We start from the raw sequence: 70,069 nt of genomic DNA, 5'->3' as shown, positions 1-70,069 counted from the left end.
TGCAATGTGATTCAAAATGTTTGTTATTGTTTCTCATTATGTATGTATTTTATATGTTGTTATCAGGGCGTCCTTGAAAAAGAGAGCTTGCTCTCAGTGGGCTTCCCTGATTAAATAAAGGAAAAAGAAAAGAAAGAAAAAGATAAGACGTGAGTTTCCCCCAAACACATGACATTAATAAAATCACAGAAGGTACGTAATGCTCAAGTAGACACTACATTCCTAATTACAATCACAAGAGCACTCACGTTCAATGACGTTTCACAGCCAAACAATATAGCCAACAACCATATTGATTGAATCACAATGAACTTGGCATCTGTTCTTGTATAAAGCCATACTTGGAGATTGTCCTATAGCTACATCTCATCATTTTTGGAATGGGTATGGTAGATCTGCTTTTAGCTGTGGTCCTACCACATGGAATGACCTGCTGACTACATTGAAGTTAACCACTCTAGTACCTTTGAGTCGTTTTAGAACTCTGGTGACCAAACAGGTCACCACAATGGGTAATTGTTTTTAGAATTTTGTCTTGGTTTCTATTTGTAACTTTTATATCTCACATGTATGCCTTTTATTTTTTCAATTCTTAGATGTAATTTATTTATACAATTTATTTTCTTTATTTATCTTGAATGAATGAATGAATAATGGCTGTCAGCCAGGAGACCGATCATCTGCTCCAGAGAGAGCAATGATTTGCAATGAGTTATTTGTGAGCAGTTTGTTATGGAGGATAACATTACAGTTTACTGTAAGTAGAAGGCAACACACACACACACACACACACACACACACACACACACACACACACACACACACACACACACACACACACACACACACACACACACACACACACACACACACACACACACACACAGTCTTTGGACTGTGACTGTCAGTCTCACTTAAAAGCATATTTACTGTAACAATAGCTTCAGGTCAAGTAAACTTGACCTTTCACTATGTACTTGTTCTGCTCTGTTTTCCCTGTACACCAAACCTCTTTGCCGAAAATAGCATATCTGCAAGATCTAATCTTGTCGATCTGCTATTTTTGGCTAAAGTACTCCTCAGAATAGGGATGCTAGGGTTCAAGTGGTTAAAGTAAAAACAATATCTTATCACACAAAGATTTGTCGGCCTCCCTTGTCGTAACTCTGAGGACCCCGGGGTTCCAGACCCCCTGTTGAAGACCCCTGCACTAATTACTTGTGCTTTTTGTCTCTGGCCACATATGTACACGGCCCTTTAAGCAGTCTATTCCCAAACCTTGTTTGGTCTTCTGCTTTATGCATGCTCTTTTTTATAAAAGAATATTTTTTTATAAGTCTTTAAAAAGTTTTTTTTTTTAAACATTACAATAAAACATATGTATATGTGAATTTGACCTACTGTATATGCCTATTAACTTTTTGCATGGCAGCACAACAACCTCGAAGAAGTATGAGAGAAAATGGCACAGCAATGCACGTGAACTTTGCTTATTAGAATTAGTCTGATCACTTTCTCTGCTAATTCTTAGGGCTAATATTTGAGTGATTGATTGATTGATTTATTGATTGATTGATTAAATACTTTATTAGTAAAAACATGTAAACAGCACGGCAGTACAGTAAAACACTTGGGCTAAAAGGATAACACAAGAGTCCTGGGGATTTGTTTCAAGAGTAAAAAACTACGTAATGTTGTGAACAAAATGATCAAAAATGCCCAATGGAATTTCTTCAACGAGAAAATTGGCAAAAACAACCTAGAAAAAAGAAGAAAAAAAAAAAAACGTTGAAGGCTAAAAATATAATATAAAAGGATTGCTTAAAGCAGTGGTTTTCAACCTTTTTCGCGTCAAGGACCCCCAAATTGATACATAGCCCACGGACCCCCATTTGAAAAGATATGCCAGGGACTCAACCATTTTGATTTCTTGGGGGTCCCAATCTACACTGTATCATCAGCATTAGTGTTCATTTAACTCTGAGTGTACAAATGGAACCAAATGGACCCTAACGGGTCCATTTGGTTCCATTTGTACACTCTCAGAGTTACAGACACATAAGGATCAATTTGGTTCCTAACCATTTATTTGCCTGGGGACCCCCTGGAACCTCCTCAAGGACCACTGGTGGTCCCCGGACCACTGGTTGAGAACCACTGGCTTAAAGGATTGCCAAATGACACATCAGGGTGTGAGACAGGATGTTATATTGCAATAGAGAAATGACCAGACAGAATAGCGGGTGCTGGAAAGTTACAGTTTTCTCCACCAGAACGCTGGGTGTGACTTATCTATCGGTGCCAGTTTCCTTCTCTTCTCCAGTCATATTTACCTAACACCCAATTTAAATAACTTCCTTACTGGAAACTAGCTGCTGTGACAGGTTAAGTTCCTGTAACACTGACGGAGTGACTCGCTGTGAGTTTGTTTCGTCTATTTTCAGTGAAGAGACTATAGACCCCTGCGGGACGATAGTCAAAGAAGTATATATGGCTTAAGTGGTTAAGTGACAAGAAGTTAAAGATATTTACACACACCCTCCTTCATGCACACACACACACACACACACACACACACACACACACACACACACACACACACACACACACACACACACACACACACACACACACACACACACACACACACACACACACACACACACACACACACACACACACAGTGGTATTTCACAATGTGAAAAAAAGTTATGGTATTTCACAATGTGAGAAAACACCTTCGATGTCATATTGAAAAGGGGGGTGAGGTGGCTGACTATGTAAGGCGTCTGCATGCTGTGTGCAGTTAGTATCCGTTAGTATCACCAGTCACTGTCTGTCAGGATGAAGACCAGCGGAGCTTTGCTGCTCTTCCTCTTCTGTCTGTGTGAGGCTGGGACCGACATGCACTTTGACCTGAGCATCGACCACCATGAGAACTCAGAAGACCATGAGAGCCCACAACCAGTGATGACCACCACTCCAGAGCCTACACACGGTAGGGATGATCCAGACACTTTATGCGTGTGCAAAACTCCATTAATTAACCACTTAACCCCCCCTTATATACTGCATTGTTTATTGCAGTATATAAGGGGGGTTAAGTGGTTACCGAATAGCAGAATTAACTGATTACGTTTTTTTGGCGTACAAATAAAAATCCAAACGGGTGCTCTTTGGCACAAGGGTGAAGTTTTTTTTTCCTTTTTTGAGTTTCTTTTAGTTTTTAGTTTTCTTTAATCTTTTCAATTTCAGCTTAGTTTTAAACGTTTTTATTTTAAGTCGAAAGTGGAAGTGACACGATTCTCATCTCTGCCAGTCTGCCTATGTCTGCCAGTGCAGTCAGATAAAGGGAAAACAAAGTGCATGTAAGGCAGAGCATTGTTGCATACAAAACAAAAGATGGCATACTTGTCGAACACAGCGGACAACAATCATGGGTAAAGGAAACAACGCCTCCTCCAAATTGAGCGGCTTCCTATAATAGCTGATATTGAGCAGTACCTTGCTAATTGTTTAGCCCTCCTTTTGGAGAGGCCGGCCATTTGCAGGCCCCTTACAACCAACTTGTGCACGTGTCCAGACTACGCACGCACGCATGTTTGCTAATTGCTGCCCTAATCCCCCTGAAAATGGCAAAACATGCCTTCAATCCTTTGTGGGAGACAACATTTTATGGAGTGTATGAGGTGTAGTGAGACAATGAAAGAATGAAAGTGAACGGGATGCAAGTGACCACATTGTAAAATGGTGCAGGAAAAGAGCAACAGCAGATGGCAGGCATGTCATACCAAGGACCCAATGGAAACAAGACCACAAGGACTTTTTTGGACGGACTTTTTAGACAAAGTATTATAAATGTAATTGTGCTGTTTAAAATGTTTTGCCAAATAGAATATTCAATCAATCAATCAATCTGTTGAGAAGGAGCTGTTTGCCACCAGCTGATTTTTGCCAGTCGAGAAAATGTTTTTCAAAGTGTCCAATAATAAAATAACAATAATAATGGAAATCCCAGGACTTATTTGTGTTTTCTTTTTAGCGTTAATGTCTAATGTACCACGTGCAATTTACATTTCTGACTAATAAATTATTCAATCAATCAAGCAATAACAACTATCACACTCCACAGCCTCGATCAGCAGCCTGGGGGTCCACAGGGGGTCCACAGTCACCATCATCAGACCTCCAACCTAAACGTTTGTTCACCACTGATCAAAGTTAGGAGCCCTTGCGTCCAACTAGTTGTGACACTGCATTCCTTTAAATCCTGTCTTGCCCGTCATCATGATGTAATCACTCATCATGTACGTACAGTACAGCCTACAGGTACACATATAGGCACCTATCACGTGGATGCTTCGGAACCCGAGCTCCCACAGAGAAACCCGAGCACCCACAGAGAAATAAGCAAGCACCCACGGGGGAATGTGCCGGTCGGGCTGCACCCAGTCTGATACCGCATGTCATTCTGATAGGGTTTTCTGTCATTCAAACTGTCTCTCTGTATCTGCAGTCTCGTTGTGTTTTCATCATCAGCCAAATTGTAAGACTTGAAATGTACACTCTCACTTTCTCACTCACTCTTTCTCGCTCTCTCAAAGCTGTGAGAGAAACAAAAAATGGTTTAGCCTGTAGAATTTCATCTCCTCTTTTGGCAAAGCAAAGTTTGAAGAGTTTGAACTCTGATTCTTTTCCGATGCGACCTGTTACCAGCTGTGCCTGTTCACAACAAGGCAGGGTGTAGCCTGAGGTGAGGGCTCTTAGTGAGAGAGGAGGGTGGACCATGGCCGGAGGGTATTATTATGGAAAATATGAATATCCAGGGAATTGTTGACAATTTATTGACGAAGATTCAAGCATAATATAGCCCCAGGCCAGGAGGCCTGGGCTCCACACCCCTCTAGCCCCCAGCAGGACAAAAGCACACCAGAGAACCAATGTCTAACCCTTCTTATACACAGAGACGTTATCCTAAATGGTCATTGCTAGACTAATTGACAGTACATTGATGCTGACTGGTTAACTTAAGAGCTTCCATGCTAAGACGTACAGGCTTGTTACACTTATGGACACCATCAATGTTGTTGCTGGATCAGCCGAAAGAGAATACATAAATGAGGGCCACTAGTGAGAATAGAGCAGCCTCTCTGCAGCCTGCCTCTAGGCCTATAGCAGCAGAACATGACCCCTAACATGGCCCAGAGTCCCAGTTATCATAATAGGTGACGGTGACAGTGATTGCAGCATCCTCTAGAAGGGGGACAACATGGCAACACAACAACCTCGAAGAAGTAAAAGAGAAAATTGAGTATTGCACATCCTCAGCCCGCAGAATTACGTGCAGTGACTATTATCACCCTCCCCGAACTATAGTGGCAAGCAAACTGACACTGTGGGAGCCAGCCAACCCAGGGCAAAGCCAGGGGAGGCAAGAAAGGCACAACCTACAGTACGCAGATGCACTGTGGCGCGACAGCTTAGCTAACAACACTGTAGAGCTCAAGACCCTGATGCTAGATAGGAGAGTGTGGACGGCAACGATTCAGGAGTCCCGCGTTGGTGTTGGCTAGACCGCACTCTCGTAGCACATCGCGCCGGCTCCCCAAATTGATATGTATTTAGCCACAAACCCCCATATAAAAGAATGTTGTGCCAGGGACCTCCGCAGACCCCAAAGATTATTCCAGATTTTTTTTAATTTTATATATATAAAAAGCTTGTAGATCGTCTAAGTTTTAATATAGTGGTTTAAACTGATTTTGATGCAGTATTAACTCATTTAGCTGGGGACCCCCGTTATTTAGGGAACCAAAGACCATGAATGATTGTATTTTATAATATATTTCTTTACTAATGCTTTATGTTTATTGTCTTGTTCTTGGGTTTTTGTGCAATGAATTGCTCCTGAGTTCAATTGTCCCAATGCAAATCTAATCCACACTCTGGTAAGGACTGGCATTTCTGAAATAATAAAACAAAGAGAGGGGAAGAGAAGAGGAGACTCATGGACATAGTAGAGTAGGAATAAAGACGAGAGGGTAGGCCTACTACTTCTCAGATTGAGTCATTGCTTGGCAGTCAAATCATGCCGTTCTATGTACCTTTCTCCAGGTTGATACTCACCAATTCTACTTTTCTTTATGAAGTTCTTGTTTCCTTGCTCTGTTGTTTGGTAAATTAAGTTTTCAGTTTCGGCATTGGGCATAATCTACTGCAGATTATCTGCGTTACACCTACAGTACTTGGTGTCATTTTCATCCGTCCTGGCATCCACATGTAAACAAACGTGGGAGGAGCGTTCAAGTGTTAAAGGTTCAAGGTTCAAGGTTGTACTTTATTGTATCTTGTGGACAGGTACATAAGAGTAATACCTATTTTGGTTTGGCTTCCTTCAGGCAATGCAGCAGCATAGGTTATAACAACAGAATAAGATATATTGTATACGCCAACAGCAATCTTTTCTTCAGTAGCTGCCACCTAACTTTGATTATACAACAGGTAGTTCCGACCAAGCAATCTGATTGGTTGAAATAGCTTTCTAGCCGTGCTTCAAACCAGCATCATAGCACGGGCCTAATCACATTAATAAATCACTCCGCAGTGCAGTCCAGTCCGCACCTGATTAGACCATTATATGGCACAGCTGTGCTGTGAAGTCACTCTGTCCCACGGTAGGAAAACAAACAGACAGTAGCCTGACCCACCGCCGCCATCGGAGAACAAACAGCTATGCAAAATGGACTATGTTGTTAATTTGGTGGATTTACGGTTGATCAATGGTTAGAAGGTTATAAATATCCTCCTGTGCAGTGGTGAGCTGTGGATTTTTTAACTAAGGGTACTGTATTTTATGGCGTCACACGCGCGCACGTGCGCGCACATAGCCACTCAGCTCAGTGCTAGTTGAAATACTGTATTCAACATGTGATTATTAATGTAATCATATGTCTTATTATTTTGTTGTATTGTTGCATTGTTAATTTGTTGTTTTTATTTTTGTTTCAAATTAATTATTGTATTTTCCTTTTAATTTTATATAAAATCCCTTTACATAGACTCACCCACACATAAGTAGGCCTACTTAAAATAATCAGACAACTTGTCTTTGTCTTGTCTCAGAGAACTGGGTCCTCTGCTAAGCGATCCTCCCCTTCACACCTTGCAGTGCAGAGATGTTGTCTGTCATTGTGAGAGGAATGTAACACATTCAATTCAAGTCCGTGTCTTTTCTCGAGTAGCCTAATGTTATGCAAAGCAGCCAGGTAGACGCCATTGAGAACGGCTCGCCACTGACGGCGCGAACCTTGAGAGGCTATTGTTTTTAAACTTTAAGGCGTTAAAGACCGCCGCTGACGGTGCGTGCACGCGCGCCCCCAGCTCCAGAACTAAGGGTACGCCGTACCCCCCCGTACCCCCTACAGCTCAACCCTGCTCCTGTGTAAAGTAAAATGACTCCCATTTCGTTAACAGTCCAGTAGGCTATATGCTCCGTCGTACGACCGTGTCACGCGGCCAAAATAGCCGATCTACAAGTTCACAACGCGACGCGTTGTCAGCTTGTAGATCAGTTATTTTGGCCGCGTGACACGGTCGTACGACGGAGCATATAGCCTACTGGAATTCATTCCACTGCGCAAGCAAGCATTGATAGCTCAGCTGTGTTGATGAGACGGTGCCTCTAACTCAAAGCGCTGCTACAGGGACTATTTAATGTCGCTCAGTCAAAAACTCTTCTCTTTACAGGGAAACGGACAATAGCGAAACATTTTTATTATTAATTGGCCCACAATATGAATACAGTTGGATGTGTTTTGTTGGTAACTGTTGTATAATCGCAATATTACACTCGAGGGTGTGCTTTACCTTACATTATTGGCACTTCAGTGATGCTGGCGGAACTCGGCTGGCGCCTCGTTCCTGACCGCATCACTGTCGTGCCAATAATGACGGTAAAGCACACCCTCTCGTGTAATATTGCTTAAGTAAACAACCTCACATTATATTCTATATACAGCAGATTAGGTACAGTAGGTGCGACGGTTGGGAGCGAGAACAAAACGAAATGCACGCATACAGCAATGCATAGCCGGAATAACATTTCCACCGCTTTTTTCTTGGTGTGCCTTTTAAAGGGTTAACAGCTGCAAGTCCTTAAACAGACCAGCTTGGTTGGTGCCAGTCAGTGAAAAGACAGGTTATAAAATCATGCAACTCAACATAAAAAAACAAAATCAAAGCAAATCATTAAGGAAAACAATAATCTCACACTAAACATGCATAAATATTACACAACATTGCAAAAAACGTAACATCACACGATAAACCAAAAGCAATTCAGAATCAATTTTTCTCCACTGGCTCACACATGCATTTTCGTATCATTGCGCACAGACGCCAGTCTATCTGATAAAGAAGTTGGTAAAGTAGGTCATCATATCAAGGTCATCATATCAAGGGTATCAATTATGCAATGATTCACCACATGCATGTACTTTATCAAGTAGATAAAGGTCATAATTCATGACAGTAATCAATGTAAATCATTACACAGACACAGTCACAGTCACGCACACGCACACACACGCACACACACACACACACACACACACACACACACACACACACACACACACACACACACACACACACAGTGTTGTCTTTGGACTGTGAGCTGTGACTGTCAGTCTTTTAAACTCACCTGTACAACACTGTTGTGAGCTCGTAGATTGTCTGTTCTCGGCACAGATTCATAAATCTAATTTCCACCAAAGGGAGGTGTGAGAGACGGACAAACACCAACAACACAAGAGGTAAAATAATTAATTCATATTATTACTATTTACAACATGCATATAGCAGACACTCTTAATGCAGAGTTATTTACAGTAAGCAAGGTAAACACATACATCCAATGCAGAAAGACAGAGTTGTGCCTCAGTAGACTAGGATCAACGCAAGAGGTAAACTTATTCATTCATATTAAAATAATCTGATTGATACTCATATAGCAAACATGTGATTGATTATTGGTGAAAATGACTAATTGACTTTGATGCCATTACAGCAGGGGTCTTCAACGTTTTTAAGGCCAAGGACCCCCTGAGAGATAGATGAAGCAGGGACCCCCACTATTGTATACAATTGTGTTGCAGATTAAACATTTTCACAGATTTCATAGATTAGCTTCATAGACTTGTTTGACAGCACTATCAGTGTTGGATTCATGTTAATGTGTATTTTCAACCACTTAAACCGTCAATACTTAGTAGACTTGACCTTTCACTCTGTACTTAGTCTGCTCTATTTTCTCTCTACACCAAACCTCTGCCAAAAATAGACGATTTACAATGAAAATAGCTGGTTCTCCTTGTAAGAACGTATTATCTTATCCCAATTATCCCATCACACAAATATTGGGGGCTCCCCTTGTAGTAACTCTTAGGACCCCCTAGGGGTCCCCGACCACTTGAAGAGCCCTGCATCACAGTATTGATGGTATAGGTGGTGGGTGAGTTTTTGGTTTGGGAAAGCTATATACTGATTTGTTTTCTACATAAATTAATATGGATCATATATTTCAGGTTGATAATAATGCACATCAACCCAAACCAACTCCACAACCCAGAACAGAGAGATCACTTAAATATGATCTCTCTCACTCTACTGTCACTATACTGTAGATCTTCCTTATTTTTTGTTTTACAGAGGACAAGTTTAATACATTAACACATGGAGCGCTAGGTATTAATTATCAATACGAGGCAACCGACACACAAGTTTATTTTAAATGGTGGTGGATGGTTTGTCCAACCAAGCAACACCAACCAAAGGGTGCAAAGAGGGTCGGGATCACAGGAACTTGTCAAATGATCCACTGTATCTTCATCCTCCATCTCGTTGCTGTTTAGACACATTTTATCAAACAAATTGGAATCATCCAGATCTTGTAGGCAGGGGTCGGCAATCTTTTTGACATGAAGTGCCATGTTTTCTGTGGGGTGCTCCTTCCATTCCGACATCTCGCCACTCCGACTAGTGGCTTCCGCGTGCGGTTAGGGTTAGGGTTTGCTTCTATGAAATACGTAATTCATCCTATGAAGTAGGTACTTTTCACAATTCATCCCATACACATTCATTACTGCTGCGGGTGCTATGCTGTGCAGACAGCCCGCTTTCTTATGCTTTTTGTACTTTTGCCATTAACTTTCTATCAATTACAAATTTCATAGGACCATATTTTTTTTGTCTTTTTAGGGGTCTTCCTAAACACTAGGTGGGGTACATGAGCAGAAAAACTTGGTGTTCCCTGCCACCAGGTTGCGTAGTTGAGCATACTTTGCGAATATTGTGAACATTCATAGAAGTGTTGTACAAATTTGTGATGTTTTACTGTACTGAATAGATGAATAATATATGTTAGCATCTTAGCTTAGCATGTTAGCATGAATTAGCATAATGGTGTAATTACCCGTAGTGGTAGGTTTTGGTACTGGAAAGTGCCCTGTGACGTCAGAAAACAAAATGTCAGATGCTAACTTTGCTAGCATCTTAGCTTAGCATGTTAGCATTAATTAGCATAATGTTGTAATTTGCCCTAATGGTAGGTTTTGGTACTGGAAAGTGCCCTGTGACGTCAGAAAACAAAATGGCGGATGCTAACTTTATTATCATGCTAAGCTAATATGCTAATAGCGTTAGCATCCTCCATTATGTTATCTGACGTCACAGGGTACCAAAACATACCACTAGGGGAATTTTGCCATTATGCTAATTAATGCTAACATGCTAAGCTAAGATGCTAATAAAGTTAGCATCCGCCATTTTGTTTTTTGACGTCACAGGGCACTTCCCAGTACCAGAACCTACTATTAGGAGTAATTAAACCATTATGCTAATTAATGCTAACATGCTAAGCTATGATGCTAATAAAGTTAGCATCCGCCATTTTGTTTTCTGACGTCACAGGGCACTTCCCAGTACCAGAATCTACCACCGAAAGTGTTGTGTCTTTTCTATCACTTCTTTTATGGGTGGTGCATTTACTTTTAATAAGCTCCACCCTCCATAAAAAGCAATTGAAGATGCCTACATAAAGGTTTTCATATCTCAGAAGGGAAAGCAGTTTAAACACATATAGTGTGGTAAAGCATTGGATTTGAGGAAGAGAGCTCAAATTTATGCTACCCCTTTGCTGACTGTTTCCTCTGTACTAACTCAGCAGCAGCAGAAGCAGCCCAACTGGAGGGATAAAGACAAACATAGCCGAGTCATAACTAGCAGGTGAAGTGATCATGGTGCCAATCTCATATTTGGACTTTGAGGTGGATTTGTTTAAGGCTTTGAGCAAATCCAAGAACTTCGGGAATGTTTTCTTCTCCCCCATCAGCGTAAGGTCCGCCATGTACATGATGTTTTTGGGAGCGAAGGGCGATACTGCTAAGCAGATTGAAAGGGTCCTCTCATACCATCAAGATGAAGACATCAACTCAAAACGTGCCATTATGGCATCTTCAAGCCCCTCATGCACTTTGAAATTCGGTACGCTGTTGTGCAGGGAGAAGAGTTATAATTTCAAAGCCGATTTCGAACAACAGATACGGAATGTGCACGGTGCCGAAATCACGGCAGCCGATTTCAAAGAATCCCCTGAAACAGCTCGAGTGCTACTGAACGAGTGGGTTGCGACAAAAACCGAACAGATGATACAGCAGGCAGCGCCAGAAGGTTCATTTACTGAGCACACTAAACTTGCTGTACTCGACTTTGTGTACTTCAAAGGGAACTGGCGTTTGCCTTTCGAAGAATCCGACACCCGGGAAAGGCAATTTCACATTACCGCAAATAGGAGTGTGCCTGTACTCATGATGCATCTTGAAAGTACCGAACTACCCTACCACCACTGCAAGGAACAAAGGTTACAGGTGCTGGAGTTGCCATATGCCTCGGGTGACATGAGCATGATCTTGTTACTACCCGATAAACCTAAGCACGGGGAAGACCCCCTGGAACAGCTGGAGAATGAGTTGACTGCTGCAAAACTCACGGATTGGCTCAAAAAGACAAGACCATGTGAAATCAACTTGTACCTGCCAAAATTTGCATTGAAGGAAACATATGACATGAAGATATTTCTCATAGAACTGGGCATTAAGGACTTGTTCCAGCCCGGTAAGGCTGATCTCTCTGGAATCTATGGTCACCATGGTCTCCGTTGTGATGTGCTGGCTCACCAAGCATGCATTGATGTCAATGAAAAGGGCTCAGAGGCCTCTGCTGTAACTTCTCTGATCCAATCTGATGGTCCAACTCGGATGGGAGAAGACTTCATTGCCGATCACCCCTTGATTTTCATCATAAGGCACAACAAGACCAATTCCATACTTTTCTTTGGAAAATTCTCATCTCCTTAGAATGAGCTTGATCTACATATACAGTATGTTTTTGAAGTAACAAAGGTCGCTGTTTATGCATTGTAATTGCGTTCCTGTAAAATTAGTAAAATAACGTAATAAAAGACATCTGCAAGAGTGGTGGTGTGTTTTCCTGTGTCTTCAGGTCAAACTTCATTCGTTCATTTGACAGCTTGAGGTTTTTCTGACAAACAGGTGTTGGGACTAAATGTTAGATCATGTTCTGTATTCATAAAGCTAACAGAACAGAGTCATCAAAAACAATGTATCCAATGTAAAGAAACAGAACACCAAAGATGGTTTACTATCGTTTATTGATAAGATAGAGTTAGGACATGTTCATTGTGATGATTACAATATTTGTCTCCTTCACACCTTGCCTTGCAATGTCTCTTTTCCTTGCTGCACTTTCAAATGAGGCAACGAGTGTTTGGAGTTTTCTGTTTTCTCTCTGTCTGGAAGCAGTATGTTTCATTTCTGAATGTGATGTGTCTCTCTCTAAATGTGTCTAAAGGTCAAATTCAGTTCAGGGCAGTTGAGGTATTCTGACAGAATACCAGAAGTATTATGACAAACTAGTGTGAGTGAAGGTCAAACTGATTTCATTTGACAATGGTACAAAAAGTTATTCTGACAAAGTCATGAACTGAGTTTGACCTATACATTGAAAACACATAACACTTTGTTTTAGTCTGAAGAGAGACAGAAAGAAAACACACAATCTCTCTGTCTTCTCTCAGTCTTGATATCAAATGTCTGTACTTGTGAGAAATAAACACATCAACAAAAGAAACAGGCACAAGTTGAATGATGTTTTCTTTGTTATTTATGTATTAAACTCAAAATGATAACATAAAATAGATACCTTTAAGGACAGGATTACAATTGTTTGCTCATGATAAAAAAATAAAACAAGTGTTTTACTTATCTATTCATTGTTCTTGTCATTCTTTAGGTGATTTTCTCCTCCAATGTATACATGTTTGGCTGAAAAATACTGGACATATTGGTGGTAGGAGGCAGTGCATAGCACATTAAAATGATGAAAACACAGAAAAGAGGGTCAAACAATGAACCTTAACTTAACAGGATAGGGAATATAGCTCATGGCAAGTAAGGCTGAGGTCCTTTATATTCCCTTTGCTGAGCTCCTCTGATTTTTGCAAACAGCTCTGGTACAGTTTCAAGAGCAACTCTTTCTCATCATCCGTAATCTCTGCCAGTTGGCTCCACTCCTTGTTCTCATACAGCTGTTTAGCAGTCATCCTCTGTGCAGGGTTGGGTTGGAGCAGGGAAAATACGACAGCCTTCACCACAGGCAGACGCAATACATTCGGCATCAGCTTCTCCCGTGCCTTTAGCGAGCCGCCGTCGCCCGGCATGTCTATCAGCATGCTCACCAATTGGAAGTACGCACGCTCTAGCTGCTTTTTATCTTTTGCGCTTTCAAGCGCACTATCCCAGAATAATCTCTTCTTCTCCACTGATTCGGCTATTAAGACGCCTAGGCTCCAGTTGTCTATGTCTGTTGAATAGTTAGTATTTCCATCGGCCAGCTCAGGGGCTCTGTATAACAAAGTGCATACCCCACCACTCATCTCTGTTGAGTTGACCCATCTGGAAAAGCCGAAGTCTGCAATCTTGGCCCTCAGGTTGGCATCAACCAACACGTTATTCGCAGTCAAGTCCCTGTGGATAATACCCATCTTATGCACATGCGCAAGACCACATGCCACGTCCTGGGATACTTTGGCAACAAAGCTGAGCGGCAACTTGTGTGATATGATCATTCTCTCGACGGTAACTGGCAAGTATTCCATGGTGAAAGCGTGCGATTTTTCATTTTTTACATTTGGGAGACCTGTGAGTATGAACCCTTCGTGGAAGGTTACAATGTTTGGGTGGCTACTCAGCCTACTCAGAATGCGTATCTCCCTGGCAAAGTCCAGGGGAAAGGATTTTGCCTTGTACTGTGTTGTGGCCACCTTCATTGCAAACTCCTGGCCACATCGTTCAACCACCTTGAACACCTTCCCAAATGAGCCCTCACCCACAAGCTTGATCTCTTTGTAATCAATGGGTATGATTACCCAATGATTGGACTCCATGGTGCAGACCTTGCTGATAAACCTTAAGGAATGGCTTTATATCCTTATTTTGCATCCCCTTTGTCCTTCTCCTTCAAAACAGGGCGGATCCTTGTGTGCATTGCCCAGAACACTATATAACAGACTCATTACTTTTTTGAAAAGCAGACAACTTTACCTTTTCAAATGGATAACATACAAGGGGGACTACAGGAACAGGATTCTGTTAAACGAACAGCCAATCCATTTATGAGAGGTCGGGTTAAATGGATGAATGATACAGATGGAGGCAAAAATATTTCACCCGATGATCATTCATTTTATGCTGCTGAAGCCGCATTGTGTATGCTACCTTCACAGCACAATGAGCCCAGCAAATCGAAATCGTCACATTTTGCGTGGTTAGGTGACCCCTGTAACATGGAACACACTGGGGTTGATGATAATCACAGGTGTGCAGCTTGCAAACTTGTCCTTACAAAGTTTTTACCGGGTGATACACTTTTAAATCAACATGCTTACTTCACCAGAGGAGAATGTCCGTATCTCAGAGCTAACTATACACCAGAGCGGCTAGAAATTGAAATCGGACAGGAAAGGTTTCGCAGAGGGTTTATTGCACATCCAAAAGCAATCACTGTCCCGGATGCATGGAAACTATCTGAAGTGAAATTAACAAACAAAATATTTGTTACGCTGGCTACCCATGAATGGTGTTACTTATGTGGCCGTTCACCCGGGGATCATATGCAGGGGTGTTACCAAAAAATGACAGAGCTGATACACAGACTTAAAAATGGTCTTCTCGAATTAAAGTTCTAGTTATATCAGATCATTCATGTTTCATTTTATTGAAGGGGATGTGGGGGGTGTCATAGAAAAAGTTTGTCATAGAAAACCATTTGTTTCTGTCGTAACCATGGGGGTATTTCATCTCTGTTTATTTCACAGCAAAAATAACAATGCATAAAGACACAACCTATATCAACACTACCTCAGCCATGCAGAAACAGCAGTAGGTTTATGTGCAGCAGTTCGACCAGAGCCACCAGCTGCATATAGGCACAACCTAGAGCATTCAGGTCCTGCCTTACATTTAGCACAAAGCGGTTCTCTAGGCTGCCCACGCTGCAGCCCAGATCGTCCCTGGTCGCTCGCGAGTACCTTTGCCCCGTGACACATTGTAGCCTTACATACTCCTCGATGGTTCTCTGGTAATCAGCATCGCAGCAGCGCGTGAGCTGCATCTCGCCATGGTCAGACTGGGTCAAACGAACACTCAGGATAGGGTTGAGCGCGCCGCATACAGTGATGACTGACTCCGTGCCGCCGGTGAATTTGCATGTTACAGGCTCCACACCTGCATTGGGCAGCTGCTCTGATATATTTATAGCACACAATGAGTAGATGTTCATAAAAGCATACGAGTTGGCTTGTGAGATCAACGTCAGCGCCTTGGCTCTCACCAGGTTCTGCAGGTCAAGCAGCTTTTCCCTGAGCTTGCTGTACAGTTGCTCATACTCTGTGATCAACAACCCAGGTTTGGTAACCTTGTCGGGCATCATTTCTCTGTGCTCTCCATATGTCCTGGGCCTCTTGGGTGGCTGTTGGACACACCCTGCTCCATCACGATCCCACTCGGGGAGAGTTCCATAACAGGCCAGAATGGCAGAGGCCACAAAGAATCGGCCAGGTGTCCTGCTATCTACCTGCCCGGGCCCACACCTTTGCATAAGGGACTATGTCACCTTCTTAGGTTACCTTGCAGATGAGATAGTCGTGGCGACTGCTGAACACGCTGTCCCACTTCAGGGTTCCGTACTGACTTCAAGGTGTTTAATAGATTGCCTGGCTGACTACAGGTTGCTGGTTGCAGGCTGCTCTCTGTGGTCCCCTCGTCGTTCGGCATACACAGAATTTAACACGCAGCTGCATGGGGGCTTCTCATACCTGCGAACCTCGGGTCCGGTGTTGTTGGAATTCCTGGAGAAGCTGGTGCCAATCTATTGTCGCCTCTGCTTCCTCACTGTGAGGCACGAAGAGGCCAAGGAGAACGCACAGGCACTGGCCGCAGACCTGCGTGTTAAGCACACTAACGGGGCAGCATCATTCAAGATCAGAACACTCGAGTACCTGGCAACCAACCTATCAGCAACAGTACCCGCAGAGTGGGGGTATCTCTCGCGTTCACCTGATGTTTCGCCCTCTTGTAAGATTGGTGCGGAATTGTTGTGGAGCCATTTGACTCTGCTGTATGCTGGACACCGGAAGCTACTGTTATTCAACTTGGGAGAATTCTTTTCCAGAACCCAACCCTCACTTCAGCTTTGCCCCTGGGAGCTCAAGAATGCGTTGTTTCTCCATGGTCACGAACACAAGCCACACTTGCCGCACAAGGTTCGAGAGAACCCCGCCACGTCCGCTCGCAAGTGTCCCATCCTGGCATGTGGACCCAAATGCCCACGCGCAAAAGCCAAGAGCGCGAGGCTGTACGAGTCGCGGACCTCACGGCTGTGCTGGCTCACGGGCCTTTGGTGCATGGATGCGGACGTGCACCGACGTGCCCTTCGTTGGCTCTACACACCGGAGCCCTACTCAGCGTTCATCCCATCTGAGGGAAAAGTGGAAAAGCCCTAACGCAATGCTAAGGTACACGGGCAGCTGTGTGGTGCCCCTAGCTGGTGATGTCTTGCTACACGTGCTGCAGGTAAACACTGTGGGAAATCAACAGTTTCACTCACTGGTATTCTCCAAATCCCTACGCAAGTATGCAGAGGTGCAGTCCAATACCACCAAGACACTAAAGAAATCCAGGCTCAGCTTTGTTTCGCACAAGAAGAGGCTATGCTCACGCCATGGCCACAGGAACACCTACATAGAGTTCACGACCAACGTGAGCCGAAGCGCTAACTTCACATCCAATGCAAAAGAGCCACTCCAACCATATTTCAGGAGCACCTTTGAGACCATTTCGCTAGCACAGGGACGGGCTGTCACCTCAGCGAGACCGTTCACTGTCAGCAATGAGAATATCACGTGCTATATCTACGGCGTAGCCAACCCTGCTGCAGTGGTGCTGAAAATGAAGATGAACAATGTGGATTTTCACGAGCCTTTCTTCTTCTCCTCGGTCAATGTGTGCGGGAGCGAGAGTCACCAGCTTTTCACATCCATGGCCATCAACTCGCAGAAGGTGAAGAACGCAGAAGTGGAACTTCCCAACGCACTGAACAAGGTGGCCCGCATGGTTGAAATCCACGTGCACCTCAACAGGCTCTGCTGCCAGCTGGCTCAGGAACGACGCGGGATGCTCACCTCGAAGGAGAAGCTGTGTATAGTTTACCTTACCGAGACATGGTTTGCAGGGATCGTTGACCGCAGCTCGCCCAGGTACTGGCACCAGTACAGCAGTCATATACACAGGGAATTCGAAAAATACAAGAGCCCAATGTCGTCTCACCAGGACAAGGTGCTGATGAACTACCACGCGAAGAACCCTGAGTTTGTGCACCTTACCCGCTGGCTGCTTAAGAACCCCAGCGAGCAACACCACAAGATGATAATCGACCATGAGGCATACTTAAGGGCCGAGAGCAAGCTCCATGCCAGGGCGGAACTCATTGTAACCGTATGGAAGCATGTCGCTCAACACAACGCAAGAGCACCAGAGGGATTTCCCCCCGTCTCATCTATACGTTTCGAAGATCTCGGATATAGTGAACAAGCATTACGAGAGTCTATTGGTGGATACGGGTCTCTCCTCGACTAAAGTTAAGGCTCAAGTCAACAGGCGCGATCGCAGTAAGGAAATCAGGGATCTGGTGACGAGCAAAGAGAAGAGGCTGCGAAAGCTCGAGGATTGCATCAAGGACCTAGAGAGCGTGAACTTTGCGGGGGGTTCTCACGGAGCTGAACAGGCATCCACCTCAGAGTTTGATGGTGATTGGAAGTTCCTCTACCTGGAGACCGGGCGCCCATTTGGCTACATGCGCTTGGAGGCTATGGATGTTGAGGGGAACTTGGGTACTTTCGGTCTCCCGAGTAACGTACTTGCTGAGGCGAGTTTGAAACAGCACAAACGCGGTTGCGAAGAAAACCCACAAGGAGGAGTATTCAGCGAAATCAAATGCCCTGCCTGCGGAACCTATTTTCACCTGTACAAATTTTGGTTTCACGCGCTTGAGGAGATCTGCCGCAACAATGTTCGAGTGCACGCTTACATGAGGGATGACAGGTGGATTGTTCCGAGCTCCTCTGGATGGACCATTCCTATTTACCATCTCCAGTTGTTCGATCGCACACAGGAGCTGGCCAACTGTTTGAGCTTGCTCAATATTGATGCCAACCTGGATACGGACCAAAGTTTCTGTGACCTTTTGGACAGAAGATGCTTAATGCTTAGCAGTTTAACTGGAGAGTAACTATGGATGGGTCGATTGTCGAGCGATACCTTGGGAAACGTTCAATAAAATTCGATATATTTGCTGGAGTGCATATCGAAAACGGGGATCCACAGTTTGTGAGCTATGCCACCTCGCCGCAGCACAAGAGATGCTTCGCTAACAAGATGGAGCACATGCAGCGTGTCAACCAGTTCTTGAATGCCTTGTTGAATGTAAGGCAAACTTACGAAATATTGCTATACGTGCCAAAGCCATTTCAGAACACCACAGTGTGGATCAGAGTCTCGCTAGATAATATTGACTCCCTCAGCCTGGAGATCCTGTGGAGTCTACCAGGACGCGGGAGTTTAGACCCTAAGGGTTTCCTCAACCTCATGTTTGATAATGTCTTGCCCACCCAGGTGACAATCAACAGCGAACGACTGCTCAGTCTCTGCTCGACCAAAGAAAACCTGATTAGCCGCTATACTGCACTTGCCGCAGAAGTGTTGCACTGTCATTCACCTACCAAAGCTAACCCAAAAACCAACACAGGTATTGCGATTTCCTGCAGGGTGAAAAAAAGACCCAGATCACACAGGGAAGGTAGTAACGTAAACACCTTTACTCAATCTTCAGAAAAGACAAAGCACATCTTGCCTGGGACTTGTAGGGGTATCAACCATGTTGAAACTTTGAACAGGAGGAAGAGGCAGAACTGGACCCGTTCCAGGCGTCTCCTGCACACTTCTGGCTCTATGAAAAGGTATGCTTCTGATGACCTCACACTTGGTACAGAGAGCCCCGTGACCCCTCCAGCAGATGGATCAGATCATGAGCAAGTGGGTCACTCCTTAACCGTTAATGACTCCCCTGCTGTGGATAAACACAAGGATCCTGATACCTATTTCGTGGCAATGCACGATCACTCTCTGAAGCCTCCTTCCGTGCACGAGGAACACAATCCCTTGGATCTGACTCCGAAATCCATGTGTTTGCTGATGTGACCTCCATTTTCTCTTTATCATCCCTTTCTAGTGGGCTGTGCTTTATGTCTGACATGCTGAGACCCAGTTTGTGAGATAGGAGCAGGGCGTAGGCTGACTGAGTCAGGTTTTCTCTCACCAGCATGATCTCGTTTACAGGCAGAGAGCCATCTGGCCTTCTGCCCACAAGGTTGTCTGCAAACGTGCGTCCTGAGATGTTGAGCAGTTCCACAAAGAAAGTGTGGAATGTGTGACTTGGTGAGCCAGAGTCCAACTCCCGGCCCTGGTTCCTGCTGGTGTACTGGATTGCGTTGTGTCTCCTTTCGAACTGACTGAAGCCAGACAGTGTGCTGCGCCAGAAGTTGGTCCACATGTTAAGGATCTCCTCGATCTGTGATATGTTCGCAGCCGAAGGATAGTGACACAGCAGTCTGACTTCAGGGCCAAGGTCCTTGACCGGATCATCTACAGAGTCCATGGCATCTTCATTCATAGCCTTCATCTGCTTCACAGCCGCTTCTGCAGCGGAGATCAGCCTTATGTCCTTGTTTGGGTTGCATTGAACTTTGAGCTCAAGCAGTGCCCTCTCGGGGTCTGTGGACAGAGTCCTCAGGAATTGGTCGATCACGATTTTGTCTTTGCTGTCTTCGACCAAAGAAATGAGCATTGTGCTCAGTTTTTGTGTGAGACATGCAGACCTATGTGTCGAGGTGTCAGCACCTGGCCGTAATAGCACATTGTTCAGAACCTCTGGTGGAATACTAAACAAATCGGAACTCCTGTCATTGATCAGCATTTCTGTCACCCTATCAATGGGACCCCTAGGAGAGGGGCCTCCTGTGCCATCTTCATTCATAGAGAGCACCACTTCAGCGAACCTGCCTACAGCTGAGGAATGCAAGGATGGACCAGATGATGTGTACATGCGCCGGTTGGAGGACATGCGTAACCCCTTGACAGTCTCCTCAAATAGCGTGGACCAGCCCTTGACTGTGGCATAAGCCCTGCTGGCCAAGGTACACACAGGAGCACAGGATGTGTCTGTCCTCAGCACCGAAATGTGCTCATACACTATACCCTGGACTGAGGCCGTTACCATGTCCGTCACTGGATCGTAGAATGCCAGGCAGCCCGAAGGCCTGCACTCAGGCACCACAGGGCAACGGCCATGCTCGAGCGTTTTGACCACCTCCCACAGATCTACAACGGATATCTTAATTTCACTTTCGCGCTTCCCGGCCATTAAAATATCACCAATCCATTCGCTGATCAGCTTGCACACCACATTGGTGAGATTGCTGGGCACAATGTTTTCCATCAACTCTTTTAGCCGATCTGGTACCTCACTGATGTCCACATTGAGGAGCAGCTCAAGCACCTTTCTATGTGCCTCCTGTTCCTGCATGGCTTCTAAAGCCGCCTCCCTAGGACCCATGGCAGATAAGTGCTTGCTTCTTACGCTTGAGCTCAGGCATCTCCCGGTAGCTCGGACAACATTTGTGTTAGCTGTCCTGCCAAACAAGCCAAAACGCAGCTCCCTGAGCTCCCTCCAGGGCACAAACAAGCAGGGAACGAAGCCCTCGAGCACAGTCCAGCGCACAAGGTTTCTCAGCGTGTCCTTGATGTGATTACCCACATGCGTGAACGGGTACTGATTGAGCAGAAATTGCACAAGCGTAGATGCACTTTCGCAGTTGCCGCCCAACACGTGGTACAGCAACAGTTGCACTGAAAGGTGTGGGTTGAACGAATTGACAATCTCCTCGATGACAATGTTCAGCTGTTGGTCCTCACCCACCAGGAGCTGTGCCTCAGTGTTTCTGTACAGTGCACTATGCAGAGGAATCAGTTCATGTTGCTTCTCACCACGCTGTCCCACTGACCAACTAAGGTTTCCTCCTAAGCGCTCTGGGTTCCGGTTGGCTAGAGCTATCGCAGACAGTTTCTTTTCTTCCTTATCCATGGACTCGTTTTCTCTTGTACCTTTTTTCTGCAGCTGTGTCCCTCTGTTTTGTTTGTTCATTTTTTTATTGATTTGTGTTTGTTTGTTTTGTATCATGTAAGATTGTGAGTGAACCTTCAATAAAAACGTTTTTTTTTAAAGCACAAGTACTCTGAGCCTGTTGTGTTCTATTGTATTTTGTTCAGCGGGCCGGGCTGGTTAGTAATACTAACATGCTTCTGGACTGGCTTTATTGTGTTTAATCGCCTTGTGAGTCGCTAACATGCCGTTTTTCATAGCCAGACTCATATGCTGCCTGTGCAGCCCAGGAAGCTACCTGGAGGATGAGCTGGCTGAGGACAGTGAGGATGATGAGGACGGCGAACGGGACATCCTCGGCAGAGCCGATAAGCAACGAAAACAGAGGGAGGTAGAAAATGTGCACCGAGCTGTGGCGAGGATCACAAACTCAGTTATGTTTTCCCAGCGGGCGAGTGAGCACCCCAGAGACCAAACATTACTAATGAAAGCAGAGAGAGCCGAGGAAGCAATGGCCAGGTCTTTGGCTGAAATCAAGCACAGAGTGCTGGGCTTTTTACCCATACAGCGCTTGAAGAAGCAGCACGCGAAGCAGCACGAGAAGCAAGTCAAAGTGACAAAGTTGCACAAGTCAGGTCATCTAAATACCCCCAGATAGGACGTGGGCACTCTGTCCGCGTAAAGAGCGTAAAGATGAGCACAAATGTATTGGATAACTCCTCGTTTTCCCTTGTTCCCAGCGCCTATCTGCAATATACGGAACAGGGTGCCCCGGGATTTCTTGACTGGCAGCCAGCGGCTTTAGCCAATGCATTGGTAGAACACATATTTGGGCCAGGGGCAGTGAACTCGAGCATCAACACACAGACTTTGATCAAGTTTGCAGTGTCAGAGATAGGAAGGGTGTTGTTCAGAGATAATGAAGAGCTGTCAAAGCTGCTTGCTGGCTTGGTATACAACATGATGGTGCCTAAGCAACATGTGCCCAAATCTAGTGAGTTTGTGAAAAAGTTCACAGTGACTGACCAGCGAGAGGCCCAGGAGGGTGCTTATGACTCAGTGGGCAACAGCGTTCAGACCAGAGAATACAAGCAGGTGTACAGGATGATAAACCGTTTCCATTCTCTGAAATTTGGTAATTTGCTGAAAATGATCAGCCGCACTGAGGCACAGCTCCTTATCAATCAAGAATTTCAAAACGCCAGGAATTCCTGGCGGCTAGCAAAGGTTGTAAACGTGCTGAAATACTGCTCACAGCAGCCCACGCTGGTCGATATGACACTGCGCCGCATCAAGCACCCGACCCCAGCTGATCGACTCTACTGGGCGCTCCTATTCACAGAGATCTTGTGTGGAATCATCAACATATCCCCGGATGCCGCCCAAAACGTGTTCGAGGACGTACGCAGAATCCTCAACAGCGAGAAGGACGAGGTGCTGATCATGGGCCAGAGCATGTACAGGGCAATTTCCAATTGCAAGCTGAAAGAGATAACCGTCAATCCTGATATTTTTTACTACGACCTGACAGCGGAGGCACTGACTCCTGATCGCACCTGCGAGTACGTGATGAAGTGCTCAGAAGGCCCATCATCAGGCACAGAAGGAGCAGCCGACGTGCCCTTCATTAAGTCCTCAGAACAACAGCAGAAAGGGGAACAAATGAATGTGCCAGTCATGACGTTACGCGGTGGCAAGTCGTCCGAAGTGCCCATAATACGCGTTGGCACACTCCAGTTGGAGCACAACACTGAGGAAGACACTTCACTTGAGAACAAATGCTTTTCAAACCCTCAGGGGCACAAGTGGGATTACTGCACAGTTGGTTGCCTTGCTCCTGTTGTGACTATGATCAGGCCCAGCCAGATCCTGGGCACAAGCGGTGGTGAGGGTGAGTTGACTTTTCAAGATGTCATGAAGCGTTCCCCAAACGTGTCCCACATTATCCAGTATGATGGCAAGGTGGTCAGAGTAAAACTTAAAGAAATCCATAAGCAAGCAAACCCATCCATGCTGTTTGGTCCAAAACGTATAGAGGAACTCCAGAAATATATCCTAAGCACGTTCCAAGGTCGGCCCTTGGTGCCAGTGAACAAGCTGTCTCTGCTGGGTCATGCGGACAACTGGTTGGCCAAGACGGAGAACCCTGCCTGTGTGCTTGAGTTCTGCCCACGGTACATGGTGATTCCACAGACAGAAACAGACAATGCCAGTACGGAAAACCTAGAGCCTTCACACTGGACAGTACGGCCGCGTGTAGCACTGTTCAATTCCTCGTTGATGAACAGTGTCTCAGGCGAGCTTGTTCAAATCGGAAGCGAGCTTCTTGGCCTGCTAGGCAAAGAGCAGGGAAAATGCATGGAGGACTACTTCCAGTTCATCCAGCAGGGCTTGAACAACTCCAATGGTGCCAAAGAGATAATGGCAATCAGGAAAACAGCGTACAGTAAAGACACATTACGCACCGCATATAAAGAAAAAGAACCGTTGATAATGCCTGGTTTTTGTAAGCTGACAGCCATCATGAGCGACCCAATATCAGCTGTTTTCACTGCACAACATTTCAGAGATATGAAACAAGCAACACCAGAAAGTGCTGCGATGTTGACTACATTCGATGGCTTCCAACACTGTATCCTGAACATATTCCAGAGAGTGGTTGGCAACAGACGCACAAACACTGTGGTGGCTTCATTGCCTCTGTTCTGTGATCCCCCAGAAGTCGATGAGAGGTGCGAAATCGGAACAGGAAGCTACCCATATTGGTTCACCCAGGATGACATCGACTACTGCAATCTAATGTACTGGATCATCCTGCCTGTTCTTGGTGCAGACGTCTACTCTACAAAAAAAACAGACAGTAATAAACCATTCACGCTGAATTTCCGAAAAGAAGAAACAGACCTTAACGCCGAGCTGGGCCTGCGGGGAAATGGAAATCTCACCATTGGCAGACTGGAGGGTTGTGATTATGTATTCGCCACAGTGCAACCCAAGGGTTATGTCTGCTGTTCTCATGTTTTCGAGCCCACCGCGGGAGAACCGGAGCAGGTCGGACACCTGGGCCTAAGCTCCACGTCAGTAATCACCTACGCTTGGGCTTTCAGAGTGAATATGCTTCGAAATCTACCACAAGTTTTGCCCAAAGTGCTGTTGGCTATGCATTACACTACGCTGCTTACACAGCGCGTGATAGTGGAACACTTTGATCAGGAATACTACTCTGGTTACTCGTACCTGCTATTCCGTGGTGTGCGCTTCACAGGAGTGGGAGCAACGCTCATAGGACAGAAGTCAGTGAACTTCACCTTGGGGACCAAAATTCTGTGCGCACCGACCGACCACAACACCCACGTGCAGAACACGTATACACAGTCTTGCGAGACAGTGGTGATGCCTGAGGGGCTAGAGTCACCCGGGATCCATGTGCCCAACATGTACATGAAGGACATAGTTGGTGGTGATGTGTCACTCTCAGAATCCGACCCCTATTCGATGGTGGTGGCAGACACTTACAACAGCTTCAGCCCAGAGTCGGACGGGTCAGCAGGTTACCGCAGACCTTTCATTTTCATCTGCGGCCGCTCCAAAGACCTGAACGGGGATTTGGAGCCAGATCCCCTGGCCGGACCTGGGGGTGGACGTTTTTATTGCTGCATGCCTACACTACTCAAGCCCTTCAGCTCGGTGTACTGTTTCTACCAGCAACAAAAGCAACAAAAGCGCAAGCCAATGCAAACCTTAAAGCTATTCTGCGAAGTGCGTCCCGTGTGCGACGTCGATAACCAGCTCGACGAGGCATTTTGCGGTGATCCTTTCCAAGACGCAGTGAAACGTGCTGGGAACAATTTGGGGTTGAACACTCTTCTAACCCCCGAGCTCGGCGTGGCTTTCTGTGCTACTTATGGTATCGGCAACTTCTCAGACAAGGCACTTAAGCAGCAGGATGTACAGCGAACTATCGCCAGCGAACTATCGCCAAGAATAAGCGGCACAGGTTTGTTCCTGTACTCAAATGCAGATGTTGCAAAGAACATCACAGGAATGGTGCTGTCCAGGATTATCAACTTTAACACGCACCAGCGCTACATCGTAAACTGACATGCAAGAGTGGCTGTGGCAAGGTGCCGGAGAGAAGATATGCCGTGGCCTGGCCAAGCTCGCTTTCCTTGTCATATTCAGCGGCACAAACTTTTTTGCATCACTCTACATTCACCACCGCCCCTGTGAGTCCATGATGTGCAATGAGGAAAGGAAGAACTCCACTCTTGACATCGCGCTCCACACAATCTCCAAGTGCAAGGCTGAGCTCGAGAGACGCTGCAATTACTACCGTGAGCTGAGGACACGAGCCATAGGCCAGTCTTTTTCAAAATCGGAAATCATTATTTACGACAAGGTTATTGAGTCGATGATCAGAGAAATCAGCAATCTGGACAACGTCCTCAGTATGCTGGACAGTGGCATTAGACCTGACGAACTGACTGCAGCTGTGGAGATTGCAGTGAGGCGCGCTGCTGAAAACCTCAACACCTCTGCTTACATTGATAAGCAGTCCCTAACTCTAGCCCTAACCAGGGACGTAAACATGATGAGAGTGCCAGTCAGCCCAAGCACTGTGGAAGATGCACTCCAGGATTACACAGACAGTAATGTGAGACAAGGTTCCCAAGGTAATATCACTGGGCTTGTGTAATCCCATGAGGATCCCTGTGAGAGTAAAATAAATATGTACAAAAAAAACGTGCCTTTGAAGTAAAAATCTGTTTTGTGTTGTATATGTTAAGCAAACATAAATAAAAAATAAATTGAAGTAAAACAAAAACAAAAAAACTTTGTCCATGATTATCTTTTTCCTCAAAACAAGACAATGGATGGCACTCTCAAGTATATCAAACTCCATGTTATGCTACATGTTATGATCAATTGGCCTTAGCACAATATGGGAAGAGACATGTTGGCAAGACAATACTGTGGGAGCCTCAGCAAAGCTGCTTTCACACAGTGATAACAAGTAAGGCATGTGTAGACAAAACATAAATCAGTATTGAATTATTTATTTTTTATCCAGGCAGCAAAACAGTTTTCCCACAGCTTATCAGCATGAGGGTAATGTAGAACTTCATCTAGTTATGCATGTATAAACTATGTTCAATAAAAAAAAACTCAGCATTCATCGTAATCCAACTCAATCTTGGGTGCTGCCATTTCCAACAGCTCATCCCAATAAGGGTAAACAGTCTCCCCCTTGGCTTCTTGTGCATTCTCCGCCTCTCCAGCACCATCTCGGGTCTCTTCCAAGGCATTGGAATCTTGGCCTCCTTGCATCTGCTGCTCACCTCCCTCGCGGCCCCCCTTGATCAGTAAAGCCCTCGGCAGACTCCCCTTGCCGTACTCTGCCGCTGCATCACGTTCTCTCCTCAAATGTAGGGCCTCTTCCACCATCTCCATCGGAGAGGCAAGACTAGAGGTGTGCACTTTCCGCTGTACAATGACAGTGTCCTCTCGTTCGTAGAACAGAATGTAGGCTGACTTTTGCCGAATGCGACAGACTGACTCACCCGTTGTTTGATCCACTTTGTGATCATCATAGATAAGCCAGCGGTCTGTCTCAGGACGATACAGCCCGTCACAGGTGTAATGGCCTTCACAAACATTGGGTCCAAAATGGTTGACTACACTAGCCAGAGTGTACATTGCTCTATGGTCATTGTCTGATGCACTGACTAGCAGCTTCCTGGACAGGTGCACCTCAGTATCTTTTTTTCCATTCCAATTGGAACGATTAAGGTGGAGAACCAAGATATTAGGCAGGTTTACAAATAACCACTGCTGGGCGGATCTCAGATGTCCGCACTCACACCTGTATTCCAGATCTGTCTCCTTTAGGTATTCGTCGAGACATCTTTCCACGGATTCTCCAGGTATCACAGTCAAGGACAGGTGGGTGAATTCCTGCTGTGTAAAGGACAGCGTGCAACATCCTTCACAGGTCCGGGTGTTGCACATCAAAAAGCTCAGGTGAGCCTTAACAGGACAGGTGTACGTCTGTGTTGCTGCCTTCAGACTGGGGTACTGAGACCTAAGCTGTTCCAGCACACAGACTAGGAACTCATGGGCGTCCTTTTGCTCGTTGTCACGAAATGTCCCATATTGTTTGCCCTCTGAGATCCTCCACTTGAAGATCTTCAAGATTTTTTTTTTAAAGTCCACATCACTGCAGAAACGTGACAGGTCAACACTCACCAAAAGACACAGTATTTCAGCCTCAGGGACTATACTTAAAACAGTACAACAGTAGTTGTTAAGTTGAAGGTGAAGCTCATCCCTGAATGTTTTCAAAGTCAGAAGGCTCTGCAGGATAGAGTTCATATAGCATGTTTGCCCCACGTTGTAAAACCCAAGGTTTGAAAGCTCTTTTGTTTCACAGAGCTGGGGGATGGCTGGGACTGAGAGCTGAGTGTTCGAACAATACACTGTTACACCTGCTGGAGTCAAGTCCTTGAGTTGAAAATATGGTGTTACACCTGCTAGTGTCCCTATATTTGAATCTTCCAGTTCCTCGTTGGCATGTGAGTTGACACATTCTGTAAGCTTGTCATTTTCATCCACAAACTTCTGGACTACTGCATTCCGTTGAGCAATTGTTGTCTTTGTTGCAGTAACTTTTGACCGATCCGTTGGTTGCTGAACAGGACATTGTTCAAGTGGTGTTTGCACCCTTTGCTTAGAGGTCTGAATTTGCAGACTGCTCCGCTCGTACCCGAAACGCCAGCGTCTCTTCATCCTATCCATCTCTACTCTACTACATCTACTCATTGGTGAAGTGCACCTTCAGTAACGGGTCTCCATTGTAAATGCATTGCTGATTCTTCTGTGCATGTTATCCTAGATTGTCTTATAGAGCCTTGTGGTATCTTATACTGATGACTGAGATGATGATGATGAGGATGATGATGATCTTATAGTGGGGGAAGGTGTTGCACAGTCTTACACAGTCTGTTAGGCTTGCATTACCACATCTACAACCATCATTCATCTGCTTTCATACCCATTCATGGAGAAGGTGAAGGAACAACTTTCTACCAATGCATTCAAAGTTCTTTATATTTATATATGTGTGTGTAGATACACATAATCTCTCAAATGAACTCACAAACTCAGGAACTCAGTCTGACCTGAACATTTGTAGTTCAATGTCGGAGTGGCCGGTGTTCTAAAGGACATCAAAGCTAAACTGTTACAAGGTTAATTAAGAAAACCACACTTAGGGTTAGAGCAAATCTTGTTTATTATCATTTGGTGTTAATTACTTCCATTATCACATTAAACAGTGAATTACAGCATTACACTCATACACTCCTGAGATATGCTTTCTGAACGCCACTCTTGTCCAGTTTGCTTTCTGTTCTGCCAGCAGAGAAATCCCAGTAAGGATGAGAGTAACAATGCGACCAACATAACAGCAACAGCAACCAATCCAGCTTGTGCAGAGGCTGTGACAGTCGTAGTTCCATGATCTCTGTTCTTTTGACCAGCTTCCGGGAATATTGGGTGTGCCTCAAGAGTGTAGTTGATGTGTGGTAGGTGACCGTGTTCCTCAAGAGTGTAGTTGATGTGTGGTAGGTGACCACTTGTAGTTCCATTCTCTCCGTTTTTTAGACCACTCTCCGAGATGAAGAGCAGTGTGACAATACAGCTGCATGTTGGCAAAAGCCACTCTAAGCCAGTGTTCTCATCAATTGAACCAGAGGCAGGAACGTAACACCTGTACTCTTCTTTGTCTGACAACTGAACACTGGACAGCTTCATTGACAGGTTACCTTGAGACAAATCCTCAGCAGAGAGGGCTGTCACAATTCTCGGGTGTAGACTCAACATTTGAGCAATATGAAAAAATGGTAATACACGGTGTTTGTACAATGGATTCAGAAGATCTGTAACCACACTTCCATCATGCTGGACATACACATACTCTGGCTCAAAGTCTGGTCTGGTCCACTCTACTGTTGTATTGTCAGCATCAAAAGGTGTGTCAATTTGACAAGGAAGTGTTACATTGTCTCCTACTGTTACCAGCATTGTATGAGAGGACTCCATCACCTTGTGTTCTCCTATTGCATGTGTGATGCTGCTCCATAGCATCAGGACATTATGGAAATAAACCCAAGTGTACATAATTTCAATTAACCAGAGTTGTTACTCAAAAAGAAAAACTTCTCAAGTGGCACACTGGCCAAAATGTAACAGGCTTCTTTTCAGCACCAAGTGGGGCCCTTTGCATTTGCAGTAGTTTTTGTTGGTTAAGCTCTATACTTCCTTTGGAATCAAAGACATTGATGACCATGTTTTTTCTTTCACTTAAGATTCAGCTCAAATATCTTGCAGAAAAGCTAATAAGGCAGAGATCTATATATATATTGCCTGCCAACATGTCTTCACCATGGGGGGCGTGGCATAGTAGCTGCAGATATACTTGTGGGAGGCAATGTTAAGTCAACCTGTTTGTCCACCGCTACCAAATGACACTTGTTGATGCCCCCCTTCAGGATTTTTGGCATGCACTATAACAAAATGAAACAATAATTACTAACAATCTTTATCCTTGCCTGTCCACAGAGATATCCAAGGCCACAATGGGAGAAACAGGTTTTCATCCATTGAAACTGACTTGTTTTACCACAGTCATCGGAAAGCTCCAGTCACAGGAGTTTCTGCAGGTTAGGGAAAAGATCAAGGATCATGCCTCTATCGCCTGTACCTATGTGGTTGTAGACAGTATCACCTCAGACAGCCTTTTTGCTGAAAATTTGAACACAGAGTTTGTTCGAATGAAAAACAGCAAAATTGAGAGTTTGAACAAACATGAGCCACTTGAGCGTCTCAGAATTATCCGAGACTACGAAATATTCAACATGCTGACTCAAGGGGAAGAGGTATTTGAGGATGGGATAGAGGTGTACAACAAGCTGTTCTCAGAATACAAGGTTTATTTGACTGTGGAAATGTATGAGTTGGCTTCTTATTTGTTGACATTTGCGGTTTTTGCAGCATTCCGCAAAAGGTCAGACCAGCTGGTGTACTTCAACTTCCGGATAGACATGAGCTCCCTGAGCCAGGAATCCCTCTTGGAAATGAAGCATGGCAGTGGATTCAAGGTTGCCATGAAAATTGAACCATGTCAGCAGGCTGCCAAAGGGCACACCAACAGCATGCCCTCACCCTTCGTCAGACCAAGGGATCTGCTCTCAAGGAACCCTAACTTGGCCCTGGCCAGATGTAGGTTCACAACAGACCTCATGTACATGGCCGGAGGAGGTATGGACACAGGCGGGGTGCGGGACGTTTTACACGTGAGCAAGCTGCAGCTGAGCATGATCGAGCGATACCGTTTTGACCCAGTTTCTCATTTTGATTTCACACCGGGTCTCTATGCACTCCCATCAGTTGAATCAGTAGCAATTGCAGCATCGGGATGTGTTAAGGGAGAGGATGTTTGGGGGGGGGGATTTTTGGTTTCTCATGATACGCAGACCGAGATGAACATTTCTTGCCAGCCTGTCAGTTACAAGACACTAGCGCAGAAGTTCACAGAATCCGTTGGTCTCCACCCACTGGAGCAATTGATGGAGACAGTATTCAGGCTGGGTAATTTTCACAACCTCAGAAACACCCAGCACGTGAGAGTTGGGTCAGTGACACTTTCCGGAACTCATAACGGGCTAAAAAGATTCATCCTGTGGAGAGTCCTGGATCCAGCCTCTGTCCGGCTGTTGCACAAGAATGAAAATTCATTCATGTAGGTGCAAAAAACACAACAAATTTGTTCAGCCTTCTGGTATATCATGATAGTGATGATGGTGATGATGATGATGATGATGATGATGATGGGGTATGCATATATACTGAACTGAAATGTTACAAAAGTCTGTCATTCTCCCATATCACCCTCAATATGGAAGCACTGCCAACTGATGTGGTGAAATTTTATTTAGGAGTTATGATGAGAAAGATGTACATGAACCACCACTTTAAGTTTAGACTACAATTTGCAATTCACACCGACATCATCACAGGATTCACAGGATACACACATAGATACGACAACAAAGAGCAAAAAGACGTTTTTGAAACAATCAAGAGTGAGCCCAGTTTTCTCCAAAGATGCTCTAAACTTGAATGTAAGGTGGAAGCCAGCTGTAAAGAATTTATCACTGTACTGCGCAGAAGTCTATTGAACTCTGGTGTGTTTGGCTCTGAAACCCAAACCTACCCCTGGATTCGCACAACGGAAAACAGACGGGTGACATTCTCAGTTGAGTTTAGAAGCATTAGAGAGATAAACAAGTGGATCGGGTACGGCTCTGACCTTGAGGCAACCAAACACATAAGAAGGCACTCACTGGCCATGGTTGAAGTGGAACAGGTCTGGGATGATCTAGATTCACTGATGCATTACTGTCTACTGGAATACCTCTACTGCATCTACCAACCGGGAAATGGCTATATCAAGAGATTAGGCCCATTTCATCCTCTTGACTTGCCTGTTCCATTCGTGCACGTAACACCTAGAAAGAAAACTTGGTTTAAACCTGTCATGGCTGCCTTGATTAAGACCATTGTTATGGAGGGGAGGATGTTACCTGAAGTGACTGTGATGCTATCTTTAAGAGTGAATTTTGTCACAGGACCTAAAGCCCTGAAGATTGCTCACAGCCCTTTCCCCGAGTTGGAACAGATGTTGAGGAACGTAGACACCGTGAGAGATAAAATTGTATCCCTCTTGCAAGAGAGCTGCAATGATTTCTCTTCTGCTGTTCACCAAGATCTCAGTACAACCGGCCTGCCTTTTGCTCTGTCTTGCGATGAGGTGTTTTTCACTTCCCTCTGCTGCAACATGAAATTGAAGACAACAACATTACACTTCAACGAGGCCACAACAGAAAACATCCGAAGGCACTCGATTGGTCGGAGTGAAGAGAAACGAGTTTGGGCTGATATGGAGGATATCACATATTACTTCCTGACAAAAGCCTTAGGAGATTTTGAGCGCAACAAGGAAGGATCCTTCGATCGTGGAAAAAATGTGTTAACAGTGACAAACAGCAATAGGGAATCAACGTGGACGGATCGAGTGCTTCATGAGTTCACCTTGTAAAATGTATTATGTATAATGATTTATATGATATGTGTATGCGATATATGGAGTGCCCATGGAGTTGCTCTGAAAATTAGGACACTACTTATTGTTACTTCTGTCTCTGTGACAGAGAGTTTATAATAACAATAAAAATAAACAGAATGAAAACGTCATGTGGCTCTTTTTGTTGCGGCGGGGCAGAGTGCTGTGTGTGCGGGTGTACTTCTTGGCTGAGTGTGTGAGAAAAGTGTCTTTTTCTGAATTGGGGTACTGGGGCATAAATACTGTCAGAAGTGGGATTCTAACCCATGTCTCCAAGGAGACTGCATCTTGAGTGCAGCGCCTTAGACCACTCGGCCATCCTGACAAGTGTACATTTTATTTATTAGTAATGGGTCAGAGTGAGTGTGTGTGCTGGGGTAGGAGGGGTCTGTTGCACTTATAAAGACTTTTAGGCATTCTTGCAGTACCACATATACAACCCTCATCCATCTGCATCCATACACAGTCATGGAAAAGCTGACCAGTGCCTTCAAAGGTCTTACAGGCGTTTTAATGAGAGGCATGACAAAGGTCCCTGAATTTTTTATGGTATGGGGAGTTCACGTGAATATCTTCACAGGAGGACTCCTGCAAGTGACTCCTGGTGAGTTAGGGTTTGAAAATGTTCTGAGAGATATTGAAACTAGACCTGAAGACTTCCCCGAACATGGTAAGCTAGCATCAGCTTTGAAGAATAGCTGCAAAGAATTTGCCTCTGCCTTACGCCGAGATCTAGAAGAAGCCGGCTTGTTTGCAGCTCAATCCTGCGACTGTGACAGAGAGAACTATCATGTGACATTCTGGAAAACATTGAGTCCTACAACAGAACGCATGTGTTTTACGTTTGGGAAAGGCGCAACTGAAGATATCAAAAGGTACTCACTGGCCATGGTCCAAGCGGAAAGTGTATGGGCTGATCTAACTTCTTTGATGTATTACACACTGCTTGAATCCTTCGGCCGCATTGATGAGACTGAGTCGGAATCCACCACCAGGACTGAGACGTACGCCGGTGTGACTCACAAAACGGAGAAGAAAAGTGAAAGCATAGTTCATACTCTTTCGTTGCAACCTGACCTTCCATCATATCTGCTCGAGGCAAAGGAAAAAACCTCTAACTCATTGAGGTTTCTGAAACCTCTCATGGCCTCCTTGGTTAGGAGAATAGTTACAGACGGGAGGAAGTTGCCTAGGTTTATACTGCAGCTAGAATTTCATCTTAATTTCCTTCTGAATGGACGAGGACCCACAACGCTGTGTATGAGTTGTACCCCTTTCCCGGAGCTCAAACAGTTTTTGAACATAGAACTATTGAGGAAAAGCGTTTTTTGGCATGCCATAGATGAGAGCTTGGATGATTTCTACTTTGCTGTGCAACAAGATCTCAAGAGAACCGGCTTGGCTTCAGCCAGCTCGAGCGACAAGGTGACTTTTACACTGCGCAGCTCGAACCTGATTGACAAAACGACAATGGTGGTGTTTGGTCAGCATGCCAACGAACACATCCAAAGACAATCATTGTGTCGGAACGAAGAGATAGTGGTCTGGGCAGCTATTGAGAATTTGCTATACTACATTTTGAGCAAAACCTTCCAAGATGTCGATCGCAGCGAGGAGGCTTCCTTCGAGCGTGGTGAAGCCAACTCAACAAACTCAGCCAGTGGTGTGCCCAATGGAACTGATATTGTTTTTCAGGAGGAAAAGTTTGAGGATTTTTATGTATCATATACACATTGTAAAAATATATCATGATCAATGAAGACCCAAAGAAAGAGGGGTGCTTGGATCATCCCTACTTCTGTGTAAAATAAAAAGTATGACAATCTTGTTCACACTGTTACACTGCCATGTCTCATAAATCCTGTACACGTCAGGAAGAGTATATAACAATAATAATAATAATAAGGGTAATAATAATAATAATAATAAAGAAATTACAAATTTCATGTGGGTATGTACTTTCTTTATGGTCATGTGACACAGAACTTCCGCCACACCACAAAGGGGTGCATTGGACAAGAGATACATTAACAAGGGCAGCATTGAGTGTGTGTGCTGGGGTAGGAGGGGTCTGTTGCACTTAAAAAGACTTTTAGGCATTCTTGCAGTACCAGAACAGAAAGCTCATTGAAAAACAGTAACGGAAACAATGGCAGTCACACGTGCAAATTACCAAGCAGGTTTTGACCAGAACAAAGTGACTTGTTTTACAGTGGTCACAGGAGAGCTACAGGCAAGTGAGTTTGTGCAGCACCACATGATGCAGGAGCATGCATCGCTTGTGTGTACCTATGTGGTAGTGGACCGTATCGCGTTGTGCATCCTTAAGGATAAAAAAATAAAGGCAGTGAAGGATCCCACTCAATTATTAGAGAGACACAGAGATCCCTTCAATATTATACCTGACAGCGACATCTTCTATATGCTGACTAAAGGTAACGAGGCCTTCGAGGATGGGATCGAGGTATACGAGAAGCTGGCCATGGAATACAATAACTTTAAACAGCAGAGGATGCATGACACTGCATCTCTTTTGCTGACCTTTGCAGTCTTTGCAGCCTTCCGTAAAATGTCTGAACACCTATTGTACTGCAACTTCAACCTAGGCATAGACTTGGCCTCGTTCACCAAGGAAACACTTTTGGAGATGAAATGCGGCTACAGCTTCAAGGCCGCAATGATCATAGAACTCAGGTCTGTGAGTTCTCAGGTCTGTGAGTTCTCTCAGCGAACCTTGCTCAGAACCTGCAATCTACTCGGTCCGAATCGTACCGTTCAACTCACCAGATGTAGGCTCACAACAGACCTAATGTACATGGCAGGAGGAGACGCGGAGACAGGCGGGTTGCGGAACGTTTTACATGTGAGCAAGCTGCAACTGAGTATGATCGAGCGATTCCGCAATGTGTCTGTGAGGCACCTTATATTCAAAGACCATGGAGTTGTGGATGAAAAGGAGACAAAACTTGAAGTAGCAGTGAGGACTGAGTGCCAAGACGGGGAATTTATCCTGAGCGAGGAGATGAAGAAGGAGATGAACATTAGCAACCCGGGTTACACAAGCCATTGGATTCTAAAGCGGAAGTACACAGAGGCCATCTGTCTCCAACCATTGGAGCACATGTTGGAGACCATCTTCAGACAAGACAAGGATAATATCAAACAACTGAGATGCTACAAGGATGTTAAAGTTGGAAACATGACCCTGTGCGGCAACCAGAGCAGTGTTGAAAGATTTATCCAGTCTACTGTCCTGGATCCAGTCTTGCTCGGAGTTTTGTACTGGTGAAGCATTGCTTCTATGCAAAACCTTGCCCACTCAGTCAGCACTGTTGTAGGCTTATATGTCCAGTTGTAATAATAATAAAAAACAATGACATAAAAAATACCAACTTGGAAGTGTGTGTGTGTGTGTGTTGGGGGGTCGAGAGATGACAAGTATTACAAGCATCCAAACAGAGAACTAAAACAAAAAAAAACACACTAATATATTTGTTTTATGTATGTTTATTATGACTATTATAAAAGGAAAGGTTACCAGATGGACACACCACAGAGAGGAAAGCTCATATACATCAAAATATGTATTCGGATACAGGGATTTTTTAAACGAGAAGGCCTGAGGTAAACCCGCTACAGAAAGTAGCAGAGCACACTTTCACATACTTTTCATATTTTCAAAAAAGAAAGGTTTTTTTTTAAGAAAAAAAGCTCAATCACTTAGGCCAATCACTGCGCTCTCAAGTTCTACAGACACTTGGGAGTGTCCTTACTCACTTTAAAAGAAGATATTACCATCTTTGAAGAACACCTGCCCAGTCAGAGAAACCTACAAAATTAACTTTGAAAAGAAATGTCTTGCTGGATAGTTCGTGAGAAAGGACATAGGATACAAGAAGGTACACCTGCTGTGACAGTAGGACAAGAGGTGTACTTCTTTGAAGGTCACTGTGAAGATGTTTCAGAAGCTCGTGTTCATGTCTATGACACAAAGCTTTTACTGTGGAAGACTTTGTCCCACGTGAACATGTTGGGTTTTCGTAGCAACCGCTACCACTCGGCTGTACTTGTAGGACATGTCGTGTATATCTACGGAGGCCTGGATATCTACCAGGATGTAGTTGATGATGATGAAGCTCTCTGCCATGAACTCTTCGCCTTTCATGTCATCACAAAGGAATGGTCCAAAGTCAAATCTTCCAGCACTGTTCCTACTGGGAGATATGGCCATGCAGCCTGTGTCTCAGGAGAGGACATGTATGTATATGGAGGAATAAAAAAACACCAGAACAGAAAGGAACAAACCCATGATGTCTACAAGCTGGACACAGCAACAAAGGTCTGGTCACTACTATGCGCAACAAGCGCTCCATCACCACATGGTGCACAAGGCAGCTGTTCTACTATGATCGGGACAGAGATGTTTGTGTTTGGTGGCAACGAATGGATGACCAACATTGTCAAGGTATTTGACACAGTGACCAACTCTTGGCTTAAAATCTTTTATGAATCGCCTTTTGACAAAAAACGCATCCTTACTACAGCTTTTGTGTACGATGAGGAGCTGTACCTAGCTGGTGGCCGTAATGTTGAACACAGGGTACCAAACCCTAACCCGTACTACGATGATCTGCTGAAGTTCAGCCCAGAGAGCCGCTCCTGGAAGAGATTGGAGACCAAGGGAAAACGCCCACATAATACATGGGGCAAGTTCTGTTCAGTGGTGGGAGATCGCATCGTGTTCTTTGATGGAATCAATGATCATGAAAATTGTGATAAAAGGTGGGAAGATATGTATATATGGTTTTTGTCACTCTCTGGTCAAAACCCGTGTCCTGCGTAGTTTGGAGCATAAGAGACACCAACAAGCAAGATATGGGGAAGGGGTGTACGTTTTTTTCACCACAGACTTTCTTGTGCTTGGGCTAAAGAAAAAGATCCTTGTAAAACATAGGAAAGAACTAAATAAAGCACAAATTGCAAGTAACAAAGGTTGTTGTTTCTCTCTGGTGTGTAAATATTATACAGTCATCCCTATTACAATTTTTCATTAAGGTGCACTCTAGCAAAAACGCTAGTCTTAAATAGATGGCCAGGATCCTGTTAGACAGGGGGCGGCTCCTACAGAGCTCTGTTGCTCAAGTATACATTGGTCTGTGTAAGACTCTGAGTTGTCCCTGATCTAGCTCTAGAAGCACAACACCTGACATCATTTCAGCAGCAATGGACAAAGCCACAAAGATGTCATTGGAGCTAATGCAAGCTTACGGGCGCACCCATAACATTTGCATTTGCCCGCTGGGCTTCACCAGCGTCGCGGCCCTGGCGTTATTTCGCAATGAGTTTCTAGAAGCAAAAAAAGCTGGTGTCCCTGTCCCTGAGTGGACCGGTGAGCCGCTCAGGCGCAGAGGTTTGAACGACGACATCGGAAACTCAAGCTCAACTAAGACAGCCAACTTAATGTGGGGCTGCAACTGTGAAGAGATTCCTGAGGAGCTAATGGAGCTGCTCAATCGGCAGTGCGTCTACGTGGTTGTGAAACCCATTAAGTCTGATCTAGAGAGCAAGGAGCTTGTTGACCTGTTAAATGAGTTTGCCGAAACACATACAAATGGCATGATCAAAAACATGATGAACTCCTATGATGTTAAGGGCGCTAGACTAGTGGCAATGAACGCAGTTTACTTCAAGGGTACTTGGAAGACAAAATTTAACAAATTTAACACTCAAGACCAAAGTTTCTTCTACGAGCCAAACTCTGAAATGCAAGTCCAAGCCATGTGTCGCAAGGAGGAGTATGACACCCCAACGCGGATTACGGAGGACCAACAACTCTTCAGGGTTCTGCACCTGCCCTACGAGGGCGAAGACAAAGCTGTCATGCATATTCTGATACCTCGGAGGGGGTTAGAGGTTCACAACGTGTGTGAACTGCTGCACAGAGTGTCGGACATAACGCCCTACCTGGACCTTGACCTAGCCCAATGCGCTTCTCAGTATGAAGTGGTGTTGCCCAAGTGGCGGATGGAATGCGAACTGAAGCTGGGAGAAGCCTTGGAAAAATTGAGTGTGCCTTTAATTGGGACAACTAAGCAAAAGTGCATGGTGGTGGTGGACGAGGAGGGCACGGTGGCTGCCGCTGCTACTGGATTGTCTCTGTTTGGTATGAAGGATACAAGGGTTAGGGAGTTCATTGTCAATGTACCTTTCCTCTTTTTCATCACTAGGATTCGGACAGATGGCAAGAAGGGTCGCACTATTCTGTTCGTGGGAGGGGTGAAGATTCCCACGTTTTGACAGGGGAACACCTAAAGTGTGTGTGCAAAAAAATGTGTATTTGTATTTGTGTGTTTGTGTGTTGCTTCCCTCAGTTGTCATAATACCCCAAATTGTCAAAAAGAACCCAGTTTGACCTGATTGAAGGTCAAACTCAGTTCATTTGACAGTTTTGAGGTATTCTGACTAAAGCATGAGCTGAGTAAGAGCACTGTGTGTGCAGGGCTGTGCCTCTGGCTGTGTCAGACACAGCACTCTGACCCCGCATCTGATTGGTGGGGCAGGAAGGAAGTATAGAGGGTGGAGCCTAACCCCCCAAAAAAAGCAATATAAACATTTACTGCAACTGTAAAATGACATACTTGGTGCTGAAAAGAAGCCTGGTCATTCACGTTAATTTTGGTCATTGTGCGAGTTGAGAAGTTTTTGCTTGTGAGTAAGAACTCATTCATCAAGAAGTTATGTACACTTGGGTTTATTCCCATACTTTCCTGATGCTATGGAGCACATATGCAATAGGAGAACACAAGAAGATGGAGTCCTATACTCTCCTGGTACAAGAAGGAGATAATGTAACACTTCCTTGTCAAATTAAGAGACCTTTTGATGCTGACTACACAACAGTGGAGTGGACCAGACCTGACCTTACGCCAGAGTATGTGTATGTCCTGCATAATGGAAGTGTGCGTACAGATCTTCTGAATCCATTGTACAAAGACCGGACATCCCTCTCTGCTAACCTGTCAATGAAGCTGTCCAGTGTGTGGTTGCCAGACGCAGGAAAGTACGAGTGTCATGCTCATGGGATGATCAGTATGCCAATACAGCTGTATGTAACAACTACTAGTTATCCCCTGCCAGACGTCACATACACTCTTGAGCCACACACTGTGATCCCGGAAGTGGGTGGACGGAATGGAGAGAAGGTAACTACAGTTAATCCCCTGCCAGACGTCACATACACTCTTGAGCCACACACTGTGATCCCGGAAGTTGGTGGGAGGAATGGAGAGAATGGAGAGAATGGAGAGAATGGAACCAAGACTGTCTCAGGGCGTGCAAGATCCGGCTTGATTGCTTTTGCTGTTGTTGTTATGTTGGTCGCATTATTACTCTTCTTTACTTTCTACTGGAAGAAGAGAAAGCAAACTGGACTAGAGCAGCGATTTTTCTCCTGGAGGATGAGAGAGCAAACTGGACAAGAGCAACCCATCTGACCTTTCTGTGGCAATGCTGTAATTCACTGTATAATTGAATCAATTAAAAATAAACAACATTAACTCTAAGCTCTTAGTGTGTCTTTCTTAATTAACGTAACTGTTTTAACCTTAATGCCACAGTGGAGAAAAAGTAAAGTCATAAGAGGAATACAAACCCATCCCTCCGAGTCTGGCCCCTCAGAACACACTCTGAAGTGTAGCTACACACACACACACACATGTTTTTTCTTCACAAAAAACACAGCCAGAGGCACAGCCATGAACACAAAGCACTCTGACCTGCCTCTGACTAGCTGGGCAGAAAGGAAGTATAGAGGGTGGAGCTTAACCAAAAAAGAAACAATATAAACATTTACTGCAACTGTAACAGTACAAAACTTGGTGCTTAAAAGAAGCCTGGTCATTCACAGTAATTTTGGTCAGTGTGAGACTTAAGAAGTGTTTGCTTTTGAGTAAGAACTCATTCATTCATTTCAGTTATGTACACTTGGGGAGAACATAAGGTGAAGGAGTCCTCTCACCCCATGCTGGTAAAAGTAAAAGATGATGAGACAAGCATTGACATGCCGGAACCTGGTGGGAGAACCAGAGATTTGGGATCTAAGAGCGATCCCCTGCCAGACAGTGCAAGATGCTGCTTGATTGCTGTTATGTTGCTGGCATTATTGCTGGCATTATTACTGGGATTGCTCTACTGGAAGAAGAGAAAGCAAACTGTCGCTGTCAGAAGCTGGAGGAGAGCATTGCGTACTGCTTTGGGTAGCAGCACCGAGCTCAGTTCGAGCTGAAAACATGTCAGGAAGAGTTTATAATAATAATACAAATAAACAAAATACAATTTTCATGTGATATGTACTTTCTTTATTTAAGTTAGCAATCTGTGAATGACCAACATTGCATATTCTTGAACAGGCTCGTGACACTTTTCTCCACACCATGTGCTGCTAGTTGCACAAATACCACGTTCACACTGTAGTACGTGTAGTTTAGCATTGGTTCAGGGCAAACCCTTAAATTCTTTCTATACATGATCAGTGGCGCCCACTTGCGTTTAGTCACCAATGTCATAGTTGCTGCGTGTGCATAGTAGGTTCTATGCTCATCGATTTGAACCTGGACAGTGTTTACATGCGGCACATGTTCAAGTGCGCCCTCTGAGAGAGTGATCACGCTGCGGATAAGGTTGGTCACTGTGGTGACCACTTTGTGTTCAAAGTGAAAGTTACACCTCCTCATGGTCAACACGATGTTCCGTGCTATCTCTTCAAACTGTTTTGGGTTAGAGTCGGCATCCTGGATCCCGAACATATGAACAGGCGGACAGTTAGCAGTAAAAACCTCCAGCTGCCTCATCGAGAATGCTGGTTCACCATTTTTTGTGAGCCAACCTGCTCCATAGCTATAATCCCTGAAACTCAACTTTCTAGACCCAGGGTTGTTTAATCTGGGAGTTATGCGTTCTACGAGCTGCTTGTTAGGACTAACAGTGGTCAGGGCCCATGTCAGGAAATCCTGCGCGGATATGGATGTGTCTCTCAAGCCACTGTGCAATGCTGAAGCATCGGGCATCAGGGTACGTGACACGGTAGCGACAAAGTCCTGGAGCCAGGTACAGTGGCACCTAGGTTGGCTCAGAAGCTCTTCAGTGCATCGGAAGTTTCTGGCCAGGTATCTCACAAGATCAATCGTTGTGGCATGTTCACTGATCAAGATGTCTAAAGGTAGCAGCTCCTTGGTTGGAAGCAGGCCTGCTTGTGCCGCAGCCTGAAGAGTCAACAACAGCTGAGTCATTATCTCTTCAGACCTCACTTTGTAATCTCTCAATGTACTTTCATTGGGTAGTAGCTGTGCATACTGAAACAGCATTATACCACTTGCGCTGCTACAGGATACCATTTCGTTTATGGGACCATGGAAGATCTCTGGCTTTTTTGCTACAACGGTTTGCGACAACTGAACCAAATTACGCTTAAACATGGCTATGTCACCATCTTGACATGAAGCAAGAGTGACACATCTGATTGGCACCTCACCTTTGGTCTTCCTAATGATGAATATGGTTACACCTTCCATGGTTTCCCTGACCACATTCTGGGCTGCCACTAAAGCCTTGGAAGCCAAGATGGAGTCAGCCCCTGACACTCGAGCATCATCTAACACCTCGGGCAGCTTCTGTTCTTGCGCGCGAGTTTCACAACAATCCACTGGCTTGCTGTGTTTGGTAAGCTCCCTCTGGAGCCCGCTGGGTCCTGGATAGGTCTGGACATCACTGCTGCCCAACTTAAGTGATGTGGACTGCCTTGGCTCTAGCTTGCTTTCCCGAATTGCATGCTCACCTTCAGGTTTTCGCTTCTTCCCTGGGAATCGTTCGCGCAGTTTTCTCCCGTTGTCATAGAGCACATCCACCTTGTTTTTGTACCAGATCTCTGGCTGAATGTGATCAGGTGCCAACCTAAGTGTATCTAGTCCATAGTGAGTCTTGTTTGTTTGGTCGTACTTTGCTCCAAACTCCAAATCGTGGTGCTGGAATTTTGCCATGTGGCGTGGCACGGACACTTCAGCTGCCGAGGGTTTGATATTCGATCTGATCTCATTGGCGAGCACCACGTCTGTGGTTCTGTAAGGGCCAATTTTCACTGACACAGGTATCTCGTAGTGTGATGCAGGGGACGTGGTATCCCCGATGTCGCACAATGCACAACTGTACCTAGACGTGGAGAGCAGCTTTGCGGGCGTGTACCGCTCCTGGGGGTACAGGGTGATGCACACCAGACCTATGTTGACAAACTCCTGTAGCTGGTTTGGGGTGGAACTGAGATTTTTTAGTTTCTTTTGGAAGGAGTTCCTGACGTCATTCAACAAAGGTCTTTTTTCACCATATTTCCTGATTAGCTCTGCAGCGCCGAAGGCCTTCATAGTATACTTCTCAAGGAAGGCTGGGTCATCAGGTTTGTAACAGCCCAGCATAGCCGTAAGCGATTCTGCATAGGTTTTAATGCAGAAGTTGCCCCTGTTTGCTGGGCTGGAGTGATGAGAGAATAGGAACTCTGAGAACCTGCATTCCCACATTACACAGTACCAACTGAACATGTCGCTTCCAAAACTGTAGTCGGAACACCACAGCATCTCGGGTGGCATGTTGATCAGGTTGCCCTTGTGCTGGTCTGGCGTGTTGAATGTGCTAGAGGTGCCAAAGTCACTGAGTTTAAACACCACAGGGAATGGTCCCCGAACATTGCACTCTGAAACCAGTATGTTCTTGCTTGTTATGTCCCTGTGCTGCACAGATCTAGAGCGGAGATACTTGAGGCCAAAGAGCGTGTCAAGCTCAACCATAAGCATCACCTTGCTCACCGAATTGCCCATAAAACTGGTGAACTCCTGCAGTGTCCACAAGGCTCGTTCCATGAGGATCACAGCCCTGCCGCCTAGAGTGAACTCGGCTCTGTCACACCAGTAGCCACCCAGTGTTGTCACCACATTTGGATGCCTCATGGAGGAGGCCAAAAGCAGTTCCTCCATCTGGCACGCTAAATGAGCATACATCAGGAACCTATTCCTGATCATTGGCACTGATGAGTCTGCAAACTCTGGGTGAAGGGCTGTTTTTGCAACGACATTGTCCCCCAAGGCAATCGTGACACCAAATCCACCCCTGCCTAGCACATTATTGCCATCCTCAGTCAAAGTAATGAGGTCAAGGCTGTCTTGATTACCAGTGCAAGGTGTGACATCTGTCAGCAGTGTCCATTGTCCTGGTAACAGATCGGTAATGCTTCCTTCTTCTTCCCGCTTGTCTATGTATCTTCTACCAAATCTGTCCACTAAAGGACCTGGAGGCCAAACGCCTTTCTCTTGCATGTAGCTGGATGGATTGAAACCCTCGATCAGGGGTCGGTCCTCGTATTGGATCTCAGGCACCGTGCACTCGCGCTCACCTGCACAAAAAGTTCTGTATAGCATATCCAGCGGGTTTTTGGCAACAAGCTGGCACTGTTCAATCAGGAGCTCCCCTCTGGTATTGTGTCGCTTCTTGCAAATGCTAATCACAGAGAACAGGATCACTGTGTCAGGCTCACTGTCCTCCTCTTTGCGCCGGATAATTACCACAACCCACTTGCTCTTGTTTTTTAATTTTAGTTTATTCTCTCCAATGTTGATGATCACCACATTGTTGAGAAGCTCATTTTCCACCAGTAAATTTTTGAGCCGCTCCTCAATGTTCATGCCAGACACTAAGGGCTGGCATGGGCTTACAGGGTGAGTGGGATGCATGAATGAGAGCAGCCCAGAAAGGTTATCAGCTACAAAGGTACTCATGTACCACAAGGAGTGCTTCTTCGCCAAATCTCTCAGCCGTTCAGAGTAATTTGTGCCCATGTTTTAAACTGGAGTATTTACTGCTCGCTGTGATGCAAATTGTGAAGCCTCTGGTTCAAACAAAGTGTTAAATAATGGTGAGTGTGAAAAGGCAGGAGCTGGTGCTGTCACATGATGCCTCTTTGGAATTGTTTGAGCTCCTCATCGTGGCTGGATCTCCCGCAGTGGGCCTGAAGCTGAACTTGTGCAGCAGCGGCAGTGAGCAGTCAACATTGGAACACCTGCGGAAAATGTGGAGGAGAGTTGAATCCCAACTTGTGAGAATGGATGACTTAATACAAGTCCACCAAATGGATTGCAGAGCTGCAAACGAGGTTATCACAGCTATCCCAGCAACGATCAGCATGGACCAGCGCAAGCTGAAACGTTACTATGTGTATCTGCTTTTCCGCTACTGTATGTCTGTTTTGATTAGCTCCCGGAAGCAATGTTGCATTCCCAGTACGTACCATACTTTGAAAGACATTCCAGCAGCTTGGCTGTCACACAATTGTTTTGGTTCCTACCCCTCAGCTACATCCCACACAGTCTACCCTTCTGCTCCACCCCACGCAGATCAGCAGCTACAGCACCAGCGTTGTTATCAACTAAATGATGCAAATGATCCACGTGCATTTTACAGGCAGGACCGCAACATCCAATGCCTTGAACCGGGAGGAAGCCTGTTGAGTTCAAAACAGCATCCGCAAGAACAACCGGAAAATGTAGAGTGGACACAATATCAACAGCAACCTAAAAGGTCTTTTCCACCATGCTATAAAAGCAATAGGAAAGATTCAGACTCTGACTGATGAAAAATGGATGACTTCATTCTTAACCAGTGAGAGGAGTAAAACAGAAAGGCATATGTTATCATCACCCTCATCATCATCGTCATCATCATCAGTGTGGCCTGGCTTGTTTTCATCAAAAAATGTAACAGGACTACCAGATTGTGGCAGTGGCTAGATGTTTTTCTTTGTATGTTCATTTCATTGGTATGGGTTGATATGGCATGTAACTGTTTATGATGATATCAAATGTCTGTACTTGTGAGAAATAAACACACCAACAAAAGAAACAGTCACAAGGTGAATGATGTTTTCTTTGTTATTTATTTAATCAACTCAAAATAATAACAAAAAAATAGATACAGTAAAGAAAATCTTGACAAAACAAGGTTGTAGCACCTAAAAAGTATCACATGCATAGATAGGGAGTGACCTTTGCACACCTATCAGTATGTGTGTTTGTCTCACAAGGAAGGTTCAGGGTTTTTCATTTTTTGCTTGTGCTACTTTCTTATGCTCAAGAAGAGGATGTTTCTTTTTTGAAAAAAATCTGTTCCACCATGTTCCTACTGCTGTCTAGGGGTCATGGTTGAGGACAAGTCTGAGCGGTACATCAACCCCGATTCATGTGCATTGAAATAGCTTTGCCTAGGATTCGTGGCTGAGACGGAGTCAGAGTGGATCAGCATTCCAGATTGAGGTGTATGGCTTGGGTACCTGCTGGAAAAATTCTGCTGCAATGGGGCTGGCAAGTAGTTTTCACAAGTCAAGTCACGCAGTTCCAGCTCATTCTTGTTCCTAAGTATGGTTCTGATGGTCATCAGGGTACCACAGGAGTGACTAATTACAACCACAACGTTCATTACAGCAATAGAAGTCTCCAGACTCTGCCACCTGGTGAGAGAGGTGACAAGGGGTCTGTAGAGAAGTTCCATGCAACCTGCCACCACGGCCAAGACTAGTTCCACGTTGCCTATTGCCAGGCAGACCAAAACAAGCAGGGTACTTTTTCCGTCGGTTATGCTCTTGCTGAGCCCTTGCCTGTTCGCGAGCTTCCACTTGCTTGTTCCGGAGAAGTAGCTGCTAACGAGGCAGACAACAAGCGATAAACAGCCCAGCACTACCAGGCATATGCCGCTTCTCAGGTAGACTTTCCCGTAGAGGCCTTCATCTCCTCTGCTATTGCTTGTGTCTTGGGTGCAATCAAAATGGTGGAACCTTGGTGCGGTACCCTGGGCGCTGTCAAGCAGGTACAGCACGTTGTTTGGCAGAACCAGGAAGCAAACAACTAGGGTTCTGATGATTTCGAGAGTTACGGCCAAATTACCCTTGAACTTGCTCATACTCTGCAGAGCTGCAAGTCTAGTGTCTTTGAATTTGTTTTTGAGATTTGGCAGCTTGTGTAGTAATCCACCATTGTCTTTCCTGTTGTATTTCAACATGGTTGCTATGCTTGTGACAGATGCATCACTAATAGTGCTGCATTGAGCATCTCAGTGGAGAACCAGGTTCCAAAACATTTAATAAGATGATTCCAGCAGAACCTGTCATTGAGTTCATGATGAGGGAGATCCCAGATGGGTGGGAGAGGAATAGGGAGAGGAAAAACTCAGATACCTTTTCAAAACATTGCATGTCACTGAAGAAAAAACCCGAAAGGATGAAACGCAACTTTCTCTTGTTCGCCAGGTCGATTGACCATTACCACTGGTATATTGTCTCCGGCATAACAAGCCAGCTTAACGAGGTGTACAATGTCTACCGTCTTAAGAAGGATAGGCCTCGTAAGCATGTCAACATGATCACAGAGGAGATATACAGGTGTGCGATTGCCAGGCTACACACTCACCGGGACAGCCAGTTGTCGTGGTTGCCAGAATACATGACAAGATTTTTCAAAGTTGAAGGGGAAAAGGTGCTGAGGTACCAAAAGGAGCTACATGTACGCTTGAGGGTGCACAAGCTTACGCAATACAACACAGAGAGAGAGTGGAACAAGCTAAATATGTCAGCGGCGGTAGGTTCTGCAGTGGATCGGGACTGCAAGGACGTATTCAATGGTAAGAAAACAGAGGGCGAGGTGTGCTTGGTAGCTAGGCTGGTCCTAAAGCAGCTGGACGCCCTTAAGGTGAAGCCTGAGGCAGGGGGTGTGATGGTGGCAAACATTCCTAGACCTGATAAAACAAAGCGGAACACAAAACGCTCACCAGGTGAAGCCCTCACATACCACCTGAGTTGCTCAAAAGGCTGCAAAGGTATCCATGAAGACTGGGGCATGTGCACCGAGGTAGATTTAGTTGGCAAAGACACTTTCACAGGCAAGACGCTTGTGATCGAGCTAAAAACAAGAAATAATGATGCAGTCGACCAGGAGTCACTGGAACGCTACAACTGCCAGCTTTGGCTCACTTGGTTGATGTTTGCAATCACCTACCCAAGCAAAGCACAGGACACACTGGGCTACCTGGTGATCGTCAGACCAGGCTCTAGCAACGTCTTAGTCTACAGCTGCTACCGACCCACTTTGACCAGATCCCTCCGTGCGCGGTTTCCCTGGATCGACTGCTTTTGTCCCCAGGTTCGTGACTGCCTGACTCCCAACTGCATCAACAAGAGGGTTTCTGGGAGCAGCTCATGGTCAAAAGAGCTGGTTATGCCATGGAGTCTCTGGCATCAGGGCACAGACAACAGGGACCTAAGCTACAGAAATTTAATGTTCAATATTCATCGCTGGAATGAAAGTGTGCAACGTATTGGTCTGGAGAGAGCTAAAAACCAAGACACAGTTGGGCTAAAACTGTCAGCAGCTGGTCATGTTTATGGCCCTGCTGCAGACCTACTGCAGAAATCTCAGGAACATGATCAAAGTCAGGCCAGCACACAGCAAAATTGTCATGCTCAGCTTATGCCAGCACCTGCACAAGATGATCCACAATATCACTTAGCGTTGACAGGCACTGGTCAAGCTGTAAATAATGAAGGATTTTGCACAGTGAAGGAAGAGAAATACAAGCAAGATGAGGAGGAGCAGTACACAGATGAGGAAAAGTACAATGATGAAGAGGAGGAGGAGGAGGATGATGATGAAGAAGAGTACGAGGAGGAGGATGAGGAGGACAAAGAATGGGTACTAAGTGGCCTGTGAGCCATGTTCTGAACAGAGAGAGCAAGGTTGCCCTCAACCAGTTCCTCCTGTGGATCACCATCAGAGCATCATGTCTCAAACCCACGGTGCGTGATAGTGAGTTTGAACAGCTTGTGTTCAGATATCATCCCCTCACAAAGGGTAGAATAACTATGTTAGCTCTCTGCTCGAAATCCACTGATGTACAACTCAAAGAACTGAGTTGTGATTGGTTGGTTCACTTAAATTTACATAAACCTTCAGTACAAATGTAAGCAGTTTTTAAGAGCCCAGCCCAACTCCTTCCATATACTCACCTGACACATTGCATCCAGTGAGACCTTGAACAACAACATCATCTACAATATGAGCAACATGACCAACACCGAAAAGGCAGACTGGGTCAAGGTGCGCCGGTCAGATCTGATTCAAAGGTGTTATTTGCCACAAGTTATCATAGATGTCTTGATTGAAAGGGGTGCTATTAGAGGTGAACAAAAGGACATCTTGAAAGTGGAAAAAACACCTCAAAGCACGATGAGACAACTTTTTATTTTTCTTAACCATCAATTGTACTTGCTGTACGATTGCGTAAAGGAGCAAGATCCATATCTTTTCGAAAGTCTCAACAAGAATCCCGAGATGAAAAGAAGTGAAAGAACTTTTTTGGACAGGACTCTGACACACAGCACTCACAGCACACAGAGAGAGAGAGAGACTGAGGTTTCTACAGTTCAGGATTCACGAATCCAGGTACTTGAACATCTGGAACGGATGGACAGTACACACTTTCAGGATTACAAGAATTTATTTAAATTGTACTTCCATGATGATGAAGAAGAGTACAAGGACATTAGCAAGTCAACCCGAGAAGAAATTGCTGCAATGTATTCAGCCTATCCTGAATTATTATGGGCAACTCCCCATAAGCAGATTCTAGAAATGATGGGGAGGGATGATTTATCTGATGACAGACAAGAGACATCAATCTCAGAGACTGCCAACACTAACGGACTCAGCACTGTGGCCTTGACTCATGAACAGGCATCTACTTATCTTTGCACGTGTTGCCAAGAGTTGATGGAGAATCCAATATTTTGTCCAAAGTGCACCAATCTGGTTGGATGTCAGAAGTGCATTGCCATATGGACAGGCACTCATGGACATGGAACCTGCCCGAAATGCAGGAGTGAAACTTTCAGCGATGACATGGTCCGTGTAAAAGGGAGTTAGAGAGAATTTCCCGTTTGCAAAGTGTGAATTTCCCGTGCACACTTTGCAAATGATGTGAACACACTGCACAGCAGTACTCCATCAGTTTTGTTTAAACAATAATTACTTTCTTTACTGTATCTATTTGTTGTTATCATTTTGAGTTGAATAAATAAATAACAAAGAAAACATCATTCAACTTGTGCCTGTTTCTTTTGTTGATGTGTTTATTTCTCACAAGTACAGACATTTGATATCGAGACTGAGAGAAGACAGAGAGATTGTGTGTTTTCTTTCTGTCTCTCTTCAGACTAAACCAAAGTTTTGTGTGTTTTCAATGTATAGGTCAAACTTAGTTCATGACTTTGTCAGAACACCTTTTTGTACCATTGTCAAAGGAACTCAGTTTGACCTTCACTCACACGTTCACAAGTTTGTCATAATACTTCTGGTATTCTGTCAGAATACCTCAACTCAGTTTGCCCTGAACTGAATTTGACCTGAAGACACATTTAGAGAGTCACATTCAGAGAGAAAACACTTTGGTCACTCAGTTAGATCTCCATCCTGCAGGAATTCCCTGGATCGACTCTGAAGAGAGGGGAGAAAACAGAAAACTCCAAACAGAGAGAACACAACACACAACACTTCTCAGTTAAATCACTCTTCAGAGTTAACCAACTAATCGTGACAAAATGTAATGCTTAAGTGTTTTAGGTGCACTTGTCTATATATATATTAGTCTTCCCATCTACAAAGGTTTGTACTTCCTCAGCATCACTGCTTGACTGTCTCCGCGAAATCTGCTAGAGAGGAACATATAAGCTATTGAGAAACTGAGTGCGGAGCACCATGTGAAAAGCAACGCGACCAAGGTCCAAAGCAAAGTGTTACCAAAAATTCCAGACAGCCAGCCTGCTAGGCTTTGGCGAGTTGAGGAGATCTCATCGTAACGCCTCTCGTACTCAGCTAAGATGTTAGTAATGTTATCCACTTCACCACGTATGTCGTGGAGCTTAACGCTAGTGTTGATAGCCGTGAGTATTTCTAGTTCAGGCACTGTGGGCAGGTTTTCCATAAGTAAGTTTGTGAATGAAACAGGTCCATCAGAAACGTGGGGCCTGGAGAAGGGCTTGAGCGGTGGTGTTTCTATCTTGACAGAGGCTGAGCCCTCTAGCCAGGATATCCTGTTCTCATCATAGCATACACCCCTGTGACAGCGGGCGCACACTATTTTGCACTCGTTTGGGTCTGCCAGACAGCGCATGTACAGTGTGTGTATCTCAGGCTTATGGCAGTAGCGGCTGTGGCACTCTGAAGGCTCATAGAAGCTATCTTTGATGAGCCAAACGCGGTAGTCTGGCCAGCAGGGCACGCCATCATCGCTCATCCTGGGCATAGGTATTACGTCGCGCACCTGTGTCCTCTCGATTGTGTTGGGCAACTCATGTACAATGAAAAGCTTCCTGTCCGTGTAAAGCACTGCACTCACGGTTGGGAACTCGCTTAAGCCCTGGTTGTTTTGTAATACAGAGAGTCCGCTAGGGCAACTGCCTGAGCGCCAAGAAGCAATCTCACGCAGGCAGTTTGCCACGCCACGAGCCATGAACCTTACGTGCATGGCCGCCTGTAACATTTGTACGGTGATGCTCTGTGTCTGAACAAGCCACAGCTGAAAGCTTGCAATGACCGAGAACTTTTCATTTGTGTCCCTCAGTGCCATCTCGGTGTTCTGCTTCAGTGCATCCTGCAGCATGGCGAAGTTGCGGTTGCTGATCTCGTAGTTTTTCTTTAGGTTCTCCTCCTGCTTGTTCACGCGCCCGTCGATGAGCGCGATGTTCCTATCAAGCTTGTTGCTGATCTCGACCTGCTTGCCCTGTACTGTGATCAATGTGTTTTTGGTTTCATCAAGCTGTTTCTCTAATTTTACTATCTGTTGTGCAGTGTGTATGGCAACTGAAAGTGCTATACCACCCAATACCTGGGACACAAATCGTTTTTTGCGGTGTGTAGCGTCCCTGTCTTCCACTCCGTATTCGCTGGCCTTCTGCTCCTGGAGAGCTAGCTCCTCAAGCCCCTCGCGCACCATCTCCCCAGCGCGACGGGCATCGTCTAGGATAACATGCGCAGAATTGCACATCTTGCCATAGTTGATGCGGCAGGTACGGCTGCCACCACATATAGCAATTAAGCAAGGCTGTAAGGCGCTCACTTCGTGATTGACGCAGCTGACATTCAGGTTGATGTAATCAATGGCCGGGGTAAAGTTGGACACAAAATACCTGTTCTCAGCACTCTTGAGTAAGAGCCCGAGCACGGGATCCACCGTGGGCTTGTGCAGCTCATATTTGTCGTCAATCGTGTACACGTTTACCCTTTGCGTTGCCTCGCCAGTGTTGTGGGCCTGGCATACCTTGCTGACGGGTGGCATATACTCTACTATTTGCTTTGAGTTCAGTATCCCCACCATGTAGTGGTTTGGGTCTGAAGTGGGGCTATTTGTGTTCACGTTGATGGCCAGCTGAGGTTGCAGTTTCGAAATGATGGCCTTAGCTTTGGGTGTACCGGACGTGCATGATGAGATCTTGTATATGTCTGCAACGTAAATCTTGTCGTAGCTTGTGCTGTGGAGTTCCATGTAGGGTGTGTCAAAGATCCCCAGAGCGCCGTGCACTGCAATGAGGCCAGGGCATACAAGGTTGTTGCTGATGCCCATGATGTATTGAGGATCCATAATTTTCTTGGAACCTGAACTGGGGTCTTTGTACCCACTCTCGGGTACATTGACACTTTGCCCTTGCAGGAGCATTACTTTGCTAGCCTCTCGCTTCAGACGCCGAGCCTCTGCAGCACCTGAGGATAAAGATAGGTGTGCTGACACTTGCTGTCGCTTCCAGTCCCCAAGCCTGTGCACAGCGGCTGTGACACCCGACAGTGCTGGTGTGTGGGGCCTAATGGTTCGCTCGAAGTCCGCATGGAGGGGTGAGATGAGAAACTGGTTTATTCCTAAACTGGTTGCCACCAGCTCCGGGAGACGCTTGAGCGTATCAAAAGATGTTGAGCTCACGGTCACGTTTACCCAATCCTTGCGAGCCCAAAGTGTCTTTGTCTTACCCGAGCAGCACTTGGTGTCCTGGTCCTCCGTGCAAGTGTACAGAGGATTGTTTTCCAGGTCTGCAAGTGGTAGGTCCATGTCAATAACATGGTGGGGCTCTGCAAGGTTTGTTATCCTCATGCGACCCATCAAGTTGATGGTGAACATTATCCTGTTTGCCTTGACACCCTTACGAATAAGATTACTCATATAAGCCAGGGCACCCTCATTCTTAGTGTCTCTGTTCGAGGGTACCATCCACGCGTTCTGGCAGCGCTCCATTTGTTTTAGGTCTGCCGAGCCCGGAGGAGTAACAAACAAATCGAACACAGAAAGGAGAGAGGGAAAATTCATGCTTTCCAGGTGATCTCGTTCAAGCGGTAGAGCGAGAAATAGCCGTTTCACTTTGCTTTTGCGCAGTTCCAAAGCCATAGCATTGACCTTGAGCATGGAATTTTTGGCTTGCGAGGTGAGGGGTGAACAATTGCCTTTCCCCCAGCCACCAATATCAATAATGACACCAGATGAGAACGATGCTATGTGCACCTTGTGGATGGTCTCAGCTATGCTGGAAATGTTCCCGCACTCCAAAATGCATTCGTCCACGGGCACTTTGAGTAACATGGGCGCTGTGTCGGCCACTTCGGCCGCAACGGCCATGTTGACCTCGAGGCGGAAATACCCGTTCTTGCATTCTACGTGTTGCACTGGTAGCACGGTTACGTCGCACGAGGCTGTGGTTATTGACTGTTGTAGCTCTCTCGGCGTGGGCATGTCGTTTTGCGGCTGATTTTGCTCAGCAACTGAGCTGAAGAGCCCACACGCGGCCGTGGGCGCTGATGTGTCTGGGTCATAGTTTGTGATGCCTATAGCTTTACCGGGGTGCTTACCAGATCCTATGCAAAACTGGGCACCGTTGGCGTCAAAGCAATGGTCTCCAAGCTGCGCATAGCACAGTTCCATGTTGTCTGTGTGCCCGACACCCACGTAGCTAAGGACACACGCGTATGGAGAGTTGCGCAGCATGAGCACCTGATCTGAGTCTGGCCAAGTTACGTTCTGTTCTGCGTACAGGGTCCGCCTCAGCAGCTTGTAGGCTGAGCACTGAGGTCCTGGCTCACAATCAGCCATTGGGTCCTTTCCGAAGTAGTACTCTGCGTTGCGCTTATCCCCATGTAACCGTATAGACACAGAGTTGAGTGGGGCACTGCGCACAATTCGGTCAGAGCAAGGGAAGCCTTTGGGAACCTCAACGCAGGACATACTGGACAGGTACTTCACGTACCCTCCTAGGAAGGTGGCGTTTTTGCTTAACAGCTTACCTGGACTTTCACCGGGCGTCCAGTAGGCCAGGATGGGGCTAGAGCAATAGTGTGTGCAACGGTCAATGTTTCTCTCATATGGCAACTTTGACAGAGCAAAGCCTATCTTACTTTTGCCCTGACACCATCCGTTGCCGTCGTTGCAGATTATCACATTGATCCAGGCATAGGGTGCATAACCATAAGCGGTGCTGGCGGCTTGAGTGGCAGATGTAGAGGTGCTAGCAGCAAAAGGGTTGTCTGCCATCAGGGTGAAGGCAAGTGCCATGATGAGCCAGCAAGAAGTGAAAAGCATCTGGTCATAGTAGTTACCTTCCAATTATGGTGCATGGCTATTACCATGCACCTTAGTAAGTGGCTCATCAGCACCCTTACTGTGGTCACGCTGGCTCTGGGCACACTTTTGGAACATAAAGTAGGTGTTCGAAACTGCTGTGAAATTCTTGATAGCCGAGTCCAGGGTTTTGTGCATTTCCTTATCAGGCACGAAGCGGGTAGCACCCACTTCAGTGCTCACTGCGTAAAACAAATGACTTGATGCAAAGTCAACCACTGAGTAGGTCTTTGTCATCAGATCAGCACTCATATTTTCACACACACTGATGAAGTTCTCAGAGAAGACATGGGCAAGATGCATGTTCACCTGTGCAGCGCTGAAGTGTAGTTTGAGTGAATCGAGGTAGCCCTTCACCATGCATGGCTCGTAAACCAGCAGCGAGTCTAGTGTATTCTTTTCAAGCTTGCTACACAGAGAGCACTTTGAGTGTGACAGCAGCTTCTGGGGCACAACTGAAGTGATTGCATCTCCATTGAGTGATAAGAAAAGGCTTGGATACTCCTTTCTCAGAAACTTGCCATCCACATTGCTGTCAAGCTCGGCTAAGTCCACAGCCGTGGTCTCCTCCCTGTAAGGGGCTGAGTGAGGGGCTGTGGCCTGGGGGAAAATGTTGTAAATCATATCAGTGGCAGCCTCTGCAGTGTACCCTGGGTCACCACATGGGTCATTCCTGTTAGTGATACCCACTAGGGCTGATATGCCATTTGCATTTGTTTTACCTCTTCCCCTGGCCCTACTTAGTCCCAGAGGTGATGAGCTATTAACTAGGGCTGATATGCCATTTGCTTTACCTCTTCCCCTGACCCTACTTAGTCCCAGAGGTGATGAACGCCTTGAAGGACAGGGTAGAGAAGTGCCAGAACCCTCAGAGTTGCATGCAGGCACCGGAGCATGATCCATCATTGAAAGGCCTGTTTGCGTATATTGTGACCGGTGAGGAAGACGTGCGCGGAGCTGCACTGAAGGACTTGCCAGGTGTGGATTGGCAGAAATGTGTGATTCGCACTAAAGACAGGAACACACTTTTGCTTGTTAGCAGTAAATACTGCATATGCTGTAAGGCACAGCAGGAACTACCCTTGGACAGTTGCTTACGGGACAGCTACTCTGATTTTTTTCGTAATGCTCAACTACCCGCGCACACTGCTGCCTCACTGAGAGACCTGGTTGAGAAACTTTACCCAGGGAGTCCTTGGAGAAAGGCACCACCTGGTCCTTTCTTTACAATTGAGAACGTGACCCACATCTCACAAGAGGCCCTAGAAATTCTACTTGCATTTGATACAGAGTTCCTCTGGGGAGACAACGTATCGGTGGATATAAGATCTTAAATCTCAAAGATCATGTCACAACAAAAGTTCGGGCCTCTCTTCAGCGAAGATGATAAATACATCTACCTCAAAATCACCCAAGCTGATGAGAGGCGGCCTGTCATAAATCGAGCTACCATGAACATGACTGGTGACTATGTGGAGAGGCACAGTGATCACTTCCCTGCTGCCTCAGAGCTTAGAGCAAATGATAAGTATTTTGTGCCCTCCTACTGTGCAGAGTGTTTTGAAACAGAAGAGGAACACTATGAAAGCGCCCTAGCCTCAATTTTAAAGAATGCAGGTGATGAAGACAATTTCATGGTCGGCGTGTGCTGTGTTTACGGGGACGATGGCTCGGAGCCGAACCCAGAGTCGCGAGCAAAATACAAGATTGCAAACGAGCTGGCCTACTCCGCTGCCAGTCATAGGCAACCTGGCACTGCACTTTACATGCATAAACCAGAATTTGTATTAGGCACTGTTCAATGCTACTGGCATGTGCATAGCAGGACTAAGGAGAAGACATTCCTTTTTGCATGTATAAAGTGTGAAAACAACGAGTATGCAAAAACGGTGATGGAACACATGAAAGACAGCACTGCTGAACAAAGCTACAGCTTGGGCACCAGAGGCGAGATTGTAGAGGAGTGCAGCTTTGTGACAGTCGCATTGAGAGCAGGGTGCTTTTGCGAGGTTACAAACACACAGTCACTAGCAAGAACTATGAAATCACAGGGATTCTCAAAGGTGAAGGACAAGGCACTCGAGGCCGGGTTCTCACTATCCACATTGTCATCGGAATCATGTTCAGCGCCATTGGAGTTTGATGAACATGATCAGAAGATCGCTGCGCTTAATAACGTTGTTTCAGCGCAGAAGGCGCAGATACATGTACTAACACAACGTATCAATGACCCATGTCACCCTGAGGTGCTGTACAACAGGTACGGGGCTCGGGACTACTACAAGCGTACAGGGAAGAGGCCATTGCTCTGCGCTGGTGTAGAATCGACATCATACCCTTCCACCACAGTGAGGGAGGAACCGCAGATGGAGCCTACAGATAACCACACATGGGAACAGGTTGAGTCCACAATAAGATTCTTGCAGCAGCAGTCTCAGATTGGTGCCCAAAATGGTCTGGGTAACCAGCAACAGCAAAAACATGCCACTGTCACCATACCTCAGTCCTTAGGGGCTCAGCTCTCTGTTCAGCAGCCCCAAATTGTGACAGCACAGTCACTTCCAAACTTTGGTAATTTTCCATCACAGTATGGCCATTCACCTTACCAGCAGCAGCAGCACTGCCCTGCTCACTCGTATGGGATCTGCTCTGGGTCAATTCCACCGCAACATACAAACATTGGACCTCAACACTTCTTTCAAATTCCTCCCCCAGCGCAAGTACAGCAAGACCCTAACACTCTTTGTTGCAATCCACGTGAGCGCAGAGAACAGTATCAGACAAGGTCCAAACAGGAGCAGCGGGAAATGTTTCAACAATCGCTCAGCAAGGACGATCAGGTGCTGTATGCGAAAATGATAGAATACGAGGCAAAGAGAGAAGAGGATGCCAAGCACGCTGAGGAAGCAAAAAGGCTAGCTCAAACAGAGGAGATGCTCAGTAAGGCTGTAAAAAGGGCATTAGATGACATGCGCCCCGCTGGCACTGATGCGGACACGTTCACTAAATTGGCCCAAGGCGTGCCCTTCAAGAGACAGAAGATATCCCAAGTTCACAACAACTCAGAGATTGAGCAGAAGGAGAAAAGTTCTTCATCTTTATCGTCATTGTCTGGTACCAATAATTCTGCCGCCACCATGGAGGAACAGTGTGTGCAACCGCAGCCCATAGCAACTAACGTTATCAAGGCAGGGTTCCAGGCTCCCTCCAGTCAGGGCAATAATATGATAAAAGATGATGTTCTGAAATACATAGACACTGTTTCTGAGAAGATAGGCTGAAGGAGCAATGTGTGCTCTGTGTTGTCATATCTCTTTTCTGTTTTTTGTGTGAAGAGATTCTAAGGAAAAAAATATTGGTTAAAAAATAAACAGCTGTTTCCTCAGTATCCTAGTGTGTGCGTGTGTTATTATTGTGTTTTATGTGTGTGTGTGTGTGTGTGTGTGTGTGTGTGTGTGTGTGTGTGTGCGCGCGTGCGTGCGTGCGTGCGTGCGTGCGTGCGTGTGCGTGCCTGTGCGCGTTCCAGAGGGAAAGAGAGAGAGAGACAGAGAGAGAGAGAGAGAGAGACAGAGAGATCTTTTTTGTCTCTTTCAGAGAGGGACATTAACAGTAGTCATTGTGTATTACATTGCCTCAAGCCCCATTAGTTTAACATGGCAGCCCTGAGAAAGAGAAAGAAACAAGATGTAAGCAACAAGACTGAGGAGCTAGAACTGGTGTTGGAACAGTTGAGATGCAAAGTGCTCGAGCTGACAGCACAGCTCGAGGAGGAGCGTGGGCAGCGCAACTTTTTACCTAAGGAGTGTCAAGCACATGGGAAGAATGAGCCTCAGTATGCTCAGATAGCTGATGTCAACACAGAACTGGCTCTCGATTTGGAGATGTGCAAGATTGAGCTAGAGAGCACCAAAATCGAGCTGCAGCAGGTAAAGAAGGATTATGAGAACATCAAGATCAAACTGTTTCAGCTCGAAGGGCAACGTTCTGAAATCACAGTGCAGTGTGCCTCTCACAACTATGAGCCTTCAGTGGTGCAAGACTTGACAGGTCGCATGTACCTACATGTGAACTTGCTGAAAGAGTATCACTTCAGACCTGGAGAACGAGTGACTCCTCTGGGTGTTATGCAAAAGCTCTTTCAGATGAGGGCGGGTACAGATAAGGCAGCAGCGTTTATTGCCATGTTGACTCTGCTGAATTTGAAATTAGCTAAGTTAAGTCCAGTATGGTACAATGACAATTTTGGATTCCTATTTAAAGGAAACGGAGAGTCTACTGAGTTAGCTGTCATTGACCTTGATGACTTTGCCTGGCTTCTGTTTGAGTATGAAGCATATGCATATGCAATGGAATTACTGGTGACAAATATGGCCTATCCACTGAAAAAGGGCACCACCAACCAGATAAACAGCACAAACCAAAAGTATGGAGAAATTTGGTTGGTATCGTTATGTGACACAGTGAAAAAAGTTAGCAAGAAATTCAAGCAGAAGCTTGAGCGGGCTTTGAAGGTACGAAACAACTATAAGCACAGTCGCATACCTCATGATATCCCCTACAATGAAAAGGAGAACACCAGCAAGAGCTTGGTATTGGGCACAGTGATTGACAGTCTGAAAGGACACCATGTAGTTGCCCCCACCATACCCCAGTCAAAGGCTGCACCAGGGAGAGCACATGACCCGCTCGATATAGACACTTCAATGGACATGTTCAAAACCCTGCGAGGGCTTTCCAGCCAGGAGGGCAAGAAGAAGGAAGTTTTACCCTTGTTCACTTTGCAGCAGCCCATAGGCAGGAGCAATGACTTGCTGGAGGACCGGGAGCTGATGGGCGGGATCTATCACTCCCCTAATCCTAACCATAATAAAAAAGTAACCCTGAAAGACTATTTGCAATAATTGTCTGAGTTATGGAGGCACAGATCTCATCCTTAATCTTCGAACCCTCCCTTGGCTCCCAGGCATCATCGCAAAGCCAACGTAAGAGAAGCCAATGCTACCTCGAGGCATCATTGTCCTGCAAGAAAGCCCGCTGTGAGCACAATGAGATCAGAAGTTCTCCCACGTCAAGCTCAACTTGCAGATCGGTTGCCTCGCGAAGCAGTCATTCCCATGCTGCATCTCCCTCCCAAAAGGCTTGTGCCAAAGGTGAGGAAGGAAAGACTCAAGCCATGCTAGCCCTATCTCGCTACTGCCAGGAGAAATGGATATTGGATATAATCAACCTTCACTTAAGCAGGGGCGACGAGCTCACTACAACCCTGCTGAGCGGTGATGCGGGTTGCGGCAAGAGTCATGCAGTCTCGATGCTCTGGGAGCGGTTGGGGAGACTTGGGGTTAGCTGCCACGTTTCTGCTATCACCAATCGAGCGGCGGCAACAATGATGGAGTCGACCATGTGTGACTCAGTGACCACAGTTCACGGGATGATGGGCTACAAGAAACGACTGATCGACAACACTCTCTCGACCCAGGCTTTCGTAGATACCTACCGGGAGATGTACAAACAACACATCTTCAAGTTCCAGCAGCTTCGCAAACAGTGGCTGGAGCCCAAATACCGCAGGCACCATGGGTGCTTGAGGCTGACTCCTGGGTCTTGTGCCCAATGCAGCAGGGAGTTCAAGAAGGTCAGGGAGAATTCATGGAGCACCTTGAGCGAACTGCCGCACTTCCTGGGTGTGAATGTGCTGGTTGTTGATGAATACGGTATGCTCAGCGAACAAGACTTGGAGAAGATGCTGAAGTGCATTGCCCTGTTTTACGGACCCAGGCAAGGACCTCTCATTGTATTTTCGGGCAGCGTGTCCCAACTACAGCCCGCTGGCGGGGGCAAGCACATCTGGAAGCACGGTGGCCTGTTCGAGAAAAGGTTGGCCTTATCTACGCCGTTGTTTGTAAACCGCAGGCAATTCCAGGACCCAAGCTACTCAGAGGTTGTTACGTACCTGCAGTTCAACACTGTCACAAAAGAATCGAGGCGCATCCTCAGCAGCCGGTGCAGCATAACTATGGAGGACGTCTTGAACCCGGCCTTCAGCCCCGAGAGCCTGCGAATCTTCCATAGCAATGAACTGCAGGCTAAATACTCAACAGAGTTCATGACAGCCATGGAGAGTAAGCTGGGAGCCACCGGGGTGGCACCCGTGCACATGAGCTTGTTGCGCCTGCCTGGGCACAGCAGTTCCGGACATTCACGCTTCGATGCACTCAAGCATGCTGCTCAGGTTACTCCCAAACTGTTTTCATCCCCGCCGTGGAAAAATAATCAGTGTCCCAAGGAGATAGACTACCTTAGGGTTCGTAAGCTGTGGCAAGGCTGCAGGGTAGGGCTGATGTGGCATGCTGGCCCAAATGGCATCGTGGTCAAGGAGCAGGGATCTTACACTGTGCCTGAAAGAGGTGGCTGTGGTGAACGTGCTTCGTCTTTTGTGGACACAGAGGGCACTGTGGTTGGCATCAAGTACAACAAGAAAAAACGTTGGTACGAGTTCACTGTAAAGGGGTTGCAGAGTGGTACCAAGTATGTTGTGTCACCCACAAGGATGGATTATCTGGGCTGGTCCGTGTGCACCCAACCCCTTTCCTGTCTGCTGGCCATGAACACCTATGACTGCCAAGGCTGCACAGTCACAGGTGACATGCTCTACCATCCCCCTGTAAATTTCCACCTCTCGAACATCAAGCCATCAGTTTATGTTGCATTGTCACGAGTCGTAACCCAGGACAAGATCAGGATGACCAATTGCAATTTTGTCAACCACAATCTCTACCCCGCAGACCTGGTGGAATACAGAAAGAGGGTCGAGATGGCCTATGTAACCTATCCCAAGAGTCAGAACGCTGAGGAGGAGGGGAGTTACTCTCTGTTCTAGAAATGGACACTTGAACGCAGCCCAGCGGGCTGGTATAACTGAAGAGTGTGTGTAACTGTTGTAATTGAATTAATGAATTAATTAATTAATCTTTATTTGTCACTCTCTCCATGTACTTACATACATACAAGAATGAAATATCGTTCCCCCTCAGTCACTAGCAGTGTAACATAAAAACATAAAACATCAAGCCTATCTAAAAACATAAAAGACCCAGACTAAAACAGCATACAACCATAAAAACAGCATAAACAAACATTGTTTGTAATTGTAAAATACATTGTAAAATGTGACAATGATGATAAAACTTAATTTGAATCCAACCCCCGGTGTGTCCTTGTTTCTATGAAAAGAAAGAATAACAATGACCCAAGTTAAGGGAACCAGTCAGGAGAGACCTCCCCTCTGGAGCGGCCCCAGACACCCCGGGCTTGAACCATCTGTGGGTGTCGACATCGAACGCATAAAGGGGTACAGCTCGCCTCCCCAGACGTAGACGGCGTCTTCTACCAGCACGGCTGTGTGATGGCTGCGCAAGGAGGGAACGTCGGCGGGACGTTCTCGCTACTCCGGTCGGCAACTTCCAGCGGAGAGACACGGTGTTGAAGATGTGCACATCGATCGGATCCCTGAGGCATTGATGATCAAACTACTTATGTGGCGTAATAACATCATTGCATAACATTTGCATACACACGTTTAGTGGTTGCATTTAACCGGTATGGAGAACCAGCATAAGACAAATATTTGCAAGAGAGCGTGGAAAAACCAAGGAAACGAATATGTCTATGGACAGTCCACTAGTGAAGACACTCAAGTCCAATCAAATTCACAATTGTATTGGTTAAATGACATCGACCAATCACTTGCAGAGTTGTCCTGCACCCAAACCCCGGAGATGAGTGGTAGCTGCAACATGGCAGGAGTTGAGGATTTGGTGAACGAATTTATCTATGGACAGTCCACAAGTGAAGACACTTTAACCAATACAATTGTGAATTTGATTGGACTTGATGACATCTACCAATCACCTGCAGAGTTGTCCTGCACCCAAACCCCGGAGATGAGTGGTAGCTACCTTACTGGCATAAGTGGTCCTTCCATATCAAGTGGAAACATGGTAAATATCTACAGCAATGGGGGCAATAGTGACCTGAGGCTTTTGGATCAGTATAAAAAGCAGCACTACAGGCAGAATGCAAAGCGCCACTGCTCAGAGAGCCGTGAGCCTCAGTGCAACGTGGCAGAGGTTGAGGTTTTGATTGAAGGTGATGATGATCATGAAGATGAGTTGAGGAAACGCCTTTCAGCGCGCAGTCTGATTACGTGGCATGTGCACGGGGTGCCGGATCACGTAGCTGCTGAATTCAGCAGTGACGCCTACCACACCCTGAGGATCACGACCCACTGCAGCATACAAAAACTAAAAATGGGGTCAAAGAAAAGACACATCACAGCCAATAAGGTGGTCACTGGCAGTCAAGAGCAGCCCATTCATTGTAGCCATGAGCTGGACATCAACCTTGGTGCACAGTGGCCTTCCATCAACAACCTGCATGGGCACACACGTAGCGATTTCAAAGAACCCATACATACTCAAATCAATGATTTGCTAACAAACTGGAAGAACGGGGTTGAAGCAGAGACGGGGAAGAGCACCAGACTTTCAAAGCCCAATGATGATGCAAAGAACTACACTTTGGAGGAGAACAGCGTGACAGTGTATGACTGCAGTCGCTTAGCATATGAGTACCTAACAGTGGACCTTTCGCAGCCTCCCTCAGATTGGATCGAACCATTCAAGAGAGTAAAGATCATAGCTGACGGGATGCCTCGTGAACAAGCAGAGTATCACACGAAAGGGCTGATACGCATTGGCAACACACGAAAGTCACTGAGGCTGGGCACCGTCAGCAGGGTTGATGGGCAGTGTTTGCTCATATGCCTGGTGTACTCCAATTACTCTGACGATTTTGAGCGTATCCTCGACATGCACACAAAACTTCAGAGGCATTCGTTCGTACCCAGAACGTACACGCTGCAAATGTGCACAAGCCCGCTGAAAAACGAAAAGTGCTCCGGAGTGTTTGTGGGCGAGTTGCCAGGAGCGTGGAATCTTGGTCACCCAGCAGGTTTGCAATACTCGAGTCAAGAGGATGAACTGGTAGTGGCTTACCACGTAACCCTGTGTCTGATCAGGATACAAATCCTTACTTTTCTGCAATTGGGTTTTACTCTGCGGATCATACAACCAGCAAGGCTCTACAGGTATGGAACGGGATTCAGACCAGACATGATCTCGTGTCTGATTGACAGTCTGCACCCGAAAGTATATCATAGCATGCAGGAGAAAGATGTTGCACATCTCATGCGGAAACAGCGAGCGAAGGAGGGCATCATTGCTATTTCCGACACTCTGGGGAAACTGGGCCTGACTAGGTACTTGCCGAAACAGGCTCAGCAGCTGATAGCAATAGTACAGAGCTCAGTCAAAAGTGCTATCGATCCGCATTTGCAGCTGAGCGATGACATCTCCTTGCTGCAAGAGTTTTACAACAAATGCTTTGGGGAAATACCTGGGCGGCTGGAATCATTTGAGTTCCTTGGGGAGACAAGGGATTACCAAATACAGTTAATCAGCACTAGCAAAGCATCTCTGCAGCCCTATGGTCCATTCGCAATCGAAATCTCAAGAAAGAATTATGCCTGGAACCAAGCGGTGATTGTTGAGCCAAAGGTGGAAACGCATAGATTGGCGCAAGCCTTGTTTCCAGCTCAGGCCTCGTGCAGGTTTGTTGAGCCAAAGGTGTTAAAGCAGAGATTCTTGCTTCCAGGTCAGGGCTCGCGCAGGTTTGTTGAGCCAAAGGTCGAAACGCAGAGATTGGCGCAAGCCCTGTTTCCAGCTCAGGCCTCGCGCAGGTTTACGCAAGCCACTCGGGCACCAGCCACGTCAGCTCAAGTTGTTCGCAAAACTTTCCAACCTGTGTCAGCTTGGAAAATATCACGTTTCCAACCTGTGTATAGCGCATCACGGCAGCAGGAGTGTAGGTTTACACAGGCCACGAATACATCTTGGGCCCCACCCACATCAGCTCAAGTTGTGTTTCCAGTTCATGAGCCATGTAGATTTCCGCAAGCCACTGATTCAGCTCAAGCACCATTCACATCAGCCTGCAACATGTTTCCAAAGGACGTGCCGGACAGATTGCCGCAAGCCGTGTTTTCAAGTCAGGAAGCGGCAGATACAGCTGAGAGTGTGGAGGGAGTGTTTAATTTGCTGCTGCTTCGGCAGCAGGAGTGCAAGTTTACACAAGCCACCAATACATCTTGGGCCCCACCCACATCAGCTCAAGTTGTATTTCCAGTTCATGAGCCATGTAGATTTCCGCAAGCCAAGGACGTGCCGCCCAGATTGCCGCAAGCCGTGTTTTCAAGTCAGGAAGCGGCGGATACAGCTCAGGAAACATTTCGTTTCCAACATGTGTCTCTAGCATCAAGGCAGCAGGAGTTAGGGGATGTAAGCGAAGGGTCACCAGAATACGATTACAGTCTAAAGCAACACTCAGTGTACTCTCTTAGTAATGTTCTTAGCCCTTCCTACCCATCAGATGTTTTTCTTTAGTCATTACTTCGATGGATTACTTAAAGTTTTTTCTGACAATTATACAAATTTTGCTTTACTAGATGATGTATGAAAAAATACATCAAGCAGTTTCCCTGTGATTTTTAATATAGTTTTTTTTACTGTGTGTGATGGCTGAGACATAATGATAATTAAAGAAAATGCTAAAACTAATACTTGTTTCTCTCTTTGGGTAGGAAAACCATACATTGAATTGTATAGGCTGTGTGTGTGTGTGTGTGTGTGTGTGTGTGTGTGTGTGTGTGTGTGTGTGTGTGTGTGTGTGTGTGTGTGTGTGTGTGTGTGTGTGTGTGTGTGTGAGTAACTTTAGCTGAGCCAGCTGTCCATGGTTCTGAAGTAAAACTGTTGTTCTGAAGTAACTTAAGAGCTGTCCATGGTTCTGAAGTAGAACTGTCACTGCAGCTGCTGTCCATGCCTTGACAATGAACAGGTCCTAACTCTATCTTATCAATAAACAATAGTAATCTTTGGTGTGGCCAGAGTGTGGAACACTCCCCACTGCTCAGGGAGCCTAGAAAGTGGTTAGATTTCTAACGGTATAGCCACAAGGTGGCGCTGTGTTTTCTCAAAAAATGACGTTTTTGACCCCCCCCCCCCTAAAAAAAGAACCTAGATTTTGCCAACCATCCCACCTGACTAATTGAAGGACACTGAGTCCAATGGTGCTCGGCCCAATTTTTGTAAATGTTGGGAAAGTGGTGAAATCACAGTTTCAAGATAACTTAAAGGTTGTATAAATTAAAAAAAAATAAAAAAAATTGACAATCCCACCAGACTAATTGAAGGACGCTGAGTCCAATGGTGCTGATCCCGATTTTTTAAAATGTTGGGAAAGTGGTGTAATCACAGTTACAAAAATAACTTAAAGGTTAAAAAAAAATAAATATATATATATGACCATCCCACCTGACTAATTGAAGGACGCTGAGTCCAATGGTGCTGATCCCGATTTTTTTAAATGTTTGGAAAGTGGTGAAATCACAGTTACAAATAACTTAAATTTAAAAAAATTGACCATCCCGCGAGGACATATGGAGAGCGCAGAGAAATGATGCCCGACGAGGTTACCAAACCTGGGTTGTTGATTACAGAGTATGAGCAACTGTACAGCAAGCTCAGGGAAAAGCTGCTTGGGGCATCTTCCGAATCGGCTGAGAAACAATAGTTTTTACCTCTTCCATGACTGAGTAAGAATGCTGGTCAGGTTTGAAGAAAGTGCTTTTATGAGGAACCAAGCGTGTATCACTGTCTAGCCTTGCTAGAGTGCACCTTAATGACAAATTGTAATAGGGATGACTGTATGGTATCATAGTTAACAAGTTAGGAACCACAGAGGAATATTTACACACCAGAGAGAAACAACAACCTTTGTTACTTGCAATGTGTGATTTATTTAGTTCTCAGCACAAGAAAGTTTGTGGTGAAGAAATTTACAGCCCTTCCCCATCTTGCTTGTTGGTGTCGCTTACGCTCAGAACTACGCAGGACACAGGTTTTGACCAGAGAGTGACAAAAAACATATATACATATCACAAACACATAAAAATACATATGTTTTGCACACACACTTTAGGTGTTCCCCAGTCAAAACTTGGGAATCTTCACCCCCAAAACTTGGGAATCTTCACCCCTCCCATGAACAGTATAGTGCGACCCTTCTTGCCATTGGTCCGAATCCTAGTGATGAAAAAGAGGAAAGGTACATTGACCATGAACTCCTTAATCCTTGTATTACTCAAGGCACCAAACAAGCAACCAAAAGTCGATCCAGTAACAGAGCGAGCCACCGTGCCCTCCTCATCCACCACCACTATGCACTTCTGCTTAGTTCTCCCATTGAAAGGCACACCCAATTGTTTCCAGTGTTGTCCAGTTCGCTGCAGTTCGCATTCCATCCGCCACTTGGGCAACACCACTTTATACCCACGAGCGTACTTGGCTAGGTCAAGGTCCAGGTAGGGCGTTATGTCACACACTTGGCCCAGTAGTTCAAACACGTTTTGAACCTCTAACCCACTCTGAGGTATCAGAATATGCATGACAGCTTTGTCTTCGCCCTCGTAGGGCAGGTGCAGAACCCTGAAGAGTTGTTGGTCCTCCGTAATCAACGTTGGTGTGTCAGACTCTTCCGTGCGACACATGGCTTGGACAGAGTTTGGCTCGTAGAAACTTTGGTCTTGCGCGTTAAATGTGTTGAATTTTGTCTTCCAAGTACCCTTGAAGTAAACTGCGTTCATTGGCACTAGTGTAGCACCATTAACATCATTGGAGTTCATCATGTTTTTGATCATGCCATTAGTGTATGTTTCAGCAAACTCATTTAACAGGTCAACAAGCTCCTTGCTCTCTAGATCAGACTCAATGGATTTCACAACCACGTAGACGCACTGCCGAGTGAGCAGCTCCATTAGCTCCTCAGGAATCTCCTTACAGTAGTAGGCCCACATTAAGTTGGCTGTCTTAGTTGAGCTTGAGTTTCCGATGTCGTCGTCCAAGCCTCTGCGCCTAAGCGGCTCACCAGTCCACACAGGGACAGGGACACCAGCTTTTTTCACTTCTAGGAACTCGTTTTGAAATAACAGCAGGGCCGCGACGCTGGTAAAGCACAGCGGGCAAATGCAAATGTTGTTATTGGTGCTCCCGTAATGTTGCATTAGCTCCAATGACATCTTTGTGGCTTTGTCCATTGCTGCTGAAATTATTTCAGGTGTTGTGCTTCTAGAGCTAGATCAGGGAAGGCGAATATTCTACAACTCAGAGGCTTACACAGGCCAATATACACTTGAGCAACAGAGCTCTGTAGGACCCGCCGAAGAGGCTTACACAGGCCAATATACACTTGAGCAACAGAGCTCTGTAGGACCCGCCGAGGGTTGCAAGGCCGTGTGTGCGTGACTGTGCCTCTGGCTGTGTGCTGAAAAAAGTGAATTTTTCGCGCACCCTCTATAAAAGTGTCCAGCAGAGGGCGGCGGCGAGTTTGAGAGAAAGTTCTGGAAGGTGGTGTAGGAGGGTTGTGCCGCAGGGTGTTGTCCAGCAGAGGGCGCTATTGTATCATTTTTGAATCAAAGTTTGTTCAAGAAGTGTCCAGCAGAGTGCATTGGTCAGGGGTGTAGTTCCCTGCCCCCACAGCACACCTGCACCCCCCCCCCCCCAAGACAGGCCCAAAAGGGAACCTAGGCCCAAAAGGCAACCTACCCAGTCTACCCTGGTTGCTGGTTGTCCCACGGACCGCCACAAGTGGGCGCATATTTTTCTTGGCCGGGTGCCAAAAACAGGGGGGGAGCAGCAGCCCAGGTTCCAGTGCCCAGGGCTCCATGGTGTAAAAATGTAGTCTAAAGGTTGTCAAGCACACATTGATGCTTGCACATCTGGTATGGAAAGGAGAGGAAGATGAGAACAACACTTAACAAGCACAGGGAAATATATCACTACTGCATGTAAAATACATACACACAAATACAACAACAACAACAATAAAAATATAAAACATTTCATATACTACTACTGAAAACTCAAACAACCAGTAGGGGGGGGTGTTTTAGAATCAGGGTCCCACTGTCAAATACACAACTTAACCTGCAGGGGTTGCAAGGCCGTGTGTGCGTGACTGTGCCTCTGGCTGTGTGCTGAAAAAAGTGAATTTTTCGCGCACCCTCTATAAAAGTGTCCAGCAGAGGGCGGCGGCGAGTTTGAGAGAAAGTTCTGGAAGGTGGTGTAGGAGGGTTGTGCCGCAGGGTGTTGTCCAGCAGAGGGCGCTATTGTATCATTTTTGAATCAAAGTTTGTTCAAGAAGTGTCCAGCAGAGTGCATTGGTCAGGGGTGTAGTTCCCTGCCCCCACAGCACACCTGCACCCCCCCCCCCCAAGACAGGCCCAAAAGGGAACCTAGGCCCAAAAGGCAACCTACCCAGTCTACCCTGGTTGCTGGTTGTCCCACGGACCGCCACAAGTGGGCGCATATTTTTCTTGGCCGGGTGCCAAAAACAGGGGGGGAGCAGCAGCCCAGGTTCCAGTGCCCAGGGCTCCATGGTGTAAAAATGTAGTCTAAAGGTTGTCAAGCACACATTGATGCTTGCACATCTGGTATGGAAAGGAGAGGAAGATGAGAACAACACTTAACAAGCACAGGGAAATATATCACTACTGCATGTAAAATACATACACACAAATACAACAACAACAACAATAAAAATATAAAACATTTCATATACTACTACTGAAAACTCAAACAACCAGTAGGGGGGGGTGTTTTAGAATCAGGGTCCCACTGTCAAATACACAACTTAACCTGCAGGGGGTTGCAAGGCCGTGTGTGCGTGACTGTGCCTCTGGCTGTGTGCTGAAAAAAGTGTGTGTGTGCAAAGGGAATTTCCTGATGTAGGAAAACAAAAAAATAAGAATAAAATAAATAACACCAGATGGACACAATCTTTGTTATTTGCTGATTTTTTTATTTAGTTCCAAATTCATTTTAATTAGTTCCAATATATTTTGGATTACACATATGACATTGCAGATACAAAAGTCACAGTCGGATAAGGTTCATCATGGATGTCATGGAATCATGGATTGGATGTCAGGTTCTTCCTTGACGACTTTAAGACTGGTTGTTCCTTGTTTCTCTCTTTGCTTATAAACCACTCGGTCTCCTCTTTTCAGTCCCTTAACTCTTGACTTGACTCTTTGTCCACGCACACTGGCAGCAGGGACACTTGTAGTTCTGTACCATGGCATTGTCTTCAGAGCAGGACACCTTTGTATTAGAGCTGTCTCTTGTAGCAGAGACA

At 45.8% G+C, this 70,069-nt stretch overlaps 3 protein-coding genes across 3 annotated transcripts; 2 read left to right on the top strand and 1 right to left on the bottom strand.

Moving 5' to 3' along the window:
• Positions 1-11,294: 11,294 nt before the first annotated feature.
• LOC311054820 (leukocyte elastase inhibitor-like) lies at positions 11,295-12,413 on the top strand (the record flags this gene model as incomplete). Its single annotated transcript, XM_084070822.1, has 1 exon — positions 11,295-12,413. One exon carries the CDS (start codon positions 11,295-11,297, stop codon positions 12,411-12,413), a length of 1,119 nt encoding a protein of 372 aa, XP_083926948.1.
• Positions 12,414-37,436: 25,023 nt separating this feature from the next.
• LOC311054819 (neuroserpin-like) lies at positions 37,437-39,328 on the top strand (the record flags this gene model as incomplete). Its single annotated transcript, XM_084070821.1, has 2 exons — positions 37,437-37,813; positions 38,218-39,328. The coding sequence occupies 2 exons, from the start codon at positions 37,437-37,439 to the stop codon at positions 39,326-39,328; spliced, it is 1,488 nt and encodes a 495-aa protein (XP_083926947.1).
• Positions 39,329-66,884: 27,556 nt separating this feature from the next.
• LOC311054818 (uncharacterized protein) lies at positions 66,885-67,970 on the bottom strand (the record flags this gene model as incomplete). Its single annotated transcript, XM_084070820.1, has 1 exon — positions 66,885-67,970. The coding sequence occupies one exon, from the start codon at positions 67,968-67,970 to the stop codon at positions 66,885-66,887; it is 1,086 nt and encodes a 361-aa protein (XP_083926946.1).
• Between the last annotated feature and the right edge of the window lie 2,099 nt (positions 67,971-70,069).

This window comes from Gymnoscopelus microlampas (assembly GCF_963454915.1).
Source record: "Gymnoscopelus microlampas genome assembly, chromosome: 11".
Lineage (NCBI taxonomy): Eukaryota > Metazoa > Chordata > Actinopteri > Myctophiformes > Myctophidae > Gymnoscopelus > Gymnoscopelus microlampas.
The sequence above is the reverse complement of the archived record's forward strand: the minus strand, read 5'-3'. Positions and strand labels throughout refer to the sequence as shown.